The sequence below is a fragment of the Salvelinus namaycush genome, chromosome 32 (assembly GCF_016432855.1).
Source record: "Salvelinus namaycush isolate Seneca chromosome 32, SaNama_1.0, whole genome shotgun sequence".
In the NCBI taxonomy this organism is placed as follows: domain Eukaryota; kingdom Metazoa; phylum Chordata; class Actinopteri; order Salmoniformes; family Salmonidae; genus Salvelinus; species Salvelinus namaycush.
In genome coordinates, this window is record NC_052338.1 from 25,654,834 (window position 1) to 25,726,922 (window position 72,089).

General features: G+C 42.3%; 2 protein-coding genes across 8 annotated transcripts in view; both read left to right on the top strand.

The window, feature by feature from the left end:
* Positions 1-13,352: 13,352 nt before the first annotated feature.
* LOC120026738 (collagen alpha-2(I) chain) lies at positions 13,353-39,907 on the top strand. Of its 4 annotated transcripts, XM_038971456.1 has the most exons (50): positions 13,353-13,546; positions 15,425-15,426; positions 16,497-16,508; positions 16,913-16,948; positions 17,543-17,626; positions 18,538-18,594; positions 19,534-19,578; positions 19,834-19,887; positions 20,086-20,139; positions 20,328-20,381; positions 20,527-20,580; positions 21,227-21,280; positions 21,805-21,849; positions 22,277-22,375; positions 22,658-22,711; positions 23,107-23,205; positions 23,413-23,457; positions 23,852-23,950; positions 24,080-24,133; positions 24,242-24,349; positions 24,477-24,530; positions 24,661-24,759; positions 24,902-24,955; positions 25,179-25,277; positions 25,576-25,629; positions 27,825-27,878; positions 27,984-28,091; positions 28,646-28,690; positions 28,926-29,024; positions 29,304-29,411; positions 29,698-29,751; positions 29,868-29,921; positions 30,829-30,882; positions 32,324-32,377; positions 32,697-32,804; positions 33,157-33,210; positions 33,323-33,376; positions 33,878-34,039; positions 34,362-34,469; positions 34,759-34,866; positions 35,002-35,055; positions 35,411-35,518; positions 35,917-35,970; positions 36,162-36,269; positions 36,587-36,640; positions 36,754-36,861; positions 37,197-37,443; positions 37,778-37,962; positions 38,263-38,505; positions 38,789-39,907. In XM_038971456.1, the coding sequence occupies exons 1-50, from the start codon at positions 13,477-13,479 to the stop codon at positions 38,933-38,935; spliced, it is 4,071 nt and encodes a 1,356-aa protein (XP_038827384.1). In that variant the 5' UTR covers positions 13,353-13,476; the 3' UTR covers positions 38,936-39,907. The 4 variants fall into 4 exon arrangements, with proteins under 4 accessions (XP_038827384.1, XP_038827386.1, XP_038827385.1 ...); XM_038971458.1 differs by lacking the exon at positions 33,157-33,210; XM_038971457.1 differs by lacking the exon at positions 16,497-16,508.
* Positions 39,908-63,396: 23,489 nt separating this feature from the next.
* LOC120026913 (N-acetylneuraminate 9-O-acetyltransferase-like) overlaps positions 63,397-72,089 on the top strand; it is a 24,985-nt gene continuing 16,292 nt past the window's right edge. For 2 of the 4 annotated variants that reach the window (XM_038971651.1, XM_038971653.1), the window contains exons 1-8: positions 63,397-63,538; positions 64,839-64,935; positions 65,105-65,225; positions 65,614-65,658; positions 65,859-65,921; positions 71,405-71,449; positions 71,555-71,678; positions 71,908-72,089. The exon at positions 71,908-72,089 is cut by the window's right edge and continues 33 nt beyond it. In XM_038971651.1, coding sequence (XP_038827579.1) covers positions 63,406-63,538; positions 64,839-64,935; positions 65,105-65,225; positions 65,614-65,658; positions 65,859-65,921; positions 71,405-71,449; positions 71,555-71,678; positions 71,908-72,089 — 810 coding nt within the window. In that variant the 5' untranslated portion in view covers positions 63,397-63,405. The remainder of the gene's footprint in view (positions 63,539-64,838; positions 64,936-65,104; positions 65,226-65,613; positions 65,659-65,858; positions 65,922-71,404; positions 71,450-71,554; positions 71,679-71,907) is intronic. The other 2 variants (XM_038971654.1, XM_038971655.1) reach the window with 2 other exon arrangements.

A 72,089-nucleotide genomic window follows, 5' to 3' on the forward strand; every position in this document is an offset into this window, starting at 1 on the left:
AAGTTGTTCTTCTTTGCCAGCTGGCTATATCCAATAGTTATTTCTTCTCTGCCAGCTGGCTATATCCTATAGTTATTTCCTCTCTGCCAGCTGGCTATATCCTATAGTTATTTCTTCTCTGCCAGCTGGCTATATCCAATAGTTACTTCCTCTCTGCCAGCTGGCAATATCCAATAGTTATTTAATCTCTGCTAGCTGGCAATATCCAATAGTTATTTCCTCTCTGCCAGCTGGTAATATACTATAGTTATTTCCTCTCTGCCAGCTGGCAATATCCAATAGTTATTTAATCTCTGCTAGCTGGCTATATCCAATAGTTATTTCCTCTTTGCCAGCTGGCAATATCCTATAGTTATTTCCTCTCTGCCAGCTGGCAATATCCTATAGTTATTTCCTCTCTGCCAGCTGGCTATATCCTATAGTTATTTCCTCTCTGCCAGCTGGCTATATCCTATAGTTATTCCCTCTCTGCCAGCTGGCTATATCCTATAGTTATTCCCTCTCTGCCAGCTGGCTATATCCTATAGTTATTTCTTCTCTGCCAGCTGGCTATATCCAATAGTTACTTCCTCTCTGCCAGCTGGCAATATCCAATAGTTATTTAATCTCTGCTAGCTGGCAATATCCAATAGTTATTTAATCTCTGCTAGCTGGCAATATCCTATAGTTATTTCCTCTCTGCCAGCTGGCAATATCCAATAGTTATTTAATCTCTGCTAGCTGGCTATATCCAATAGTTATTTCCTCTCTGCCAGCTGGCAATATCCTATAGTTATTTCCTCTCTGCCAGCTGGCTATATCCTATAGTTATTTAATCTCTGCCAGCTGGCAATATCCAATAGTTATTTCCTCTCTGCCAGCTGGCAATATCCAAAGTTGTTCTTCTTTGCCAGCTGGCTATATCCAATAGTTATTTCTTCTCTGCCAGCTGGCTATATCCTATAGTTATTTCCTCTCTGCCAGCTGGCTATATCCTATAGTTATTTCTTCTCTGCCAGCTGGCTATATCCAATAGTTACTTCCTCTCTGCCAGCTGGCAATATCCAATAGTTATTTAATCTCTGCTAGCTGGCAATATCCAATAGTTATTTCCTCTCTGCCAGCTGGTAATATACTATAGTTATTTCCTCTCTGCCAGCTGGCAATATCCAATAGTTATTTAATCTCTGCTAGCTGGCTATATCCAATAGTTATTTCCTCTTTGCCAGCTGGCAATATCCTATAGTTATTTCCTCTCTGCCAGCTGGCTATATCCTATAGTTATTCCCTCTCTGCCAGCTGGCTATATCCTATAGTTATTTCCTCTCTGCCAGCTGGCAATATCCTATAGTTATTTCCTCTCTGCCAGCTGGCTATATCCTATAGTTATTCCCTCTCTGCCAGCTGGCTATATCCTATAGTTATTCCCTCTCTGCCAGCTGGCTATATCCTATAGTTATTTCTTCTCTGCCAGCTGGCTATATCCAATAGTTACTTCCTCTCTGCCAGCTGGCAATATCCAATAGTTATTTAATCTCTGCTAGCTGGCAATATCCAATAGTTATTTAATCTCTGCTAGCTGGCAATATCCTATAGTTATTTCCTCTCTGCCAGCTGGCAATATCCAATAGTTATTTAATCTCTGCTAGCTGGCTATATCCAATAGTTATTTCCTCTCTGCCAGCTGGCAATATCCTATAGTTATTTCCTCTCTGCCAGCTGGCTATATCCTATAGTTATTTCCTCTCTGCCAGCTGGCTATATCCTATAGTTATTTCTTCTCTGCCAGCTGGCTATATCCAATAGTTACTTCCTCTCTGCCAGCTGGCAATATCCAATAGTTATTTAATCTCTGCTAGCTGGCAATATCCAATAGTTATTTAATCTCTGCTAGCTGGCAATATCCTATAGTTATTTCCTCTCTGCCAGCTGGCAATATCCAATAGTTATTTAATCTCTGCTAGCTGGCTATATCCAATAGTTATTTCCTCTCTGCCAGCTGGCTATATCCTATAGTTATTCCCTCTCTGCCAGCTGGCTATATCCTATAGTTATTTCCTCTCTGCCAGCTGGCAATATCCTATAGTTATTTCCTCTCTGCCAGCTGGCTATATCCTATAGTTATTTCCTCTCTGCCAGCTGGCTATATCCTATAGTTATTCCCTCTCTGCCAGCTGGCTATATCCTATAGTTATTTCCTCTCTGCCAGCTGGCTATATCCTATAGTTATTTCCTCTGCCAGCTGGCTATATCCTATAGTTATTTCCTCTGCCAGCTGGCTATATCCTATAGTTATTTCCTCTCTGCCAGCTGGCAATATCCTATAGTTATTTCCTCTCTGCCAGCTGGCTATATCCTATAGTTATTTCCTCTCTGCCAGCTGGCTATATCCTATAGTTATTTCCTCTCTGCCAGCTGGCTATATCCTATAGTTATTTCCTCTGCCAGCTGGCTATATCCTATAGTTATTCCCTCTCTGCCAGCTGGCTATATCCTATAGTTATTTCTTCTCTGCCAGCTGGCTATATCCAATAGTTACTTCCTCTCTGCCAGCTGGCAATATCCAATAGTTATTTAATCTCTGCTAGCTGGCAATATCCAATAGTTATTTAATCTCTGCTAGCTGGCAATATCCTATAGTTATTTCCTCTCTGCCAGCTGGCAATATCCAATAGTTATTTAATCTCTGCTAGCTGGCTATATCCAATAGTTATTTCCTCTCTGCCAGCTGGCAATATCCTATAGTTATTTCCTCTCTGCCAGCTGGCTATATCCTATAGTTATTTCCTCTCTGCCAGCTGGCTATATCCTATAGTTATTTCTTCTCTGCCAGCTGGCTATATCCAATAGTTACTTCCTCTCTGCCAGCTGGCAATATCCAATAGTTATTTAATCTCTGCTAGCTGGCAATATCCAATAGTTATTTAATCTCTGCTAGCTGGCAATATCCTATAGTTATTTCCTCTCTGCCAGCTGGCAATATCCAATAGTTATTTAATCTCTGCTAGCTGGCTATATCCAATAGTTATTTCCTCTCTGCCAGCTGGCTATATCCTATAGTTATTTCCTCTCTGCCAGCTGGCTATATCCTATAGTTATTCCCTCTCTGCCAGCTGGCTATATCCTATAGTTATTTCCTCTCTGCCAGCTGGCTATATCCTATAGTTATTTCCTCTGCCAGCTGGCTATATCCTATAGTTATTTCCTCTGCCAGCTGGCTATATCCTATAGTTATTTCCTCTCTGCCAGCTGGCAATATCCTATAGTTATTTCCTCTCTGCCAGCTGGCTATATCCTATAGTTATTTCCTCTGCCAGCTGGCAATATCATGTGTGTGGTAATTAATGGGAGACAACAACTGGTAGAATTGTTTGAGATTTTTTTTTGTATAGCCTATATGAAGGTAAACGTAGCAATTTGTTTCAAGCTGCAACGTTTTACATCAACTTTTCCATGAACTTAAACTGTATCATTGACATGAACTTAAACCACAACTGAAATGGTAAGCCGACAAGATCTCACGGTTTAACCAATTTGACTTCAGATCCAGACGTTTTTTACATGTTTTTCCAAAAGTCCCATTTTGAAGTTGCTGCAAATGTCAACATTTGAATTGTTTTAGACACGCTGGGTTGCTCCTTTTGTTGCAGCTGCCCCCTGGGTTGCTCCTTTTGTTGCAGCTGCCCCCTGGGTTGCTCCTTTTGTTGCAGCTGCCCCCTGGGTTGCTCCTTTTGTTGCAGCTGCCCCCTGGGTTGCTCCTTTTGTTGCAGCTGCCCCCTGGGTTGCTCCTTTTGTTGCAGCTGCCCCCTGGGTTGCACCTCTTGTTGCAGCTGCCCCCTGGGTTGCTCCTTTTGTTGCAGCTGCCCCCTGGGTTGCACCTCTTGTTGCAGCTGCCCCCTGGGTTGCTCCTTTTGTTGCAGCTGCCCCCTGGGTTGCACCTTTTGTTGCAGCTGCCCCCTGGGTTGCACCTCTTGTTGCAGCTGCCCCCTGGGTTGCTCCTCTTGTTGCAGCTGCCCCCTGGGTTGCACCTCTTGTTGCAGCTGCCCCCTGGGTTGCTCCTCTTGTTGCAGCTGCCCCCTGGGTTGCACCTTTTGTTGCAGCTGCCCCCTGGGTTGCACCTCTTGTTGCAGCTGCCCCCTGGGTTGCTCCTCTTGTTGCAGCTGCCCCCTGGGTTGCACCTCTTGTTGCAGCTGTTCCCTGGGTTGCACCGCTTCTGTCACTCATTCCAAATGGTTAAGTTAAGAGTTAAGGTTTGGGATAGGGTTAAAACAAAAACAACAACGGTTAAGTTTAAGCATTCATTCCGAATGGTTAAGTTAAGGTTTAAGGGCAACCCCACCACTTTCAACCTCATCATCTCCAGCATAACACCAGTGTCTACATATGTGAAAACGTGCACATTTCTACATTTCTACAATATCAAGTTAAAAGTTCTACCTGATGAAATCATCAAAGTTTTAAAAAACAGTGATTTTCAAACACTATGAGATTTGGGGTGACGTGGGGAGCAAGAATACACCCTCCCTCTGGCTAGAAACTCACTGCAGGTCCACGCTTTTTAGTACTTTTAATCCTAACCTGTGATGTCACAGAGAAGCAATTTTTAGGACTTTATCTTTTTAACCATAGATCAAAGAAATGCACTGTTTTCACATATGTAGACACTAGGTATTGTGCTGGAGATAATGAATTTAAGGTTGAAAGTGACGGAATTGGCATTTGAAATTTGGGATAAGGTTTAAACAAAAGAAATGACTGTCTACTGTAGCACTGGGATTGAACACGCAACCCTCGGAGCCAGAGCTCGCGGCTTACGCCCATCTGCTATCCCCATCCACAAAGCCCTAGCAAAATCCAAGCCTACTTGATGGTAATAGCACTCAATGTTGCCCCTAGTGGCCGGTTTTGAAGGCATCTCCCGAAGTCCTCGAGACATGGATGGACGTCCAATTTCGAAGTGAATTTTGAGCAACCTGGCTGAGGCTATAAGTGAGACTGACATGCTAATTTATGTTTTTCTATCTAGTGCGGGAACAATCCAAGCAAACTTGCCCCAACTACCCTTATATCCAAAGAGTATGTGAACCTCCTGTCTGTGGATGTCCAGCAAGACAATAGTAAGGCTTGAACCCTTGTAAAATCATTGACATTCTTTGAACTTGAACTGAGACGCCCTTTTTGTATTTGTTCATGACCACTAGACTTTTATAAATGCATCTCTTATTGGACAATCCTATTATGCCTTGCAGGTTTTCTCTCTGAAACCACAGACAGAGCTATCCACCAATTTGCCTGTTGCTCTGGACTCCAGTGACATTGTGTGGGGATATTTCTGTCACGTTTATTATGCCTTTGCTGACCAGACCATGAGTCATGTGGACACAGAGGAAGATAACTATGTGTTAGGCAGAACCAAGGGTGGTTCCCAACTTTGATTTTCTTTCACGACACACACGTTCTCTCACTAAAATTCAACTCTCACAGACAGGGATAGGGATAATTGGCATTTTGTTGTTGAATCACCATTGGATACCCTGGGTGGTATTTTGCCCAATCAAAGTGAATGATTTTCTTTGACTGTGAGCTTACAGAAAAGCAAGCAATGCAATGAGCAAAAATTCAGACAGCTGCAGGGCTCCATGAGCCCTTTTAACATTGGAGAGGAAAAACAACTGTGTTCTGAGCCTCCAACGGGACGATCAAGTGTTCCCAGTCCGCTCTCACCCATGTTTATATATGTTGACTAATTTTTATACTCACAGGCCCTACCCCCACCTCATCCTACGGTAATAACTCCTCAATAACCCCAACCCCCTCACTCACTTAGAAACAGCGCTCTGAAGCATTTTAGAGAAATATGTTCCACTGGAACAGCCTGCAGATGTGGTAGCCACAAGCAGCAGAGAGAGGTGGAGATAGAGAGGGGGGAGGGAGAGAGGAGAGAGAGACAGAGTGAGAGAGAGAGAGAGAGAGAGAGAGAGAGAGAGAGAGAGAGAGAGAGAGAGAGAGAGAGAGAGAGAGAGAGAGAGAGAGCGAGAGAGAGAGAGCAAGAGAGAGAGAAAGAGAGAGCGAGGGGGTAGGGAGAGGGGAGAGAAAGAGATTGAGAGAGAGAGAGAGAGAGAGAGAGAGAGAGAGAGAGAGAGAGAGAGAGAGAGAGAGAGAGAGAGAGAGATAGAGAGAGAGAGAGAGAGAGAGAGAGAGAGAGAGAGAGAGAGAGAGAGAATTGGGGAGGCAGAAGAGGCCACTTATGGACTTGGAGTTGTATAATTTGAAGCATATAAAGTAAATGAGCGCTCTTTAAAATGTGTGGCGTTTTTTTACTACTTTTTAACCCTGGTTCCTTCCTTCCTGGTCTATATAGGTAGAGCTGGGAACAGAATGCCAGTGGCCCCAGCATGCTGATATGCGCTCAGGCCTGTTGGTCTAATGCGTTGAATTCTTTGACACACTGTTTGATGGTGCATGTGCCAGCAACCTCCTACAGTACAGTAGGTACTTTATCAGAGGACCTACCTTACTGGACTGATATCAAATGAATGCAGGGGAATATTGTACAGCTGATAATCTATTATTGACTTTTGGTCTATCTTGGGCAAAGGCAACAAATTATTTTTACAGGATGGTACAGTATAACTGTTAATATAGTAGACTTAAGTACCTAAAGTTGCATCTTGTTGAAATGTCATGCATTCTACAGTGCATCCAAGTACTGCCAAAAAGGTGCTGCCAGCAGACATTTGAATGAATATTGCTTCAGTACACAGTTTCACAGTAGACGCTTCCTTGCAGATTCCTGTCTTCAATATATCATATTGAAAGTTCATCACTACAGTGTCCAGAGCAGAGAAAGATAATATCTGTCTTGGAGCATAGCCTGGCATTTATAAACCTCACCCGCCCTGGTTGTTGTTTACTGCTGCTGTGCTTTACTCTCTCCTCAGTCATCCCTCTCTCTCTCTCTCTCTCCCCCCCCCCTTCTTTGTCTCTCTCTCTCTCTCTCTTTGTCTCTCTCTTTGTCTCTCTCTTTGTCTCTCTCTCTCTCTCTCTCTCTCTCGCTCTCGCTCTCTCTATCGCTCCAGTTCTCTTTCCCCTCTCTCTCTCCCTCTCCAGGCAGTGAAATAAGTCCATCATTATGGGAGTGTGTGCTCCTCCTCTTTAATCACTGACTCTCTCTCTGCCCTGTGTCTCTCTCATCACCCTCCCCCTATAGCGAACTTATTTTCAGGGCCACAACTACATATGAGGTCCGGACCTCGGTAATAATAAAAAAATGTTTTTAGGAACTCAGTCAGGGTCTCAACTTACTGTTGAGAGTTAGAATAGTAGAATAAACATGGTACAATTAGTTTAGTTTTCAATTAGCCCATGTCAATATATATTTTCTTAGAATGGGGTCCAATTCAATCAGATCCGCTTTAGCTGACATCTGCATAGGTGATGTTTTGACGGTGTCGGAGGTGGAACTGCGTTAGAGCTGTCAAATACACAAGCAGCTCCCGGCATTATATCTAAAGCGGAAATTGCCATTGGCTGCACTGAGACGCATTAAGAGAAATCGCATGCAGCCTTGTTTACAAGTTCGAACATTGGAATGTGCGATGTAATCTACACCTCGATTAGGCTGATAGAAATCCTCAGTTTTTAGTTTCATTTTCTATTTGAGCGTTGTTAATTCTACATAGCCTACACTTTCTTGTTCTGATTCTCTAATGTGAGTGGGGTGGGTGTGGCTTTGTGACAATGATCAAGAGAAACTGCTCACCGATTTGACAGCTCCAGCTCAGTTAAACATTAAACCCCATGGCAAAATGTGTAGAAATGTAGGAAATTAACTGTAACCTTGCAACAACAACAACAAAAAATCTGTCAAGCAAACTTTTTGTTAATAATTTTTTTTTTTTGCTAACAGATCCTTCTGTACTGTAGGTATTAAATTATAGTTTTTAATCCCGGTTCTGAGTTAATGTAAGTTAATGTATAGCAGCTAATGGTATAGCTAATAGGCTGTGTGTTCGTAGATCAACTGAGGTGAATGAAGCTACAGCAGCCATAATGATAATAATAATGATAATGGCTGGGGTCATTTTTGCTGTTCTCCAAATAGCATTTTAGAGTTTTTAAATTGTATAGAAATGCAGTAAATGAGCTTTAACTTTCTAAAAAATCGGACAAAAACTCAGACCCTGGTTACGGCCCTGCTCTGGACCTGTCTGTTGTTTGTGACCCTGACTTTGCCTACGTGCATCTACACATATAAAATCAAGAGCTTAAGACTAATAAGGTTATATCTGCCAAAAGAGGATTCTTGGATCATTGGCGTTAAAGTTCCGAACCCTCATTGGTTTGAATGGTGCCAGCAATTGTTATCTTGTATTCTTTTGAACTTAACAACATCAATTGGGGATATTTAGAGTACTCTATGGGTAGAGAACATTGAACAGAACAAGGCTACGTCAATATCTACATTTTGACAGAAATGCAGATAGAACCGTATAGTCTCAAGTTCTCGAAATGTCAAACAATGTGGGCTCAAAGGAAGAAATCAATCACACAATCAAAATAACGTTTCATGCTTTCTTATGCCATCCATTTCTTTTGAACATTGTGTTCTATGCATCACACATTTCCCCCAATGTGAAATTCTAATTTCCCCCAATGTGAAATCAATCTTAAACCAACATGATCTCACAAAGTCACTGCTATACACTCTTGTCTAGAACCTAAAAGGGTTCTTGGGCTGTCCCCATAGGAGCACCCTTTGAAGAACCCGTTTTGGTTCCAGATAGAACCCTTTTGGAACACAGAAGAGTTCCGCCTGGAACCAAAAAGGGTTCTCATATGGAACCCTTTTGGAACTGTTTTTTCTAAGAGTTTACCCTGTCTTAAACACACCAGTTAAACTGTGTTTTTGTTACCTGTGGAAGGTAACAAGATAACCCCACCCAGCCCCTCCCTTCCTATAAGTCTGAGAGAGGAGCAGCTGAGCAGCGGAGAATGGTTCATTGGTTCATTAGGCATGCCTCCTTAAGGTGTGTCAATGAGTGTCAGCCCCAGTGCTTAGAGGAAGGAGTGTGAGGGAGTATACAGGGGATACCCCAGGCTAAATATTCACTCTAACAACACAGTCAGGTTCAGGAACTAAGAATCAGCTCTACTGGCAGTCGTAAATAGGCCCCCTGCAGGCATCCTTTGTGACTATGTCTTGTGTGTATGAAAACGTATGGGTGTTTCTACACACACTATTGTATCCATTGTCAAGCAGAATGTGCTTTAAAACAGATCATAGGTTGATGCCTTGTTTCCTTTTACTAATGAAAGTTTGAGGCTGCAGAGGAAATGTTCCTACCCAATTAACCAGGTTGTTTAAGTAGATGCATATCAACGAGTCCAATGTGTACCTTGAGTATAATTTATTTTGTAGTCTTGGCATCCAAGCTACATCATCTAAAACTGATGAAAGTCATGTCTTATAAGATTTTCTCGTGTACCAGCTGGCAGGTGTGCAAACACCACTGACTTGGAGGTATTCATCCATCCCATAATCCTCAGCGCCTGCTTCTGGATCTGTGGGAAACATGAGACACCGTGATAGGGGCCAGCGAGATGAGACGCTAATGCTAGCCAATCAGAACACAGAACATCTGGAATCTGACTACAGGCAGTTCTGGCAAGCCTGACACAGAGATAGAGGTTGGAGGCAACATTGGAAAAGAAAAAGAAAAGTTTCAGCAAAATGGCCGACAGAAAGAATGAATGAGGGAATTCTCGATGTTAACTTATAGTAGGAGAGAATGTGGAGTTTAGACTGGAACTCTTTAGCTAATCAATTACATTAAAGTGATCAATTATGTGCTACAAGGGGATGAAAATCAGAAGGAGTTTTTCACCCATTCAAATGAAAGGGCAAAATCTATACTTTAATGTGGACATTCAATTCCCATCTGTGACCAACATGTACCACACCCGGGAATTAAACGCAATGTTTAGTTTTCATGGGTCAGAGAAATCTTCACATACTCCTCAAACACAGACGGGACATAGTTGAGTGATGACTGATTGTTGCATTAATGTTTGAAGGGAAACAGTTGGGAATCCTGGAGAGATCTTCAACTGTGTGATAAACTCTCTGGCCCTTAGGATACCTCACATTCCAGTGCTTTAGGCTGGACCAGACAACCACTATCCACTATCCAATAGAGACCTGGATTCAAATTCTATTTAAAATCTTTAAAATTCTTTCAGCGTTTGCTTTTGCTGCCTGGATGTGCCAGATGGGCGGGGTTTACTATTTTGGGACTATTCTATTGTTCCATTAAGCCAGGAAAGCCCAGATAAGGTATTTGAAATTATTTTAAATAGTATTTGAACACAAGTCTTATCCACTAGTCCTCTGAGAAAGACTTTAGTCTGAACAACTATCAAGACATGGTGACTCACTATTCGAATTTCACTATTGGTGAAAATCAATGTTAAGGTGCATTACCACCTATGGTGACTCACTATTCAAATTTCACTATTGGTGAAAATCAATGTTAAGGTGCATTACCACCTATGGTGACTCACTATTTGTATTTCACTATTGGTGAAAATCAATGTTAAGGTGCATTACCACCTATGGTGACTCACTATTCGAATTTCACTATTGGTGAAAGTCAATGTATAAGGCGCATTACCACTTATGGTGACTCACTATTCGTATTTCACTATTGGTGAAAGTCAATGTTTAAGACGCATTACCACCTATGGTGACTCATATACAGTACATTAGGTCTTGACTTAGTCCTTTATGAGCATCTCTTGATTCAACTACTGGTTGTTGATGCTTGATGTTCAGACGGGTCAAACACTACAAATAGATATCAACAGAACTCTTGTTCTAAGTACGACTCAAACGAGGAGTCATGGTTTTACACGTAGACCTGTAATTGTTGTCAACTCCAGTAGAGTCGTAGCCACCATTGTTGTGTCTGTCATAATGAAAAGATACTGGAGTCTTGCAGGCAGGGAGCATCTTTCATTTCATATTCATGGATGCAGGCTGGTCTCAAAGTAGTTCAAGATTTCCAGAGTCTCAGTCTGAGAACATGAGCCATGTTCAGCTGCAGTGCATTGGGCGTGCAGCCATCAACACATTTCATCCCAGCAGCACTCGCCCCTCCCCTCTCTGATCTCTCCTCTCCTTTCACTCAGGGAGAGAGAGTTGAGTGTGGGTTGTCTGGCTATTCCAGTGATGACTCATTTTTTTCTGGCACTGCTCAGGGAGGAGAGGGGAGGCCAATGGAGGAGGCCCATGGAAAAAGAAGAGCAGCGCTTCGGGCATTTTGAGGCAGACTAGGCTACATCACTAGCTAGATTAGGGCCCCAACACTCACTAAAGATTTAGCACATTAAAGATGTTGATATTATCTTACATTGAATAGTAAATACGTGGTTACTATAAAGACTGTCCTTTCCACATCAAAGTTGTGAAAGTCTATATATGTATATCATTTATGGAAGCTGCATACCCTGTAAAGTAAAACAGACTTAGTTTAATGTAGTTTGGAAAGAATCAAAAGTAGGCTATAAAGACTGTTCTCTCTGAGAAGAAGAGTGAATCACACATCACAGACACTCCAAAGACACACACTCCAACAATATGACTTTATACGTCTCCTTAGAGAAATGAGGGTCTACTTCGTATGGCTGTCGTGTTCAACTTCACCGGAGAGGAAAATGATTACAGTAACATCTATACAGATTCTTATATCAGAAATACTCATATGTTGTAACTTGATCTAACTAACCACAGTCGGCAACGGTTTGGCAGTTATATGTTTTACAAGTGTCGGCCCATATCCTGACTCTCTCTTGATGACATTCGTGGCCTTTCTCCAACCTGACAATATTCCACTTGTATTGTCATGTGCTGGTTTATTAATTGTGTTCATGTATTGATTCATGCATTTAAACCGTTATTCAACCAGAAGTCAAACAAGAACACAGTTATTTTTGCAACTAAGCAGATATCATTTACAAGATGCCCTATTTCCAATTAGGAATACCTCCTCTGATATCTGTGCTATCCCTAATAAGCCCAGGCAATGCTAACAATATAGGAAGATGTGGACCATGCACTGTAATGATGCCAACAGTCTTAAAACAGAGAAAATTAACTGAGGTTGAGTGTTGAGAGGCCAAGTGACTGAGAGAGGTACAGATTGCAATATTGAGGTAGTAATGTGACTACTGACATGTCTGGTCATGTGGCCATCTGAAATTAGATCCCTCTCACCTGCCCTTTGTATACTCCCATCTAAGCTTTCAACTACATCCATTTCATTCCATAGCAATGCACATGCTCTTCCTAAATACAGGGCTTAGTACCTTTTGAGTACCGGATCCACCAACACCTGTGTTATAATGTATTAATTCATTAACAGATGTGTTATAATTTATAGCAGCAAAACTCATATACTCTACTGTAATGAATGTTGCTTGGGGGTGATCTGTCATTAAACGTGGGATTTTATTCAATCAGATAGATATGTCAAATGTTTGGAAACTAAATGCTATTCATACATTTTCTGTTTGGATTAGATGAAATTGCTTTATTTTAGGTAGGAGTAATTTAGACCATTTAGGGAAGCTTTACAATGTTGTCAGGCAGGGAGAGGCCGTGTGTGAAGTCAGTTAAATGATTGTGCAAACAGTAAATAGTGATTATAATAAACAAAGCATAATTGAATTAAATAAAGTGAATACAGACGGCTTTTGTGGAAAATAAGTCAAATATAAGCTAAATCCGTGGTAAAGTACAACTTGAAGTACAAACAGACCACTTCGAAATGAAATGATTTATAAAAAAAGAAACATCTCTTGCATCCTCTCCCTGTATGACATTTACTTCTTTAAATCCTATTGAAAGAGATGCAAGGCCCCGGTGCCCATGCATTCCTGCGCGCACCCCACTGGACATATTACGCACCAGACCCGAGCCGGGCAATGCGCAAGGTGACAGTCGGATGCCCAACGCGCCCTCACTCAGCCCCGACGCACTGACTGAACTACTCTTTCCCTCTCGGCTACACGTCCAGTGAGATGAACCACCTTACAAAAATTCTGAAAAAAATGCAGGTCTTGCTCCTTTTAAAACGTCTACATTGTCCACGTCCTCAAGAATGGATCTAATTAAACCGTTGCACTCGTCATCATCACCGAAGCATTGCCAACGTTTCTGAGGGAAGGCTGGAGATGTAGGACCACATGACTTATTGGGGCTGGGAAGGGATGGGAGTCATAGGATTTCACTTCTCCTATTGGTCCAGGGGATAACTCTTGACACGCAGACAAAGGAACCTCCTGCCATATAAATAGGACTGATTAGTCTTTATTATTCTAGCATCACGGCAGCAGGTTTCCAAGCTTGGAGTTATTCTAGTCACCACAACTGTATGCCTGCTTGAAGTAGTTAAAACAGGGCACAGCAGCACAAGGAGTCTGCATGTCTGATTAGACATGCTCAGCTTTGTGGATAACCGGATTCTGTTGCTGCTTGCAGTAACTTCATTGCTAGCATCATGCCAATGTAAGTTTGATATCTGCTTTTTGTGTTTTACCGAGGATTTTTGGTCCCGTTTTAAGAGTTCGGGAGGACTCTTATGCTTGGGTTTTTATTTGGAACTTACTTGGAAATCAACCCGAGGACAGCTAAAAGTTCTTTTGAGGGCTTCCCTCTGGCTATCCCGTATAAAACCGACCGGATCCTGGTCATTTCGGTGGATTCTTCATTATTCTTCCGTGGATACAATTGTTAATTTGATTAGTCTCAGAGAGAGAGAGAAACGCCCTGATGAAAAAAAATAACAGCCTTGAAGGAAGTTGTTAATTTAGTGATTTTGAATAGATTTTAGCCTAGTGGAACTAACAACATTTAGACTACAAATGGAATTTATCTGTAAACTCCTAGTATGAAAAGTTTGGGGCGTTGTACATATTGTTTCAGGAGTCCAGGGAATTAACTTTTATTATAGGGAATTGAAAGGCCGCCCCCTAGTGGTCATATTGAACAGGATCCCTTTTGGCATCAACCCTCTTCGATTTATTTTCTATAGAAATACATACAGATCTTTACAAAAATATAGATTTTCGATCCCATAATTATTTCTACATATTATTGAAGTTACTTAGTGCAATGTATGGCTTATTTTCTGGGCATTGTGGAAGATAAGGTTTTGCATAGTTAGGGTTAGGGCTAGGGCTATTTCGTAAAAGTTATTATCAGTATTATAAGAATATAAAGCATTAGTTTCAATGCAATACACATGACATTTGATTTATATTTACAAGTAATATAAATTGAAACAATATTTCCCATCATTATAATATTTTTAGTGTCCAAAGGCGCCTCCTAGTGGTGAGGGCCTGACACCGCAGTATTTCAGAGGAGGTGCAATGCCACTCCATCATCAGCAGAGCAGGACCAAATGTAGAATAAATAACCAGTTGTTATGCCATATCAGATTGAGGACACCACTGAGGCTTATACAGGAAAAGCTTAGTTCATCATTGGTCATCACCAGCGACATAAGATGATAGTTCCTCTAATAGCCTCACACCCGTAGGTGCGCACTTTGAATGGTTCTTGGATTAAATCTTTATTCAACTAATTTAGTCATTTAGACCAAATTGAACTCCTAAAAATGAAGGTATTGTAAAAAAAACTTCTCACGTGAGTTATAGTTGTGCATCCACATACCTAAAAACAATACTTTTTTCTGGTCTCCTCTCCACCACAATGCCAAGTTGTTGTCCTTATGGGATGTGGCAGTACAGACCTGTGTCCACCTGACTGCTTGCTCGTTAGCTAGTGTTCGATTCACACTGAAATGAACAGTCAGTGGGATGTTGTGAACAATGCAGAGACAACTGCTGCTTAACTATAGAAGCTAGTGAATTAGCAGTGTGTGTATTGAGCCAATACTTACAGTACTATGGGCCCTAAAGAAAGTTTCAGGCCTTGTGAAACCCAAATGTGTTGACTAACTCGATTAGCACATGTATATGGCCAGCTTTGATATCACTTTCACTTTTTAATTTTTTTGTCAGATAGGATTTTAGATGCATCTAATGTTAATCTTTATTCATTTATTCATACATTTTGATATAGGCTAATGTCAGTTCCCTTGCATTTCATTGATTAGATCCAGTTCTGTGTATATTATACAACCATAGAATTCATAACAGTAATTTGCTCTGAAGGAAAAGAAGAGGGCAACTTGAATTGAACAAATGGTTGGAATATAGAAGGTGGATAAAAATTTAGATTGCTACAAAAAAAACGATTGTACTTCACATTTCAGACATTTGTTTTTCCTAAAGTTATCATGTTCTAACTGAGTATCCCTTTTTCCCTCTCCTCCTCTTCCTCCTCCTCCTGCTCTTCCTCCTTATTGCAACATCACAGCGGTTAGTACATGTGCATGATATTATCTATCAAACAGCTTTTAGAAGATATTTTACCTTTTGCATCTTGTCTGTTCCAATTTCCAGCTGATATTCGGTGAAAAGATCCCTCTGTTGACAATTTGAGCGATCTCAACTATAGCAGACTGTTACAGTTTCATTTTAGGCTACCCCTTTTTTCTTCACTTTCTGCCAATGAATAGGTGAGGGTCCTATTGGTCAGGGGTAGTGTCAGTGAAAGTTAAAACCGCCCGTGCTGGTGCTGCTTTACCCATGGGGCCACTGGGCACAAGATGTCCTTTAATAGGATCAGGAAGAGGTTTGAAAGCTTAACATTGCAGATACATTCCAGGCCCGTATTCACTAAGTCTCAGAGAAGTGCTGATCTAGGATCAGTTTATCCTTTTAAATCATAACAAAATATATTATGTGGACAGGGGGGACCTGATTCTAGATCAGCACTCCTACTATGATAACTCGATTTGGAATGGACCATGGTCATGTTTATTTTAAACATCTTTTTACAGTATGAAGGAAGTTTGGCCTGTTCAAAATTGCCTGATATAGTTGAGATTGCTACAAATTGCTCACCTGGATATTGTATCTCAGCAGTTATATTGGCATTCTGATGTTTTAAAGGGGCAGTGGATCTATAAGGTGAATTGATTATGATAGATTAGGATTGATTGATTGACTGATTGGCCTGTCCACCTGCATAGCCTACTGTCATCCAACATCAATCTGGATTTGGCATTCAGCCAGTTAACCAGCTCCATAGTGCTCTTTTAAACATCTCTCTGCAATTGTGAATAAGATAACATTAGATCTGTATGTGGTGTTATGTGTTTGATATTTGTTGTAGTTATCTGCACGAGCATGTGGCTTATAATATACATGTATGCATGCAATAATGCTTTATGACACTGGCAACTAATATGCTTTGTTGGCAAATAAGAGGGATGAAAAAAGCTGATATACAGTTGATATAGCCTACACATTGAATGACATAAGAAATGTGGTGGAAAAGACTGAATAAATAAATCTTATATTTATTTATCTTATTTTCTATCTAGGGGGGATTTAAGGTGAGCAAACATGTTCTTATGTGTCATTTACTAGTATAGAAAAGTGTGGCATATCTGAACTTTGTGGCTCAGGCTCAAAGGTCAAAGATCAAATGTTGAGGCCTAGTCAGCATGCACTGTTGACTCATACAGTAAAGTTAATGTGTGGATATGCTTGTCCTTAAACCGTAAGGTCAAGTTTATGTACACATTATGTACACATACATATACATTACGACACATATTGTGATACTACCTTCAAATGCTACCTTCAAATGCTATACATTTATTAACATTGATGCAATCATTCATTTGAGATTAGGGTCTATGACCTGCTTTGCTAGAGGCACTGATAAGCTTTTAAAACGTATATTTGAGTCATCTGTCTTGTATGTTTGTCTGATTGAGATATTTTCCCACCATAGGGCCCAAGAGGAGCTAAGGGGCCTCGAGGTGACAGGGTAAGCAAAGAAAACCCAGCTGTTTTGTGTGAACTTTAAAATGCTTTGACATTTCCCTTGTTCAATAATTATTGTAATTTTCCATTGGTGTGTAGAGGTTGTATGTTATGTGTCTGTAAGTCACTACACTTGTTTAAATGCACATTTCTGAGAGGGCTACATGACATACTGTTACCCCGTGTGGCCACACCCCTTGTTGTCATGGCACAGAGACCTAGATCCTCGATGTTGACAACAATATTTTTGGATGTATTTTTACCCAGCTATATTATGAACATATTAGCAATTACATATTATTTTATATGATTTTAAATAAATTATACATCATTATGTAAATCATAACAATTTTGTAATAATTTTGCTTATGTAATATGTTTTCCCGTTTGTCTATAGTGTACAGTATAGCACTTACAGTATGTCACAGGACAGTGCAGGACAGTGCAATCACACCAGAAAACAAAACAGAAAACAAAACTGAAATAGAAAGTCATCATAAACAACATCAACAACAGAAATATGTATAGAATATAAAGTATTTTAGCTCAGACTTTCTTTAATAGTAAGTATTTCTCTGTCTCTCTCTCTGTCTGATAGGGTCCCCAAGGTCCTAATGGAAGAGATGGTAAACCTGGATTCCCCGGGGTTGCCGGCCCCCCTGGTCCCCCTGGACTTGGAGGAGTAAGTTCACCTATATTATTATGTTTACCACAAAAATTTCCCTAATTTTCTCTAAATGACTGACCGTTCTGTTACTCTGAAAATGTCCCTACTTTTCTCTAAATGACTGACAGTTCTGTTACTTTGAAAATGTCCCTACTTTTCTCTAAATGACTGACAGTTCTGTTACTCTGAAAATGTCTGACAGATCTGTAACTGAAGTTTACCCTCATTTTCTCACTCAAACAATTACTGACAGTTCTGTAACTCAGAAAATGTCATTCATTTTTTCACTGGCTTTAATTTTTCCCTCAGAAGATGGCAGACATTTTTCACCCAACAACACCCATCTACTCTGGTGTGTTTATCAGGCATGGCACTTGGTTCCTCTTTCAAATCAGCCATGTTAAGTGTTCAAAGTGTGCCTTACTCACTAGGGATGGGTTCAATTGGGTAGTCTTGACCCCATTAACTCATGCCCTGATGAACTCATACCCTGTTGACCTTTGACCCTGTGGCCTATGATCCTTTGACCCCACAATGACCCTGTGACACAGTAAAACATAAACATAGCTGCCAGTGCTGTTGTTACATAGTTACTACCATGTTATTACACACACGACATGATGATTGTAGGTTCCAGTGAGTTTATATTATGAGATTATTTAGTTTTATACGAAAAATAAATGTTCAATACTGGTACAGTTTGTCAATATTGTTCAGTGTGGTTCATCATGGTTGACACTAAGGACTACTACTCTCATGTCTCAAGACCCTCAACCGAACATCTGGGATTAATCAATGGAATTTATGACTACTATGCAATTATTATTTGTCACAATACATGTATATTATCATAATTACCTAAACATGGCTTATATTCCTTGTTAATTTGTGTGCTAATGATTTGTGTCCCTTTTTTCTTTTGCCAGAACTTTGCTGCTCAGTTTGATGGAGGAAAGGGCAGTGACCCCGGACCTGGACCAATGGTGAGGCCCCAAATACAAGAGGGAGAGGGTGACCATGAATTAACCCCACATTAAACCCTGACCCCTGACCCCTTGGCACTATCCTGTAGCCACCACCTACAAGGCACCAGCCCCTGCCACTGTCCCTGCTTAGCCCATAGGCATATTCCCTTGGCACTAGTCCTTGCCTAGCCCCTGGCCCCTTGGCACTAGTCCTTGCCTAGCCCCTGGCCCCTTGGCACTAGTCCTTGCCTAGCCCCTGGCCCCTAGGCACTTGTGTGGATCTGATAAGATGGATGTAAGCAAGTAATGTTGTGAAAATTCCACCAATTCCAGCAAGGTAGAGTTATTCCTAATCTTCTCAGTGCCTATGGGTCTATATTGGAATTGAGCCAGAAACAAGGTTGTGGAATAGATCATTGTAGATCATACACTGTTATGCCACTGATCATATCCTCTTCATCGTCCTGCATGGAGCAGCTGACAGAATATTACACCAAACTCTGGACATGATAGGTGCACTGCAGTTATTTCTTTATCTGTTGCTGTGACCCCTCTCATAACTAAGTGTTTACCAATAGATACATAGTTAAGTGTTTACCAATAGAATACCAATTGGGTAACCATGAATAGTTGTATTACCCTTTTATTCTCTTCAAATTGTATTCCCCTTCCTCCCAAATCCGTTGAGATTTCATTTCAGATAAGATCTCATACATTTCATTTCAGATAAGACCTCATACATTTCATTTCAGATAAGACCTCATACATTTCTCGATTTCTATAGGCATGCGTTCCCCGATTTTATGCAAAAGTTTTTGGTTGCCATATTCCCAATTGCATTCCCCCATACACATATTTATATCTACATTGGATGTGCACTTCCATTGAACAGTATTGAAATGATGTAGGTGCTTTTGTTTGATCTTATTTGAATGTGATTTGTCTTTCTCTCCTCAGGGTTTGATGGGATCTAGAGGACCCAACGGACCTCCCGGATCCCCTGTAAGTAGTTCACTAATGTAATATGTCAAATGACTCAATGTTGTGTATTTCTCTCATATAAACTCAACACAAAGGCCAGGAGGTCTTCTTGACTAAGTGACCTGATCAGAAAGAATCCCCTGTTTTCCCTGGTCAGATCACATGGTCAGGCTGGAATATCTCCTGGTTCTGCTCCTTACACCTAACTGATATCATTGTTTATTTCTATGTCTCATTTGGACAAAATGGCTCACTTATGTGTCTTCCCATCAACAGGGACCCCAAGGATTCACAGGACACGCTGGAGAGCCTGGAGAGCCCGGACAGACTGTAAGATAACTCTCTCATGGAAACTCTAACCTAAACCGGCACACCTAATTTCATTAGTCAACTAATCATCAAGCCTTTTACTAATTGACACTACTACACAGAAAGGCAATCTATAACTTAGAACCTAGAACTTGGAATGTGACTGTGACCTTAACTCTGAACCCTGACCTCTGATCTGTGACCTCTCTCTCATCCAAGGGCTCCATTGGTGCTCGTGGACCCACTGGATCCGCTGGCAAGCCTGGTGAGGATGTAAGTAAACAGTTAAAATCATCTGCATTATTTTGGTCTAACTTTTGAAATAATTAACTGTGGCACTAATTGCCTACTGGGGCGATAAGTGAATGTGGAAAATCTACAGACTACCAATGCTACAAATGCTTTCATGATAGTGGACCTACAGTATACACATCTAATGCAGCTTGTCTGTTCACTTGTAGGGTAACAACGGCAGACCTGGCAAGCCTGGTGACAGAGGTGGCCCCGGAACTCAGGTAAGGGCAATGTCCAGAGCTGACAGATTTGTTAACTAAATATACATTTGACACTAAATATGCATGAACCCACTAAGTGTTATCATTTAAAACATGCAGAGAAAGAGACACAGTTTTTCTAACCTCTTCTCTCCCTCCTCTGTAGGGTGCTCGTGGATTCCCCGGAACTCCTGGACTTCCTGGAATGAAGGGACACAGAGTGAGTATTTACATAAATACATGCTAGGCCCTGCCACTCCTAATGTCTTCCCAGGAGTGCAATGCTCTGAAGGTTACAGATAGAGGTGACTTATATAGAGCTCATGTGATTCCACATGACAGAGAAGCGTGTCTATTCTACGTAATACATTTCTATCTGGATGTTCTGTAATGTTGCACCTCACTGAATGTGACCCTGTCATGTTCTGAAAATATGTATCTCACGGTATATCACGGTATCCCACACATCTCCTCCTGCTTCCTCTTGCACACATATCCCTCATTTCAAATGACACCCTATTCCCTATTTAGAGCACTACTTCTGACCTATGTGGCTCCAGTCAAGTGCACTATGAAGGGAATAGCTTGTGATATGAAGGTAAAACTGTGGGGATTATGGGAAATTAGGAGGAGTTGTATCCCATGACGCTGAGCGAAAATGCATCCCATATCAAATAGAATGCAAGAAGCAGAGATCTGTAGATAATGGTCAAACCAAAAACTCCCTCACCAGATAATCAATATGCTCTGAATGATATGGGGGAAAAAATATAATTTGATATACATATTTTACAGTTTTAATTGATTTTAGACGATAATATTTGTGTATTGTCTCAGGATGCTAACCTGTTCTCGTTGTGCTCCAGGGTTACAATGGTCTGGATGGACGCAAGGGAGAGTCTGGTACCTCTGGTGCTAAGGTAATGTTGCAGCCACACCTTCCTCAATCACAGTTTATTCTCTTACCGCTGGCAAATCTAACATATTTCACAAGCGGCCTAATACAGAGGTGTAACAGAGATTTAGCTTTCATCTTTGTGGGCTGGTTTCCCGGACACAGATTAGGCCTAGTCCTGAACTAGGAAACTCTTTCAATGGAGAGATCCATTGTGCAAGCTTTTTATTCCACATATAGGATTAATCTGGGTCCAGGAAACAGGCCCTGTAACACCTAAAAGTAAAGTGAGTTTCACATACAGTAGCACATTTTAGTGCACGTTTAGTCGTGATCACTCTACATTGATAGCAGTTACTCAAAGGTCAGTTCTTGTTTTACCACTCACATACATAGTACTACATATTTTTTCTAAATCTCAGAGAATACATTTTTTAGGACACTCATGCTTACCAATCTAGATATGTCCCAGAGTTCAAACTCATCGTAACTTTCTACCTCCTGTGAGTGCCTGTCATCTGAATACGTGTTCTTCTGCTTCTCACATAGGGTGAGACAGGTGCCCATGGAGCTAACGGAACCCCCGGACCAGCTGTAAGTTCACACATGACATCACCCTTGTCTTTTCCCTCGTATTGTTCCCTAGAGGGAAATGTCAGCATCAGCATGTTGTCAGGTGCCAGGCAAGGCATATGTACATGTATCATTAATGAAACATGTCACCTGCATAGAGTCTGAATGTACCTCACGATGATTCTTTACCATTTGTCACATTCAAAAGACATTGCCTTCACATAGCTGATTGCAAAGGACACACACAGTGGAGATGAGGACATCAATTGTACAACCAGGAATAGATTATATACAACACATTCTCTGTACATACACACACTTTACAAAATCCCAGTGCACTTGTCCTCAACCATTCTCTCTCTCTCTCTCTCACTCTCACTCTCACTCTCACTCTCACTCTCACTCTCACTCTCTCTCTCTCTCTCCCACTCTCTCTTCCCCACCCCAGGGTTCTCGTGGTCTGAATGGTGAGAGAGGGCGTGCCGGCCCTGCTGGACCAGCTGGTGCCCGTGGTGCTGATGGAAGCACTGGACCCGCCGGCCCTGCTGTGAGTCCGGCTCCCCCTTTGACCCAATAACCTCTGACCCCTTAACCTAATGGATCACATACATGTGACCCCTCTGTTGTGTAATATAATGCCAGATAGAAGTCACTGTGCCTTTAGGCCCAGATCTGATCCCTCCCCTAATCCTAACCTAAATCATTACAGGTGGAAATGCTAAAACTGAAGTTAAATCATCTGCTTCTAGGGTAGCTTCATCTAACAACCCTTTACTGTAACCCTTGACCTCTATTTCACTATGTCCTCTCTCTATTTTCTGTTTCCCAGGGTCCTCTTGGAGCAGCTGGCCCCCCTGGTTTCCCTGGTGCCCCTGGCCCCAAGGTAAGTGTGATGTCATCTCCAGAGCAGTTCTTCATTATCACAATCCCTAGTATATCATCCTTGGAATTTCACCTGTAGAATGTCATCTGTAGAATATCATGGACATTATTAGTGTGGACACCAAGGAAGATTCCCAGATTCCCAGTTCTGGGAACTGTAAAGGCACATCTAAGAAGCTTTCTCCACATCAAAAGCATGATGTCTCTCTAATTGGTTATCACTATCCGGTAATCTGATTGGTTTACTGTAAAGGGACCAATCACATTGACCAAACTACTGATTCCATGCATAGTATTCCCATGAGGATTTATATACCATAAAATATCTATACAACATCTATATAGAATCCTAAAACAGCCCACTACCCATCTGACTGGATAGTGTCTCTATTACAGGGAGAGATTGGAGGTGCTGGATCCAATGGCCCATCCGGACCTCAGGGAGGCAGAGGAGAGCCTGGTATCAATGGAGCTGTTGGCCCCGTCGGTCCCGTTGTAAGTATACACAGATACCAACAAACCACAACATTCTCACAGTGTGAAACATGTCGCATTGAAGGCTCTCTCTTGTTTTCTGGTTATCTTTTCCTGATGTACTGTATGTAGCGTCATTATTTTGCATCATGCATCATGGTTTCTTGTTGTCTTGGCACCTCCACACACTTGTCTGCAACACTCTCTTTCCTTTTCCTCTCCTTGTAGGGTAACCCTGGTAACAACGGTATCAACGGCGCCAAGGGAGCTGCTGTAAGTATTCTGGCCATAGTTGCGTTGTGGGTAGACTAGATTGACAGTTCAATGGTTATTTAGGGCCAGACAAAGGTCAAGATGTAAAATCTTGTTCACTCGATCCTTGAACTTGTGTAGGTATGATATGAGTTATGAATGTAGCACAACAGCAAATATCACTCAAATAACATCAACAATGAATCACTTTAGCTTTGGAATTCATGATGTACAGAACTTATTTCAGTTGTTCCCACATTACATACATGTGATATTAGCCATAAGTAACTGTTGTAGTGAAACCATTGGATATTGGGTAATGTGATTAGGTAATGGTATGGTAATGTTTATGCAGTAGGTCCTTCAGCTGTCTCCTTACTCACCATTTCTTCCATCCTGTGTGTGTGTGTTCTAGGGTCTCCCCGGTGTTGCTGGAGCCCCTGGTTTCCCTGGCCCAAGAGGAGGTCCCGGCCCCCAGGGCCCACAAGGATCCACTGGAGCTAGAGGCCTTGGTGTGAGTACCGCTGGACCTAAAAACCAATGCAACAACACTTAACTTTATTCACAGAACATTTACTTTATTCACACAATCTGTATGAATATTGAGTGATTTGATCATGTATCTGTGTTTCTTTGACTGCAGGGTGACCCTGGACCCTCTGGACAAAAGGGAGATTCTGGTGCTAAGGGAGAGCCTGTGAGTATCCATACTACTGCTGTTTAGCAGTATAGGTATGCTCTAGCATTATGTCAGTACATGGTGTGTGTTTGTGGCAGTCTCTAATGTCTCTGCTTTCTCCTTCAGGGTCACTCTGGTGTCCAGGGTGCCGCTGGTCCCGCTGGTGAGGAGGGCAAGAGAGGCTCAACTGGCGAGGCTGGTGCCACTGGCCCCGCTGGTCTGCGTGGAGCTAGAGTGAGTATATTATCCCAGACCCAGTTTACCAGACCCAGGCTAGGGATATATTTTGTGGTGTGTTTGATATAAGTTGCAGATGAGTGGTTATGGTTGAAACATGTCTCTCTGTGTGTGTGTGTCGTAGGGAGGTGCTGGAACTCGTGGTCTGCCTGGTCTGGAGGGAAGAGGAGGTCCCATTGTAAGTTACCAAAAATATGATTTACCATGATGATAATTGTTCAAAGGCAGAAAAAAAACTGACTTTTACCTTGTAATTTAGTGACTGTTTTGTACTCATGGGTTGCTCTTCCTCCTCCTCTCTCTGACAGGGTATGCCCGGAGCTCGTGGAGCCACCGGCCCTGGTGGTATCCGTGGAGCCCCTGGTGATGCCGGTCGTGCTGGCGAGTCTGGTCTGACTGGAGCTAGAGTAAGTGTCACACACACCTGTCAATCAAAATATTTGTATTGGATGTGTAATGGATTCTCTGATTGTCTAATCTCTGAATCAAATACAGCATGTGTTCTCTAGCTGTGATGCTGAATGACTAACAAGTTCTGTCTGTTTATAGGGCCTCCCCGGAAACTCTGGACAGGGTGGACCCCCAGGCAAGGAAGGCCCATCTGTAAGTGATCAAACACGTCATCTCCAATATTGATCCTTTCAAACGCTCTACATTATTTAAAAAAGTATACAATAAAACTGGTGCCATGATAATGGATTGGTTCAAAGCAGTCACATTGTGTTGGTGGTACGGTTACCCACCCCATCCACCACCAATGTTAACACCCACCTGGTGGTGTTGTGTCATATCTGATCCCCGTTGTTTTGTGTGTGTCCTCTTCCAGGGTGCTGCTGGTCTGGATGGCCGCACTGGTCCCCCCGGTCCAACTGGACCCAGAGGCCAGCCCGGTAACATCGGATTCCCCGGCCCCAAGGGACCTGGAGTAAGTAGAAACTGGATGTAGAACCAGCAAGTAAAACCAGGAAGGAGATCTGCTAGAGGATGACTTGATAGCATGAGATTGGACCGTGAGAGAGACAGCTAGGGTCTTGTTGCACTTCGCTATGGACAGATTATGATCTAAAGAGTAAAAAGGAAGTGATATTGAAGGATAAAATAAAATATGGACAGAATGTGATTTTAGGAGTAGAAAGATTTGTACTTATCTTGATGATGGTCTGTACATCAACATGATGTTCATCTGACATTTCCATGGTCTCTTCTTCCCTTTCGCCCTCCAGGGTGAGGCTGGCAAGGGTGGAGATAAGGGACCTACTGGTGCAACTGGTCTGAGAGTAAGTACCCCGCATCAGACAACATTCATTACATTATCAACTCTCTACTGGTCTGAGAGTAAGTACCCCTGCATCAGACAACATTCATTACATTATCAACTCTCTACTGGTCTGAGAGTAAGTACCCCCGCATCAGACAACATTCATTACATTACCAACTCTCTACTGGTCTGAGAGTAAGTACCCCCGCATCAGACAACATTCATTACATTATCAACTCTCTACTGGTCTGAGAGTAAGTACCCCTGCATCAGACAACATTCATTACATTATCAACTCTCTACTGGTCTGAGAGTAAGTACCCCCGCATCAGACAACATTCATTACATTATCAACTCTCTACTGGTCTGAGAGTAAGTACCCCTGCATCAGACAACATTCATTACATTATCAACTCTCTACTGGTCTGAGAGTAAGTACCCCCGCATCAGACAACATTCATTACATTATCAACTCTCTACTGGTCTGAGAGTAAGTACCCCCGCATCAGACAACATTCATTACATTATCAACTCTCTACTGGTCTGAGAGTAAGTACCCCCGCATCAGACAACATTCATTACATTATCAACTCTCTACTGGTCTGAGAGTAAGTACCCCCGCATCAGACAACATTCATTACATTATCAACTCTCTACTGGTCTGAGAGTAAGTACCCCCGCATCAGACAACATTCATTACATTATCAACTCTCTACTGGTCTGAGAGTAAGTACCCCTGCATCAGACAACATTCATTACATTATCAACTCTCTACTGGTCTGAGAGTAAGTACCCCCGCATCAGACAACATTCATTACATTATCAACTCTCTACTGGTCTGAGAGTAAGTACCCCCGCATCAGACAACATTCATTACATTATCAACTCTCTACTGGTCTGAGAGTAAGTACCCCTGCATCAGACAACATTCATTACATTATCAACTCTCTACTGGTCTGAGAGTAAGTACCCCCGCATCAGACAACATTCATTACATTACCAACTCTACTGGTCTGAGAGTAAGTACCCCCGCATCAGACAACATTCATTACATTATCAACTCTCTACTGGTCTGAGAGTAAGTACCCCTGCATCAGACAACATTCATTACATTATCAACTCTCTACTGGTCTGAGAGTAAGTACCCCTGCATCAGACAACATTCATTACATTATCAACTCTCTACTGGTCTGAGAGTAAGTACCCCTGCATCAGACAACATTCATTACATTATCAACTCTCTACTGGTCTGAGAGTAAGTACCCCTGCATCAGACAACATTCATTACATTATCAACTCTCTACTGGTCTGAGAGTAAGTACCCCCGCATCAGACAACATTCATTACATTACCAACTCTACTGGTCTGAGAGTAAGTACCCCCGCATCAGACAACATTCATTACATTATCAACTCTCTACTGGTCTGAGAGTAAGTACCCCTGCATCAGACAACATTCATTACATTATCAACTCTCTACTGGTCTGAGAGTAAGTACCCCCGCATCAGACAACATTCATTACATTACCAACTCTACTGGTCTGAGAGTAAGTACCCCCGCATCAGACAACATTCATTACATTATCAACTCTCTACTGGTCTGAGAGTAAGTACCCCTGCATCAGACAACATTCATTACATTATCAACTCTCTACTGGTCTGAGAGTAAGTACCCCTGCATCAGACAACATTCATTACATTATCAACTCTCTACTGGTCTGAGAGTAAGTACCCCTGCATCAGACAACATTCATTACATTATCAACTCTCTACTGGTCTGAGAGTAAGTACCCCTGCATCAGACAACATTCATTACATTATCAACTCTCTACTGGTCTGAGAGTAAGTACCCCTGCATCAGACAACATTCATTACATTATCAACTCTCTACTGGTCTGAGAGTAAGTACCCCCGCATCAGACAACATTCATTACATTATCAACTCTCTACTGTAAAAGGGAATTAATTTACTATTATGGTAGATATCTCTCAAATTGGCGGTTGGTAAAGCTGAGTATCCTAAATCTGTGACGTCGTAGGACTGACAGGACGCTAGCCAAACAGTCCAAACAAATGTATTACTTACTCTAGATTTATAGTCATTCATTACATTAGAGTTGTGTTTCCTCAAATCATGAGTTCCATGATAAACACTGACAAAACTATCATGGATCATTGATCATTCCCCTACCTCTCTCTCCCTGTCTCTGCTTAGGGCGGCCCCGGTGCCGATGGCAACAATGGAGCTCCCGGCCCAGCTGGAGTCGTTGTAAGTAGTCTGCACTATTTCATTTAAACACACACATGTAATAACTAGAATCTTATCTTACAGTGAACTGTATTTGATTGAACTTGATGCCATCCTCTTCTACAGGGTAACGCTGGTGAGAAGGGAGAGCAGGGACCTTCTGGTGCTCCTGGTTTCCAGGGTCTGCCCGGTCCCGCTGGACCTGCCGGCGAGGCTGGCAAAGCTGGCAACCAAGTGAGTAACCAAACCTGTAACACAAACCCAGTGTACATCCACAAACCTAGAACCTTGACCTGTAACACAAGTCCAGTGTACATCCACAAACCTAGAACCTTGATCTGCAACACAAACCCAGTGTACATCCACAAACCTAGAACCTTGACCTGTAACACAAACCCAGTGTACATCCACAAACCTAGAACCTTGATCTGCAACACAAACCCAGTGTACATCCACAAACCTTGACCTGTAACACAAACCCATTATACATCCACAAACCTAGAACCCTGATCTGTAACACAAACCCATTATACATCCACAAACCTAGAACCCTGATCTGTAACACAAACCCAGTGTACATCCACAAACCAAGAACAAACCTACATCCACAAACGCATATATATTTCCACAAAATCACTAACTGCAAAATATATTTTTGTTTATAGAAATGTTACCTCTTACTGTTCATTTCAGTATATTTTAATAGTATTCTCACTATGTAATATTCTGCACTAACAAAGCATTGTTTTGTAATATTTTTAACTAACAAAGCATTCATCTCTCAACAGGGTATGCCCGGAGACCAGGGACTCCCAGGACCCGCTGGTGTCAAGGTATGTCCACTCATGAATCCCTCTCACAGAACATTAAGTATGATCTTCTAACAGCTGGTCAACCAAACACATGTTGCTGTTCACCCATTTACCTGTACTCTTAAGTATAGGCCTTAACTAGACCCTATTTTTATATACAATTCACATCCACACATTTGTAGTGTATACATACTGTGGTGTGCCCATGACAGAGCCCTGGTGCTGACAGTCGCCCTCTCTCTATGTCTGTTCCTAGGGAGAGCGTGGAAACTCTGGTCCTGCTGGCTCTGGCGGATCTCAGGGAGCCATCGGTGCTCGTGGACCTGCTGGAACTCCTGGCCCCGATGGTGGCAAGGTGAGCACAGCTCTATGAAGGGCTTAGTAAACAAGGCCCAGAGTTTGTCCTGTTCACCTGGTCAGGTCATGTGGGCTGGAAATCCTCCTGGCCCTACAGTCGGTATAACCAAAATATATGAACGATAGATCTGATAGTACTGGTGTATTCTGTATGAGAAATACACAACTGTTCTTTTAAGCACTGTAGTCAGATGAAGCTCCTAACCACTCATGAGCTTGCTCCATGAGTTGGATAGCTTATAGGTGGAACCATTCTTCACCAATGTCTCTGTTTCAGGGAGAGCCTGGTTCTGTCGGCATTGTTGGTGCCGCTGGACACCAAGGACCCGGTGGTATGCCCGGTGAGCGCGGTGCTGGTGGTACTCCCGGACCCAAGGGTGAGAAGGTAAGTCCCCCCAGAATATGCCGCCTGTAAACATATAAAAAAGTTAAATTTCACAAGAAAAACAGAAATCATGTGAAAAGTTGCATAAAAGCTATAATTGATGTAAATTATATAATTTGATATGCTGATGTGAAATGCAGTGCTTGATAAAGTTGTCCTACAGTACAAACACTGGGAGAATTTGAAATACTGATTTTATCTGATAGACCTAGACTAAAAACAACTCTATATATTGGCTATTTTAAATGAGGGACTGTAACATGTTTTTTCCCTCTTTCCAATCTAGGGTGAGGGTGGACACAGAGGACTTGAGGGTAACATGGGAAGAGACGGTGCCCGTGTAAGTTCCTCTCTCATCTAATGTGGTCACTTTCACAATGAAAACAACATCCAATTCATTGTTATTCTGTCTCTATTGTGTCTTAGTCTGACTTTGTACCTTGTGTCTCTTTCTAGGGTGCCCCCGGACCAAGTGGACCCCCTGGACCTTCCGGTGCTAATGGTGAAAAGGTAAACAGCCTGAATATCGTCTCCTTTAACCTCAACACATGAAAGGATATCTAAGGATGAAGGAAATACGTTGGTTCAGATGATGAGAAATATTGTGGGGCTCACTTAGGGAAGATTTGTCAATGATTGTGCATATCCAAGAAATCCAAGATGGAGTAGGCCTAATGTTCACTGACCTACAGAGGAGCAATGATGTCCATGGCCATTTCAAGACTCTTTGGCTTGACCTTCAGAGGAGCAATGATGTCAATGGCCATTTCAAGACTCTTTGGCTCTCCACAAGTGATCAAGATATGGACTGGACCATATTGTTGAGTGTGGTCATTCTGAATATTTGGACAACAACAAATGCCTGTCTACTCCAGACCAAAGAGAAGGACTATGAGCACACCACCTGCCACAGCTTGTGAAGCTAGAATCTCAACATCGCCATCGGCTGGGCAGTTTGCAGTTGCACACTGCCGAGGTCACAACAGCTGATGTCATCTCCAAAGGATGGAAACCAGGGATATGTTCAGGAGGGTACACTGTACCGCTCACCCATATTTTTTAAACATTTTGCATCGTAAAACAGAAAGTAGCATTTCTAATTGGACAAGCACCATCCTGTTTAAAAACATTTTCTCCTAACGCTGGACATGAACCTGGCAGAAAGCACACTGCCTGGACACCTGCTCCATTATACATCATCATACTTCAAACTCATCTACCAGCATATGGCAGTTGATGATGGTAGTCATAGTAACAACTATTTTGCATTTTTTTTGGAAACAAATAGTCAATACACTTAAATACTGGACATTCTGTGGAACTTGAAGGTCTAGGGTTGACTGGTCAAAGTTATACAGACTGGATTGATATTTTGGATTGATTCAGCCCACACATTCTCATCTTTGCTCTCTTTCAGGGTGAGTCTGGCTCCTTCGGCCCTGCCGGACCTGCTGGTCTTCGTGGACCCAGTGTAAGTACCTACAAACACTTATATAACACATAACACATATAACACATCTATAACACATTATAACATGTCTGCTCATCACCCCTCATCAAAGGAATTAAGGACTAACATGATCTAGTATTCAGAATGTCTACCCAATATAGACGCTATATCAGTCAACACTATCATGTTGTTAGGTTCTAAACAAACAGAGTAAAAACTCAAACGGACGAACGGACACACAAGCATATTTATACCTTCTGACTAGACGGAGTCACCTCCTAGTATGTCTAAGATAAACAATCAGTTTCTGTTGCTAGGCAGGAACTAAGCCTGTTCCTCTTACTGTGTGTGTGTGTGTGTGTGTGTGTGTGTGTGTGTGTGTGTGTGTGTGTGTGTGTGTGTGTGTGTGTGTGTGTGTGTGTGTGTGTGTGTGTGTGTGTGTGTGTGTGTGGCCCCCCCTCCCAGAGGTTTATTCTCTCTTCAACTGTTGACCTTATCTCGAGTTGAGTTCCACATCTCTCCTTGTCCTAGTTCTACAGAAACTGGCCTGCCTTTATCAGGAACTGAGACTAGACTGTTGCTCTTTACCTCCTTCCGTAGAAATATTCATATTCAGCAATAAAATGTTTGAACAGACAGAAACTTTCTGTACTGCCCCTTGTCTCAACAGTAACTTTCTGTACTGCCCCTTGTCTCACACAGTAACTTTCTGTACTGCCCCTTGTCTCAACAGTAACTTTCTGTACTGCCCCTTGTCTCACACAGTAACTTTCTGTACTGCCCCTTGTCTCACATAGTAACTTTCTGTACTGCCCCTTCTCTCACACAGTAACTTTCTGTACTGCCCCTTGTCTCACACAGTAACTTTCTGTACTTCCCCTTGTCTCACACAGTAACTTTCTGTACTGCCCCTTGTCTCACACAGTAACTTTCTGTACACAGAGTTCCTATTCACCCTTCATTGACTCCAACATATACATTTCTTATAGATGTAAAGTAATCAATACATTCTAGTATGGTGACAGGAATAAGTATATTTCAAGATAGAATCCAACAATGTCATGTTATATCAGTGTCTAGTTGATGCTTGATTATCTGTCTGGTTGGATGGATGGCTAGATGGATGGATGGTTAGATGGATGGATGGCTGGATGGATGGTTAGATGGATGGCTAGATGGATGGCTGGATGGATGGTTAGATGGATGGTTGGATGGATGATCGGATGGTTGGATGGATGGTTGGATAGATGGTTAGATGGATGGTTGGATGGATGGCTAGATGGATGGATGGTTAGATGGATGGCTAGATGGATGGCTGGATGGATGGTTAGATGGATGGTTGGATGGATGGTTGGATGGATGGTTAGATGGATGGTTGGATGGTTGGATGGATGTGTATATCTCTACTGTACATGGATGGGCTCCTCTGACCATTTGTCTCTGTGTTCCTGCTCTGATTTAGGGAGAGCGTGGAGAGGGTGGACCTGCTGGACCTCCCGGCTTCGCCGGACCCCCTGTAAGTGCTCATTCGGTTGATACCCTGAAACCACACACAAACACGTCACATACATGTATGCATCAAAATATAGTGATGTTCTTTAACATGGAGACATACACACAAACTCACTCCTTCACTGACCGGTGCATGGAAACACACACGTAAACACACACACTAATTCACTGTCTGACAGACTAATACACACACATACACAAACTTGTGTGCACACACCTTTACACACATACACACACAAACACACACACACACACTACCTTGTGTTTCTGCAGCCTTTGTTCTGTAGGTTCTGTTCTGACCCTTGTCTGTGCATCCCATGCAGGGTTCTGATGGTCAGTCTGGCCCTAGAGGAGAGAAGGGACCCGCTGGTGGAAAGGGAGATGTCGGCCCCGCCGGCCCTGCTGGACTTGCTGGCCAATCTGGACCTTCTGTAAGTCACTTACTTAGTTGGTCCTCTTAATTCCAATGTGCGACACACGGCCCATTCTTACCACCTACTTCAATGGGAATCCACTGATTCATTCACACAGACAATTATATGCAGTACATGGTCCTGTTTGGCTTAGGTGGTAGAGAATGGTGCTTGCACTGCCAGGGTTGTGGGTTTGATACCCAGGGCCACCAATATGTATAATGTATGCAGGCATGACTAAGTCGCTTTGGATAAAAGCCTCTGCTAAGTGGCAAATGTTGTTATTATTACAAGATGTACATCCTCACTGGGAATGATATCCTCTACTTGTGAAGATGATGATGTAAACTGACTTCCTGTGCTTGTCTAGGGTGCTAGCGGACCCGCTGGCCCTCCTGGTGGTCGTGGTGATGCTGGACCTTCTGTAAGTACTGTCACTGATATCACACACACACAACGACACCCCATATCTCTGTGACCCAGTGACCTTGGCTGCTTTCTAACCTTTGACCTTTGTGTGTGTTCTTTCTCTTCAGGGTCTGACCGGTTTCCCTGGTGCTGCCGGTAGAGTTGGAGGCCCCGGTCCCGCTGTAAGTGCGGCAGTAGTGTTAACACACACACACACAAACACACGGAGGTGCCATTTTGTACAGATGTAGGATCTTCATTTGATCACCCTGTTGCAGGATAACTTTTACACATTTAAAACGTGTGGTGTGTTTGAGGTTTAAAAAGGCTTCTTAAGTTTGTAATTTAGACTTTGACATTCCCTTACAAAGAAATTATCAACCCCTACAAAAATGTGCATTCATAAAAATCCACATAATAATTCACATTTCCTGTTGCTGCAGGTTTATTTTCTTGCTATAGCAAATTGGCTCGAATTAAGAGCCTACATCTGTACTTAGAAGCAATATCATGCTGGCTAGACATCATGTAGTTATTCAAACCACTTGTGTTCATATTTCACTCATGTCAGTCTCTTATCAGAGATAACAACATCCTGGCTGATTCTGAACAAACATACACAGATACTCCTCCCACTTTTTATCCTCAACAACCACCTGTCCTGTCCTCTTCCCTACACACAGGGTATTGCTGGGCCCCCTGGCTCCGCCGGTCCCGCTGGCAAGGATGGCCCTCGTGGTCTCCGTGGTGATCCTGGCCCCGGTGGACCTCAGGGAGAGCAGGGAGTTGTTGGCCCCGCTGGTATCACTGGAGACAAGGGACCCAGTGGAGAGAGCGGTCCTCCCGTAAGTCATCATAACTCCCATTGAGGCCTCTCAGTAAGCTTCTCCTCAATAAAGGATTTATGCTGTGGCTTTCACTAGCCTGGTTCCAGATCTGTTTGTGCTGTTTTGCCATAGTACCATAGGAGTTGGCAAAACAGCACAGAACCATTCTGGGACCAGGCTAGCTTTTCATTAGATCTCAAAGCGTTTTACATTGTTTGGGTTGCATAACAAAACACCCCCATTCACCACTTATGGCGATGACGGGGGAAAGTGATTGTGTTTCTTTCTCTGTTCTATGCTTTTCTCCACTCTCACCTCCTGATCTCCTGTCCCTGTTCAGGGTGCTCCTGGTACCGCTGGACCCCAAGGTGTGCTCGGACCCTCTGGCTTCGTTGGTCTGCCTGGTTCCCGTGGTGACAAGGGTCTTCCTGGCGGTCCTGGTGCTGTGGTGAGAGCATCACACCTTCTGTTTCAAAACATTATTCAAACTGCCCTAGCAGACACATCTGACCACAGACCAAACAAAAAGGCTCTGTAAAAATAGCAATTTGTCATATTTTATGGGAATGATTTTGATCAAATGGGGCAAATCACAGTTCTATTCCAGACAGGTGGAGCCCAGACAACCAGATTTGTTTGCGCTGCGATCTATTGATGAGTTATGGATACAGTACATAGTTACTTACTATGGTATGTGTTTGTACTGTGTTGACCCTGTGATACTCTGTGCCATTCAGGGTGAGCCTGGTAGACTTGGACCTGCTGGTGCCTCTGGACCCCGTGGTCCCTCTGGTAACATTGGCATGCCCGGTATGACTGGTACTCAGGGAGAAGCTGGACGTGAGGTAAGGATTGATTGTTTGATGTGTTAAACAAGCACTCAGAGCCTGTATTCTAGACTCATGGCCCAAATCCTACATTTTAGTTAACCCACAGTTCCCATGGCAACACAATTAACATGCTATTGTGTCACCACACAGGGTAACTCTGGCAACGATGGACCTCCCGGCCGTCCCGGAGCTGCTGGCTTCAAGGTACAGTGCTCTCTGTCAGTTATGCTGTAGGGTGAAGTAGCCCCTAGACGCTAATCTGGGGTCAGTTTAGCATTTTCCCCTCTAATGGTTAAGGTTACGATTGGTAGAGGGGAAGTTGATCATACCTTGGGACAACTTCACCCCGGAGCGTAATTTATACCTCACAGTACTGACGACACCGTTCACCTGAGCTGAATTCAGGACTAAATCCATCTTGTAGTGGAGTGGAAATGTTCCCTTTGGCTTCCATTTTACAAACTTCATCTCAGGAACATGTTAAGTTCATATGAATATCAGTTAAAACTATAATGTCTTGAACTTTCAACTTTGAACCTTGAACTTTGCGCCCTCGCAGGGTGACCGTGGTGAGCCTGGTTCTCCTGGAGCCCTTGGAAGCTCTGGTCAACCTGGACCCAACGGACCCGCTGGCTCCGCTGGCAGACCTGGAAACCGTGGAGAGTCTGTAAGTGCCCCCCCTACCCGAATTGGACCCCCTGAACAGGGTTGACGAAGGGCACGTTTAACTGGTTTCTAGAAGGAGGACAGTGGAGTCCATGTTAGCAATGGCATGATGTTACAGTATTTCCCCTAGCTTTCCCATGAGAGGCTCCTTCTTCATATACCCATATAACCCCTGTAACTATTCCCCAGGTCGTTACTGGAAATGTAAATGAATGAGAATGTGTTCTCAGTCAACTTACCTGGTAAAATAAGGGTTAAATAAATACTACAATACTTATAGAAAAAAAGCATTCACATGAAACAGAAACATCACTTCTACGCTACACAGAAGAATCGTTCCTGTGGTTCTATCTCTAGCATGCTGATGTGGATATATCTTCTCCCTCTCTGCCTCTATAGGGCCCCACTGGAAACGGTGGTCCCGTCGGTGCTGCTGGTGCCCGTGGTGCCCCCGTGAGTACCCTGTCTAACCTCATACCTCATCTGAATTAGAACTCCACTAATCATTTAATTTATCTTAATGCATCACCGTAGCCTAGTTGTGCCTATACTGTAGACTATACTGTAGCCATAGCCTAGTTGTGCCTATACTAAATGTGAAATAACACACCTGTGTTATGGTTCTGTGTCTCCTTGTGTTGTAGGGCCCCGCTGGTCCCCGCGGAGAGAAGGGTGGCGCTGGAGAGAAGGGAGACAGAGGCATGAAGGGTCTGCGTGGACATGGTGGTCTCCAGGGAATGCCCGGACCTAATGTAAGTCATGATGACTGCTGTGACCATCCATCAAGATCAATTCATTATGATCTAATCTCATATCCTGAAATATCCCATCCCATAAGCTTCACCATTTCATTTATTGACGCCTTATAGCCAATTCACGTAAATATCAGAATAATTTACAGTACGACAATGTTCTTATGCTGTAGCTACTCCTGAGCTAGCCGTATCTCTCCCCTACAGGGACCAACTTTAGCTACACCTGAGCTCTCGTCTAATCATATTTCTCCCCTACAGGGACCAACTTTAGCTACCCCTGAACTTTCCTGTCTAATCATATCTCTCCCCTACAGGGACCATCTGGTGAGACTGGCTCTGCTGGTATCACTGGACCTGCTGGACCCAGAGTAAGTAACTATTACTATCCACATCAAACGCTCCCTCCATTGTATCTTCTTCCAACTAGACAGATAAATGTATTTGACACCGCTCCTTGTCCTCTACCTCTCCTTGTCTCTAGGGCCCCGCCGGACCCCATGGTCCCCCTGGTAAGGATGGTAGAGCTGGAGGTCATGGTGCTATCGGACCTGTTGGACACCGTGGTTCCCCTGGACATCTTGGACCTGCTGTGAGTTTATCTAGTACTCACATAACTGCCTCAATCAGCCACTCAGTCAGTCAGCCAGTCAGCCACTCAGTCAGTCAGCCAAATGCCACAGAATTGGTGACGAAGGGGACTGATTGTTTAAGGTGTGAAGGCAGACACTAGCTGTTAACATAGCAACACATAATGGATCTAGGTTGACTTATAATTTGCTTAAAAAGAACTTCACTGATACAAGTTAAGCTTTTAGCATGAGAAAGTGCGAATGAGATACTTCTCTGCAGCATCAGCATCAGCATCAGCAGCAGTGACCCACCTTACTAAGGTTGAGGTTGTTAACTCTCTTCTCTCGCCCACAGGGTCCACCCGGCTCTCCTGGACTTCCCGGGCCCGCAGGTCCCGCTGGTGGTGGATACGACCAGTCTGGTGGTTACGATGAGTACAGAGCCGATCAGCCCTCTCTCAGGGCCAAGGACTATGAGGTGGACGCCACCATCAAGTCCCTGAACTCCCAGATCGAGAACATGCTCACCCCCGAGGGCTCCAAGAAGAACCCCGCCCGTACCTGCAGAGACATCAGACTCACCCACCCCGAATGGAGCAGCGGTGAGTTGGTGGCACAGAAACATCTGTCTTTCTCTTCATTGATTGTTTGACTCACCGAGGTGCCTTAGAACCCTCACACTCTCTTTGTAAACTCTTAACCACTAAAATCTCTAGTTCATTCTAGTCTCAACACAGACTAACTAACTTTCCATATCTTTATCTATCACCCTACATGTCACTATCAATACTCTCCTTGAGTGATCAAACCCATACAATAGACAGTATCATGTTGAATAATATTATTATTCAATGATTATTAATAATAATAGTAATAATAGTGATAATAACACTATCAGTGCTAATCAATGTCATTCTTTCTTGTACTCCCCTGCAGGTTTCTACTGGATCGACCCCAACCAGGGCTGCATTGCTGACGCCATCAAGGCCTACTGCGACTTCTCCACCGGACACACCTGCATCCACCCTCACCCAGAGAGCATCGCCCGCAAGAACTGGTACAGGAGCTCTGAGAACAAGAAGCACGTCTGGTTCGGAGAGACCATTAACGGTGGTACTGAGGTGAGCAGACTGAACCTGTACTGATTCTAATGACAAGAGCGTACAGTTTAAACATCTGAGAGGAAGATATATTGATTTGATTGGTACACCAGTTTGATTCTAGGCATATTTTAGTAGTATTGTATAGGCCCATGTTATTGGCTTACATTCATCTCCAGAACCATAAACCTGATTGCATTGGTTCCATTTGAAAGAGATCATCAGATATCTATCTGATTCTTCACCCAGGGTTTTCTCTAAATGCTTGATACTGCATCTTGACACTGATCCTGTCTTAATTCCTCCTATGTTGTTTCTCAGTTTGCTTACAACGACGAGACCCTGAGCCCTCAGAGCATGGCCACACAACTGGCCTTCATGCGTCTCCTGGCCAACCAGGCCACCCAGAACATCACATACCACTGCAAGAACAGCGTGGCGTACATGGATGGAGAGAACGGCAACCTGAAGAAGGCTGTGCTCCTGCAGGGTTCCAACGACGTGGAGCTGAGGGCCGAGGGCAACAGCCGCTTCACTTTCAACGTTCTGGAGGATGGCTGCACTGTAAGTCCCCTTTCTTTTACACTGCAATGTCTGGAACAATAGCTTTGTTCATTCTCTCTCTGTGTTCACTTCCACAAATAGATACAGTGCATGGTAGAAGGGTGAACTCAGGCTCAGGGTAGTTTTCTGTAACTTCCTGGTTAGTGAAAGAGTTTGGGAACATGACTCTTTATTTAAAGTATCATAGGTTTCTACTGTGGGGTATTATTGTACGTTTTCAAGATATGATATACTGAGTGCACTATTCTGATACATGGTTTCTCCTTTTGTCCTACCTCTGCAGAGACACACTGGCCAGTGGAGCAAGACAGTCATTGAATACAGAACAAATAAACCATCTCGCCTGCCCATCCTCGACATTGCACCTTTGGACATTGGTGGAGCTGATCAAGAGTTTGGTTTGGACATTGGCCCAGTCTGTTTCAAATAAATAGACTCATGATAAATTAAAAAAAGGGAGAAAGAAAGAAAAAAAGAAAAAATCTCTGCCCTTCTTTGTGTGTTTTTTTTTTATACTGAATGCTCATTCCCTCTGCGCATCCACTTGCTTAAGCTGGGCTCTATCGGAGAGGACCAATGGACTGAACGGAGCGTTGTGCAATGCAAATTAATACAGCAGCCCAAAGAGACGCGGGAAAACACCATGTTGTGGAACATGTCAACATTTTGTAAAAAATCTAATAAGTGTAATAAAAACGCTGAAAGTATGCATCACTTTGTGGTCTTTGTATATCTTCCAAAGAGGAGGTTTAAAACCACAATTTTTTTTTTTTATAAAAAAAAAAAGGTTGAAGCTACCTCATGCCTGTGTTTTAGAAAATACTTTTGAGAAACTGTCTGATCCACAACGTAGATGTTACGAATTCTACGGCTTCAAGCTCTGTCCTGTATCAAAGGTGCTGAATTACTTGAAGCAGAGATCTATGGTGCTAAACATGCAGCTGTGGAAAAGCAGGAAACCACTCATTCTCACTGTGTTACTTTGTATTGACTTTGATGAGTCTTGCACAGGTCCCCCTGATAAACCCCATTTTAAGCAGGTGGAATTTTCCTCAATCTGGTCTGATGTTTGTCTGCTTTTGACTTTTGTTTCTGTTTTTTTTTAATATTTTTTTTTGGCCTCGAAGTTTTGTTTTCTTTTTGTTCAGACATTTTACTCCTTCAATTCCCCCTATCAATGCAGTGTTCATGCTGACAGCACATAATTTTATCCATTTTTAATGGATTTTAGGCGGCCTCTCTCTCTCAAAACAAAACCACAAAGTTTATTGTACCTATTTTGTATATGTGAGATGTTTAAATAAAGTGTGAAAGTTCTGAAATAAAGCATGTCCAATGTTCCAAAACGACACCATTCAATGACTAAAGTGCTTTCATGTTTTAAGATGATGATATTATTAAATGAGTTTGGAGTTGAAAGATTGTTTTGTGTTTTTGGTAATATATAGAACTTAACTTTTCCTTCCACATATCATCTTCACGACCAAGAGGAGAATACAAAGACCCTGCCAGTATGCAAGTAACTTCTTTAATCATCATTTTGTATTTTCTATCAGTAAACCAAACACCTTCTTTCAATAGATTAAGAATCAAATAGCCCAACAAGTACATGAAAACAGATGTCTGTTTACAAATGTAGCATTCACCACAGCTAACACAGGCCTACAGTAGGCTACAACATTCACCACAGCTAACACAGGCCTACAGTAGGCTACAACATCCACCACAGCTAAAACAGGCCTACATTAGGCTACAACATCCACCACAGCTAAAACAGGTCTACATTAGGCTACAACATCCACCACAGCTAAAACAGGTCTACATTAGGCTACAACATCCACCACAGCTAACACAGGCACACAGTAGGCTACAACATTCACCATAGCTGAAACAGGCCCACATTAGGCTAAAACATCCACCACAGCTAACACAGGCCTACAGTAGGCTACAACATCCACCATAACTAACATAGGCCTACATTAGGCTACAACATCTACCACAGCTAACACAGGCCTACAGTAGGCTACAAATTCAACCATAGCTAACACAGCACTACAGTACTGTGGGCTACAACATCCCCACAGCTAACACAGGCCTACAGTAGGCTACAACATCCACCAGAGCTAACACAGGCCTACAGTACAATATAATACAACATCCAGCATAGTTAACACAGGCCTTCATTAGGCCACAACATCCACCACAACCAACACAGGCCTACATTAGGCTACAACATCCACCACAACTAACACAGATCTACATTAGGCTACAACATCCACCACAGCTAACACAGGTCTACAGTAGACTACAACATCCACAACAACTAACACAGGCCTACAGTAGGCTAAAACGTTCACCACAGCTAACAAAGGCCTACATTAGGCTACAACATCCACCACAGCTAACACAGTGCTACATTAGGCTACAACATCCACCACAGCTAACACAGGCCTAAAACATCCACCACAGCTAACACAGTGCTACATTAGGCTACAACATCCACCACAGCTAACGCAGGCCTTCACTAGGCTAAAACATCCACCACAGCTAACACAGGCCTAAAACATCCACCACAGCTAACACATGCCAACAGTAGGCTACAACATCCACCACAGCTAACAGTAATATTGTTACAATGAACTCAACTATGGATTGCTATTGGATAATGTCATTGGATTATGTCATGGTTCCACCTGTCACCAGAGGGCGGCAGAGACCGTTCTAGAGGCATTAATGACACTCAGGTGAATGCTGTTTTCTCATTATGATTTCCCTGTTAACTTCTTATGGCTGGGGGCAGTATTGAGTAGCTTGGATGAATAAGGTGCCCAGAGTAAACTGCCTGCTACTCATTCCCAGAAGCTAAGATATGCATATTATTAGTAGATTTATATAGAAAACACTCTGAAGTTTCTAAAACTGTTTGAATGGTGTCTGTGTGTATAACAGAACACATATGGCAGGCAAAAACCTGAGAAAAAATCCAACCAGGAACTGGGAAATCTGAGGTTTGTAGGTTTGCCTATCCAATATACAGTGTCTATGGGGTCATATTGTACTTTCTAAGTTCTTCCACTAGATGTCAACAGTCTTTAGAACCTTGTTTGATGCTTCGACTGTGAAAGAGGGGGAATAAGAGCTGATTGAGTCAGGGGTCTGGCAGAGTGCCACGAGCTAACTCAGGCGCACCCCCGTGAGAGGTAGCTGCCTTCCTTCTCCTTTCTAAAGACAAAGGAGTTCTGCGGTTGAAACATTATTGAAGATTTATGTTAAAAACATCCTAAAGATTGATTCTATACATCGTTTGACATGTTTCTACGAACTGTAAAGGAATTTTTTGACTTTTCGTCTGGCCTGCGCTTCATCAATTTGGATTTTGGAACTAAACGCGTGAACAAAAAGGAGGTATTTGGACATAAATTATGGACGTTATCGAACAAAACAAACATTTATTGTGGAACTGGGATTCCTGGGAGTGCATTCTGATGAAGATCATCAAAGGTAAGTGAATATTTATAATGCTATTTCTGACTTCTGTTGACTCCACAACATCGCGGGTACCAGTATGTCTTGTTTTGGTCTCTGAGCGCTGTACTCAGATTATTGCATGGTGTGCTTTGACACAGGGGTTGCATTAAAGAGAAGTTTATCTAAAGTTCCATGTAAAACACTTGTATCTTTTATCAATGTTTATTATGAGTATTTCTGTAAATTGATGTGGCTCTCTGCAAAATCCCCGGATGTTTTGGAGGCAAAACATTACTGAACATAACGCGCCAATGTAAACTAAGATTTTTGGATATAAATATGAACTTTATCAAACAAAACATACATGTATTGTGTAACATGAAGTCCTATGAGTGTCATCTGATGAAGATCATCAAAGGTTAGTGATTAATTTTCTCTCTATTTCTGCTTTTTGTGACTCCTCTCTTTGGCTGGAAAAAATGGCTGTGTTTTTCTGTGACTAGGTACTGACCTAACATAATCAGATGGTGTGCTTTCGTCGTAAAGCCTTTTTGAAATCGGACACTGTGGTGGGATTAACAACAAGTTTATCTTTAAAATGGTGTAAAATACTTGTATGTTTGAGGAATTTTAATTATGAGTTTTAATTATGTTTGAATTTGGCGCCCTGCACTTTCACTGGCTGTTGTCAAGTCGATCCCGTTAACGGGATCTCAGCCATAAGAAGTTTTAAGTACCACGGCATCATACTTGATTCCAACCTCTCTTTTAAAAAGCAAATGAAAAAGGTAACTCAAATACCAAATTCAACCTAGCTAATTTCCAAAACATATGAAATTGTTTGACTACAAAGGTAACAAACTGTACTTCAAATCTATGATACTCCCCTACTTAACATACTACTTGACTAGTTTGTCCCAAGCTTGCTTTATAACATTAAAACCAATTCAGTCTGTCTGCAAACAGCCTCTCAAAGTGCTTGATAGGAAGCCAAATAGCCATCATCACTGTTACATTCTCAGAAAGCATGACCTCCTGAGTTGGAAAAAGCGTATGCAATACACTGACGCATGTCTTGTATTCAAGATTCTAAATGTCCCGGCTCCCCCTCCACTCAGTACTTTTGTTAAACAGAAAACCCAAACCTTATGGCAGCAGATCCACAAGGTCCGCCATGAGAGATGACTGTATGCGTTCCCTTAAGGAAAAGCACCTTTAGTCAATCTGCTTTCAGTGTGAGAGCTTCCCATGTCTGGAATACCCTGCCATTAGACACACACAACTGTGATTCATGTGCACTGTCCCTGTAAAAATAAAAATGAACTAAAACTGCAATCCACTTTAACGACCTGACACTGTTCCACGTAATGGAAACAGATTATAATGTTAGAATACATTAACTTCCTGCTCAACTTCACTGGTGTTACATAAACAATAAAACCAAGAAACAATCATCAGAAACTATCACAAAACTTTTACGATTCAACTATTCAGACCTGAATCCCTTACAGCCAAATATAGCCCAGCGAGCACAACTAACTCACCTATTCTTACCAGTAGGCAAAAATATAACCCCTACTCAAACAACGTTCTGCATTACCTCTATCCTAAGATTAAAACCAAACTTCACAACTTTCCCTTCTCTTTAGGCTTCACACTTATGAAATGTCCAAGACTTTAAAAATAACATGTAAAGCACCAAATTTTAAACTACATCAGTCAATCCATAAAAATAAAAAACACATTTCGGTGGGCACAACTCTATCACAATTACCTCTCTGCTATTATTAGAATTCATTAGATTTAGGTAACTGTCTCTTCTTTGATTCAGTTATTTAAATACGACTCCTATTCTCAATACGTGTCACGCCCTGGCCATAGAGAGGGTTTTAGTCTCTATTTTGGTTAGGCCAAGTTGTGATTAGAGTGGGCATTCTATGTGTTATACAGTATTTCTTTGTTTTTGGCCGGGTGTGGTTCTCAATCAGAGGCAGCTGTCTATCGTTGTCTCTGATTGGGAATCATACTTAGGCAGCCTTTTCCCACCTGTGTTCTGTGGGTAGTTATTTTCTGTTTTAGTGTCTGCACCTTACAGAACTGTTTCGTTTCTCACTTTGTTATTTTGCTTGAGTGTTTTTGGTGAATAAATTATCATGAACACGTACCACGCTGCGCTTTGGTCCACTTCTTCAGACGAGCGTTACAGAACTACCCACCACAAACAGACCAAGCAGTGTGGTAAGGAGGAGCAACGTTTTCTGGAGAAATGGACATGGGAGGAGATCTGGGAAGGCAAGGGACCCTGGGCAAAGGCTGGCGAGTATCGGCGTCCAAGGGAGGATATAGAGGCGGCGAAAGCAGAGCGCCGTCAGTACGAGGAGTTGGCACAGTGGAGCAGGCACGAGAGGCAGCCCCCAAATTTGTTTTGGGGGGGGGCACACGAGGAGATTGGTTGAGTCAGGTTGGAGACCTGAGCCAACTCCTCTTGTTTATCGTTGGGAGTATGGTACTGGTCATGCACCGTGTTATGCGGTGGAGCGCACGGTGTCTCCAGTGCGCATTCACAGCCCGGGGCCTGCAGTGAGGGTTCCCAGTCCGGGGCCTGTAGCGAGGGTTCCCAGTCCGGGGCCTGCAGCGAGGGTCCCCAGTCCGGGGCCTCCAGTGACGATCCCCAGTCCGGAGCCTCCAGCGACGATCCCCAGTCCGGAGCCTCCAGCGACGGTCTCCAGTCCGGAGCCACCAGCGACGATCCCCAGTCCGGAGCCTCCAGTGACGATCCCCAGTCTGGAGACTCCAGCGACGATCCCCAGTCCGGAGCCTCCAGCGACGATCCCCAGTCCGGGGCCTGCAGCGAGGGTTCCCAGTCTGGGGCCTACGGCGAGGGTTCCCAGTCCGGGGCCTGCGGCGAGGGTTCCCATTCCGGGGCCTGCGGCGAGGGTTCCCAGTCCGGGGCCAGCGGCGAGGGTCCCCAGTCCGGGGCCTGCGGCGAGGGTCCCCAGTCCGGGGTCGGCGACGAGGGTCCCTGCACCAGGGGCGCCACCAAAGTGGGGGGAGCGGGGTCTACGTCCCTCACCGGAGCCGCCGCCGTGAATAGATGCCCACCCGGACCCTCCCCTTTAAAGTCAGTTTTTGCGGCCGGAGTACGCACCTTTGGGGGGGGGGGTACTGTCATGCCCTGGCCATAGAGAGGGTTTTAGTGTCTATTTTGGTTAGGCCAGGGTGTGATTAGGGTGGGCATTCTATGTGTTATATTTCTGTGTTTTGTGGGTAGTTATTTTCTGTTTTAGTGTCTGCACCTTACAGAACTGTTTCGTTTCTCACTTTGTTATTTTGCTTGAGTGTTTTTGGTGAATAAATTATCATGAACCCGTACTACGCTGCGCTTTCGTACACTTCTTCAGACGAGCGTTACAATACGTTATTCCAGCAGACCATTTAGGCAACAGACAACTTATTACATCGAAATCGACTTGCTATTATTTTGAATGAATTAGTCTTTCAACTTAACCTAAACAAGCTATTAAAACATTCAGTTTATATCTTAAACAAACACTAACGACCGTATCGTTCCAGGCAAAACATACCAATAGTTGAATTACAATCAGAAACCCTGATTTTTGTCCATTGGTGCATAGACCGGTATACGAACCAGAGCCTTCTGTGTGGCGAGAATTCTACCACTGAACCACCAAAGCTATTGAAATGACAAAGACTCCCCGCAAATAATCCTTGTTATAATTGTCTGTTGTCGTAAAATCAGGCAGGTACTACTGAGACAATTCCCAGAAAATAGCCCTAATTTAAAGGTCGAAGCGTTACTCCTGCGATGATTCTCATTACTCTCGCTCTCGTTGTCTCTGTCTCTCCTTTTCTCTCCCGATTGTCGCGCCGGTCCTTCCCCTTATGTTTGCAGTTTCGGTGGTTGTGTCCTACTCGGTCACAATGTTTACAGGGAGCCTTACACAATTGAAACACTTTCTATCGTCTGATCCTGTCCATTTTTTCCCTTCTCTCTTAGGTCCCTTTCCCTTAAAGCCTCCTTTATGCTTATCTACAATTACCCCGATAGTTACTATTAGATACTGATCTCCTTTTCCTTCTTTCTTTTCTAACTTCGTTCTTTCTTCTCTTTTCCTTTCCTCTCTTAACTTTTGTCACTCTCTATCTCCTTCTCAGAATTTTAGGAATAATTACTATTGTGACTTTTGATGAGTTATTAGGTCTCACACGCACATAATTTTTCCGCTGCTGATATCCTTCTTGAAACTTTCTCTCTCTCTTTCTCTACACTTGCCTTCTTGCCTTCTTTTCCGGGCTTCAGACAGCCACACCCTAGCGGTGTCAAGCCCTTCTGCCTGTTGCTTCTCTGTCCTGTCCCAACATACCTTATGTATCTGTTTGATCTATAATTCTAGTTTTTCTACATCAAATTCGTACTTCTTTCTCTATTTCGGGCCAAAATAAATGTTTATTTTATCCTTGCCCTCCATATATATCTCTCATCTCCTGTTAATTCCGGAATCCCCTTAGAGGATTTACTAGCCATGTTTATTCAATTACTATTGTTGTTATTATGCTTCTTCTCACAATCTATGGGTATGTGCTTTTACTCTCTACGTGTATGTGCTTTCTACCGTTATTATCCTTAACCTATGTTGATAAATATCTCCCGTTAATCTCTCTTAGAATTTCAGAATAATTATTGGTATGACTTTTGATATATTATTTATTTATTATTTATTATTTAGTGTATACTCACACGTATACAACAATAAGTTCCTACTTTTATTTTTTGTTCCTTATGACTTTTCACTGATGAATATATCTATCTCACACGCAAATAATTATCTTCTTATCCTCGTTTAAAACTTTCTATGTGTGTGCTTTTTAAAATCTGAATCAATTATTTCTCACAATCTATGTGTGTGCTTTTCCTTTCTTGAAACTTTATCTATAGAGGTCTTTCGATCGGACATTAGGTCTGACACGTATACAACTATAAGCTATTTCCCAGGGGTTGTAAGGCCCTAGTTAACAGACCATTTTTCCGTTGTTCCTTGTGACTTTTGACTCAGTTAATATATTGTATCTCACACCGCTATATTAGGTTTCCCTTCTTCACTGGATAATCAGACATATATGTGCGCCTCCGAAAGATCTGACTATCCCCTTCCTAAGCGTATTTAGACAGGCGACTTATATTAATATAATCATGTCTCTGACCTCCTCTCTCATAATTCTATTATTATATTTCGCCTTCCTATTTACGTTCTCCGGCCAATGTCTTTTAACCAATTTTACGTTTTAGGTCTCACCATTTAGCTAGTTTATATTGGTAGTGGCCACAGATACCTGGAGTCATTACGGACCCCCTTCCTCCTGGTTGAATTTATACCCAATTCCTAGCTTCCATTTGCACAGAATACTTAGTTACCTTTAAGACTTTTTTCTCCACACAAAATTCTAAAGACAGGTCACCAGATATAAACTTCGTCGGATATTTCAGCGTCTAACACCCAGAGTACATTAAAATCCTTTAATCATTTAATGCAATCATACAGATATTATCCCCTGAATCCGTGAATAAAGAGCACTGACCTTATTTTTTGCAGCTGAGTTTTCAATGTTGGTTGGATCTCGTCACCGTTTCTGTCGTGCACCAGTTTGCCACCGGCCTGTAAAGAACCCTCAGACTGGGGCCAGGTCTTTGATCTATGGATATTTCATCCGCCCGTGCACGGTTTCGGTGTCCCCATGGCACGACTGTAACGTTCGTCGTTAAGGGTAGACCAAGGCGCAGCGTGATTTGGGTTCATCATACTTTACTTAAATGTGAACCAGCAAAAGAAAACAATAAACAACACAACGAACGAAATGCTTCGTCGTGCAAAATACATGCAACCAAACAAAGACAAGATCCCACAACTGAAGGTGGGAAAAAGGGCTGCCTAAGTATCATCCCCAATCAGAGACAACGATAGACAGCTACCTCTGATTGGGAACCATACTAGGCCATCAAAGAAAAAGAAACATAGATATACAAAAACTAGAGTACCCACCCTAGTCACACCCTGACCTTACCAAAATATAGAGAATAAACAGGGATATCTAAGGTCAAGGCGTGACAACGACAGAAGCAGGTATTGAGATCCGGCTCGAAGGACCAAGCTGTCACGAGAATTTTCAATCCCAATGATGATAACTGAACAATTATTTAATCTTTGACCAATCCCCGAGGTTTGTAAGACCCTGGGTTTAATAATAATTAGGCAAAAGGTCCGTAAAGTGTATTCAGAGAACGTTCTAAAGTTTTTAAAAAATGCAAAGACATGTCATTTTATAACTCCCCCCCTACCTACTTACACGCACACACAGACACACAAACAGTAGGGGGATTATACGCACACACAGACACACAAACAGTAGGTGGGATGTATCTTTCCCCACAGTTCACATTCCTTGTATATCACTACCAAGCTGGCAGTTCCATACCGTTCCCTCCCTCCCGAGGTAAGAGGGACCTTGACAGTGTCTCTTTCCTGTCGTAAGTTTTTCAAAGTTCCAACCAGGTCAGGTCATGTATAGTTTAATTGTCCTCTGTGTTTTCTTAGTCACACACACACATTTCTCTTCCTAACTTGTCTCAACCAAACCTTATTGGACTTTAGTCTAATTATTCTTAATACATTTTACATAGTCTAATAATTACGTTAGTCTAATTATTCTTATACGTGTTACATAATCTAATAATTACGTTTCAGGGTGGAATTCTTTAGTCATTACCTTAAACATATAAATTCCCTTATCATGGTGGCAAATAGATGGCTACAAAAAATATAGTTTTTATCTATATTTTTCGTAGCCGTCTATTTACCACCACAAACCGGCACTGGCACTTAGACCGCACTCAACAAGCTGAATAATGCCATAAGCAAACAACAAAATGCTCCTCCAGAAGCGGCACTCCTAGTGGCCGGAGACTTTAACGCAGAAAAACTTTCATCTTTGTTACCTAATTTCTACCAGCATGTCACATTTGCAACAAAAGGGGAAAAAACTCTAGACCACCTTTACTCCACACAAGGAGACATGTACAAAGCTCTCCCTCGCCCACCATTTGGAAAATCTGACCATAACTCTATCCTTCTGATTTCTGCTTACAAGCAAAAACTAAAGCAGGAAACCAGTGACTCGGTCAATAAAAAAGGGGTCAGATGAAGCAAATGCTAAGCTACAGGACTGTTTTGCAAGCACAGACTGGAATATGTTCCGGGATTCATCCAGTGGCATTGAGGAGTACACCACCTCAGTCACCGGCTTACAGGCAACATCTACACCGAGCTAAAGGCTAGAGCTGCCGCTTTCAAGGAGCAGGACACTAATCTGGACACTTCTAAGAAATCCCGCAATGCCCTCCGACGAACCATCAAACAGGTAAAACGTACATACAGGACTAAGATTGAATCTTACTACACCAGCTCTGATACTCGTCAGATGTGGCATGGCTTGCAAACTATTACAGACTACAAAGGGAAGCACAGTCGCGAGCTGCCTAGTGACACGAGCCTACCAGACAAGCTAAATTACTTCTATGCTTGCTTCGAGGCAAGTAACACTGAAACATGCATGAGAGCATCAGCTGTGATCATGCTCTCCATAGCCGATGTGAGTAAGACCTTTAAACAGGTCAACATTCACAAGGCCGCAGGGCCAGACGGATTACCAGGACGTGTACTCCGAGCATGCGCTGGCCAACTATCAAGTGTCTTCCCAGACATTTTCAATCTGTCCCTGACTGAGTCTTTAATACCAACATGTTTCAAGCAGACCACCATAGGCCCTGTGCCCAAGAACACTATGGCTACATGTCTGTAGCCATGAAATGCTTTGAAAGGCTGGTCATGGCTCACATCAACACCATTATCCCAGAAACCCTAGACCTACTCCAATTTGGATACTGCCCGAACAGATCCACAGATGACGCAATCTCTATTGCACTCCACACTGCCATTTCCCACCTGGATAAAATTAACACCTATGTGAGATTGCTGTTCATTGACTACAGCTCAACGTTCAACACCATAGTGCCCTCCAAGCTCATCACTAATCTAAGGACCCTGTTCACCAACAACTGCGTGGCCACGCAGGACTAAAACACCATCATTAAGTTTGCTGACGACATGACGGTGGTAGGCCTGATCACAGATGACAATGAAGCGGGCCTATAGGGAGTAGGTCAGAGACCTGGCAGTGTGGAGCCAGGACAACAACCACCTTTATTTTTTTTTTAACTAACTACCAAGTCAGTTAACTTCTAGTTCCTCCCAAACCCGGATCCGGGAGCACCCCCGTCAGTAAAAAAGCTGACTAGCATAGCCTAACATAGCGTCACAAGTAAATACTAGCATCTAAATATCATTAAATCACAAGTCCAAGACACCAGATGAAAGATACACATCTTGTGAATCCAGCAATCATTTCTGATTTTTAAAATGTTTTACAGGGAAGACACAATATGTAAATCTATTAGCTAACCACGTTAGCAAAAGACACCACTTTTTTTACTCCACCAGTTTTTTACTCCATCAGTAGCTATCACAAATTCGACCAAATAAAGACATAAATAGCCACTAACCAAGAAACAACTTCATCAGATGACAGTCTGATAACATATTTATTGTATAGCATATGTTTTGTTAGAAAAATGTGCATATTTCAGGTATAAATCATTTACCATTGCAGCCACCATCACAACTCTCACCAAAGCGACTAGAATAACTACAGAGAGCAACGTGTATTAACTAATTACTCATCATAAAACATTTCTTAAAAATACACAGCATACAGCAATTGAAAGACACAGATCTTGTGAATCCAGACAATATTTCAGATTTTCTAAGTGTTTTACAGCGAAAACACAATATAGCGTTATATTAGCTTACCACAATAGCAAACATCACAACAGCATTGATTCAAGCCAAACATAGCAATAACGTATAAACCACCAAAAGATATTAATTTTTTCACTAACCTTCTCAGAATTCTTCAGATGACAGTCCTATAACATCATATTACACAATGCATATAGAGTTTGTTCGAAAATGTGCATATTTAGCGGCACAAATCGTGGTTATACAATGAGAAAAGTTGCCAAGCTGCCCAGAAAATGTCGGGCGCCATCTTGGAGAGGCACCTATTCTAATCAATAAATAATCATAAACTTGACTAAAAAATACAGGTTGGACAGCAAATGAAAGACAAATTAGTTCTTAATGCAATCGCTGTGTTACATTTTTAAAATTAACGTTACTGCGCAATACAGCGTGCGCTAAAGCGAGGCTACACTGAAATTAATGGCGGCTTATGCATTTAACATTTTTCAACAGAACAACGAATTATCAGCATAAATAGTTCTTACTTTTTGATGAACTCCCATCAGAATCTTGGGAAAGGTGTCCTTTGTCCAGAACAATCGTCTTTTGGTTGAAAGATGTCCTCTTCTCCTGTCGAAATAGCTGCTAACGTTAGCCATGTGCCGGAAAGGTGTCCAACTCTTGAAAGCGCGTCACAAAGAAATCCCAGAAAATCGCAATAAACTGCTATAAACTGCTATAAATCGGTTTAAATTAACTACCTTATGATGTCTTTAACAACTATAACGAATAAAAACATGACCGGAGATATAGAACTGGCAAAACGAAAGCTTTGCAGCAGGCCACTGTGATGTCCCTACTGCGCCAGGCGCACCGTTGAAAAGGACGGTACTTCCGTTCCACGGTCTTATATAGGGCCCCAGATTGCGCAATCCACTCCATTCAAATTCTCACCACTTACTGACATCTAGAGGAAGGCGTATGCAGTGCTTGTAGCCCCACAGCTTACATGGGGACTTATAAACTGACCTCAGAACAGGGACCTCGATTTCTGAAATCTCACTCCCTGACAGGAAATGTGCTGCAGAATGAGTTCTGTTTCACTCAGAGAAATAATTCAAACGGTTTTAGAAACTAGAGAGTGTTTTCTATCCAATAGTAATAATAATATGCATATTGTACGAGCAAGAATTGAGTACGAGGCAGTTTAATTTGAGAACGATATTTTACAAAGTTGAAACAGCACCCCCTATATTGACAAGAGGTTTTAACAACAAATTCTTATTTACAATGACGGCCGACTCCGGCCAAACCCAGACAACGCTGGGCCAATTGTGCAGTGCCCTATTTGATTTAAATTTATTTAACTAGGCAAGTCAGTTAAGAACAAATTCTTATTTTCAATGACGGCCTAGGAACAGTGGGTTAACTGCCTTGTTTAGGGGCAGAACGACATATTTTTACCTTGTCAGCTCGGGGATTCAATCTTGCAACCTTTCGGTTACAAGTCCAATGCTCTAACCACTAGGCTACCTGCCGCCCCTATGGGACTCCCAATCACGGCCGGATGTGATACAGCCTGGATTCAAACCAGGGACTGTAGTGACACCTCTTGCACTGAGATGCAGTGGCTTAGACCGCTGCGCCACTCGGGAGCACCTATCCCTCAATGTCAGCAAGACAAAGGAGCTGATTGTGGACTACAGGAAACAGAGAGCTGAGCACGCCCCCATTCACATCGACGAGGCTGTAGTGGAGCGGGTCGAGAGCTTCAAGTTCCTCGGTGTCCACATCACTAAGGACCTATCATGTTCCAAACACACCAACATAGTCGTGAAGAGGGCACGACAACACCTCTTCCCCTTCAGGAGGCTGAAATGATTCTGCATGGGCCCTCAGATCCTCAAGAAGTTCTACAGATGCACCATTTAGAGCAGCTGTACCAAGCTGTATCACCGCTTGGTATGGCAACTGCTTTGGTATTCGACTGCAAGGCGCTACAGAGGGTAGTGCATACGGCCCAGTACGTCACTGGGGCCGAGCTCCCTGCCATCCAGGATCTCTATACCAAGTCATAGACTATTCTCTCTGCTACCGCACGGCAAGCGGTACCGATACACCAAGTCTGGAACCAACAGGACCCTGAACAGCTTCTACCCCCAAGCCATAACACTGCAAAATAGTTAGATAAATAGTTCACCAAATAGCTACCTGTACCAACTGCATTGACCCTTTTTGCACTAACTTTGACTCATCACATACGCTGCTACTACTGTTTACTGTCACGGCCGATGCTGGAAGAAGACCAAGGTGCAGCATGGTGAGCGTACATTTACCTTTTTATTTCAAAATATTGCCAACAAAACAACAAATGAAAAACAACCGTGGAGCTTACAGGGCATTAGTGCCACAAACAAAGTTAACTACCCACAACGAAAGGAGGGAAAAAGGGCTACCTAAGTATGGTTCCCAATCAGAAACAACGATAGACAGCTGTGCCCGATTGAGCACCATACCCGGCCAAAACATAGAAATACAAAATCATAGAAAACAAAACATAGAATGCCCACCCCAAATCACACCCTGACCAAACCAAATAGAGACATAAAAGGCTCTCTAAGTTCAGGGCGTGACAATTTACTATCTGTCACTTTATTCCAAGTTATATGTACATATCTACCTCAATCAGCTTGTACCCCTGCATATCAACTCAGTAACGGTACCCTGTGTATATAGTCAATTTATCGTTACTCATTGTGTATCTATTATTACTTTTATTACGTGTTACTACTTTTCTATTATTTCTCTATTTTCTTACTCTCTGCATTGTTGGGAAGGGCCCTTAAGTAAGCATTTCACTGTTAGTTCACACATGCTTATGAAACATGTGACAAATACATTTTTCGGAAAAGAATTGTTACGTGGGTATATGGTCTATACCTGCGTATACCCTGCATTACACCACTGGTCTTGACCCTACAGGTGATTACAGTAGTGTTTTTGCTTTCAGAAAGCCCACAAATAAGTATACTCTTAGAAAAAAAAGAGTCCTATCTAGAACCTTAGTGTTCTTCAGCTGTCCCCCATATGAGAACCCTTTGAAGAACCCTGTTTGGTTGCAGGTGTCATGACGTTGGCCTGATGGGGGAGGTTTATGACCCCTATAAATAACTTCCCCCCGTTTCTCTCTCTCTACTCTATAGAGTTGACTCTGGGAAAGCCCTTTGTTAACATAGAGATTCTGGGGACATCAAAAGGTGGGAAACGGAACCATATTTCGGTAATCCAACAAGTTGAAAATATGCGTTGGGACTTGATTACTGATGATAGGACGACATAAACTGTATTTTGGGAAGTCTACACATTCTAGATATCAGAGTCACATGGAATTGTTGTGCAATTTAAATGTTTAAATATGAAACTATTTGTGAAAAGATTAAATGTAATTTTAGCTTCTAAATGAGAGAATTGGTTTGTCACAGAGAAACTCTGCTCACTCAGAGGCCCCGCCCAAGTGAACAGACACTGGTTGTAAACTATGAAACACGGCCCCCTCTCCCAACCCTATATAAGCCCCTTTACGAAAATGTAACTTCCTGTTCCAAGGACGTGCAGATTTGAGGTCCCCACGTTGAAAGGACAAAGACCACCTACAGAACTAAGCCAACCTCAGCAAGAACCTAACGAAATTAGCATCGAATTTCAATGTGAAGGTGCCGACCTACACACCGAAAGGATGAATTTCAATGTGAAGGTGGCGACCTACACACCGAAAGGATGAATTTCGACTATACCAGCCAGAATATAGCATGAGCTTAAAGTATGGCAACTTGGTATGAACTTTGAACTCTTATTCATTAAAGAAGTGATACCGCCTAGCCGTTGCGTTAGCGCAGCAACTGTAGACGTGGGCTAGGAGAGGACGGACAGAGTATCTCTCCTACCACACGACGACAGTACTACCAAGTATCCGTTCTACCACCAGATATTCTTCAAAGGACAAACCGGCCTTCCATCTATGACCAACCGATCAAAGCGCAGCTCAGAGTAAATATTTATTGCATTTTCCTTTTCCAGATGGGCGGTCATTAAGAATGTATAAGATTCTGTATTTACGATAGAGTAGCTGCCTACGGCCCGATAGCATAGCTTCTCCCTTTGTTACTCAGTCTTCCCGTTCTTTCATTCAAAACCCAACCCCCTTTATTTGTGTAACCAGCCGTCATATCTGTTTCGTCCGCTAGGGACGTTTTCCTATATGACATAATTTGTAATCAATGTATGATCCATTCTGTGTAGATGTAATTCTGTGTGATTATTTAGGTATTTAGTAAATAAATAATTAAACCAAATTTTGTATTGCTGATTCAACTTGTTAGCCAGGGTTTGTGAAGATAACCAAGAATGTACAACTTTCAGATGAGACTGAATAAGGCGACGATTAAATATTGACTGCTTTTGATGTAAAAGATTACCAGGTCTTTAAGAGTTTATTCAGAAGATAACAGCTCTATAAACATTATTTCGTTGTGCCCCAACTTTCTAGTTAATTACATTTACATGATTAGCTTAATCAGGTAATATTAATTGCAGAGAAATGATTTTATAGAATAGCATGTCATATCACTTAATCCGGCATAGCCAAAGACACGACACAGGTATAACCCTTTTGGGTTCCATGTAGAACCCTTTCTACAGAGGGTTCCACATAGAACCCAAAAATGGTTCTACCTGAACCCAAAAAGTGTTCTACCTGGAACCAAAAAGGGTTCTGCTATGGGGACAGCCAAAGAACACTTTTTTTCTGAGTGTATGCAAGATAGTCACATTAATAACAATAGGCGGAACAGACTCCAAAAGACACTCATTTAACTCACTGCCCTGCTCACGCCAGACAGTGCAGCATAAGCACACATTTTTGACAAATTTATAGAAAATTGTTCTTACAAGGATTAACATGACCAAGCATTATCAATTCCCTACTCTAGTGATGTGAGCAAAGCACAGACATTTTTTAAATCTGTGATGTGGTGAGGTTGGACCCAGGTACAGAGAAGAGACCAGACGAGGAAATCAGTGGTTAGGGATAAATGTAATACTTTAATGAGAAACGGTAGCCACAGGATCACAGTACACTTGAAAAACAACAGACACCACATCTCAAAAACTCACTCCAGGATAATTGTATCTAAGGGTGTTCATCTTCAATTAAGTACATATAAACATTGAGGAAGTTTAAAACTAATGATTTGAGGGAGTACAGTGGAATCATCATTATTATTAGGTTTTGTTTGTTTTTAACCTAGGGTTTGCAAATACCCACCCACAAGAAATAGTGTATAATTATTTGTTGATATTTTTTAAATACTATGTTTGGATTGGTGTGTTCTATTTCCTTTGGGTTTGGTGAGATTTCTATTTGTCTTAGTGTCACGATATCTTAAAGGAGATTTCCTTTACGCACGCACACACATGGAATTTTAGAAGTTTTATTTTCTGAGTTTTAATAAAACACGTGATTTCTTTTGATAAAGGAATGTTCTGGGAACCTGGGATACAACATGTAGAAAATGTTTGACGTTTTTTCTTTCATTTGTCTAATATAGTAAGAAACACTTCTTTGAAGGGGTGGTATGACTTATGACCTCTATCATGACTTTCCTTTGTGGTTTGATCAGCCTCATTGGAAAGCCATTTGGATAATGAATTTAAGGTCATTTGTAATATTGATTTTAAGGTAATTAAACTGACCATCAAGGACGAGTAACTTACAGAATAGGAGTCAAAGAAGGTCAAGATGTAGGATTTAAGGTAAACATTAAACAATTCCCTCGGAAAGCAAATAGCTTTACAGGGATTGGGTTGGCCAGATTGAAGTACTCGGCCAACCCACCTCGGTTCACTTTAACTCCTGATGAGTACCAGTGTTACAGATCCAAGAAGGGCCCAGAGAACTTAGGTGATTTTAATGGCTGTAAGGCAATCGTTAATGTGACTGATTTAGGTTTGGAAGTACAGGAGACAATTCTTAACCTCAGAGCACCTATAACTGATGTATGGTGGGCTTGTACCAGCAAAGGACGCATACGATAGACACTACCAAAAGGGTGGTTAGGAACTTGAGCCCCAGTGTTATTGGTCCAGCCAGTTCGAGTTAGTCATCAGAGGCCAGTTATAGGAGGCTACAGTAGGCACAGGAGGAGTTTTGACCAGGATGGGAGTAGCCTTGTCTAGATGGATGCTATTGGCATCCCCAGGGAAGTTCCAGATGAATACAAAGCTATGAATCAAATTAGGTGAAGGCTTTACCACTACGTTCTTTTGGTGGTTGACAATAAATAAAAATGTGGATTGGATTAATTACATCTATTATAATCAACAGAGATTCATGAATGAAACCAGGGATGCAGTAAAGGGGTTCTCTAACCAATTATCCACCACCTCCCTCATGACCTGGTAAAATAGACTGGCTCTCGATATGTTATTGGCAGAAATTATAGAAGAATGATAGGGGTTCATTGCTGTACGTTTATTTTTAATAACACAGCTCCAGATAGATCAGTGACCAAGGCCCTGGCTGGTTTAACCACATTAGCTCATGAGTTAGCAGAGAACTCTGGGGTGGATACCTCCCTGACTGGGTGGTTCGATAGTATGTTTGGAAAATTGAAATTTTTTGTAATTACCGTATTGTGGGCTGCTTTCACCTGTATGAGTGTGTTGGTGTTGTGTGGATGCTGTTTGATCCCATGTGTGAGAGGTTTAATCACCAGGACTCTAGAGAGATCGATAACGCAACAAATGATGAGGTATGGACCGATTCCAAGCTCCGACCAGTGGGATGACAACTTCATGTCTCCAGGCCTAGTAGATGGCTTTGTTTCTTTCAACCACGAGGACCCCATGGTGGATGAGACTATCTTCAATGTTTAGACAGACTGTTAATTTAATGAAGATTATAATGAAAATCCTAAAAAGAAGAGTTATAATTGGATATAGGCCTAGAACAGTCATTGATGAGTATCTGATGTAAATACATGTACTGGTTTTGTTTGCTTTTGTGTAACATTTATGACTCCATATGACGGTTGACGTATCAGTGTGTAATATTTAGTCAAAGGGTGGATTGATAAGGGAATTTATATGTTTAAGGTAATGACTAAAGAATTCCACCCTGAAACGTAATTATTAGATTATGTAACACGTATAAGAATAATTACAATAACGCAATTATTAGACTATGTAAAATGTATTAAGAATAATTAGACTAAAGTCCAATAAGGTTTGGTCGAGACAAGTTAGGGAGAGAAATGTGTGTGTGACTAAGAAAACACAGAGGACAATTAAACTATACATGACCTGACCTGGTTGGAACTTTGAAAAACTTACGACAGGAAAGAGACACTGTCAAGGTCCCTCTAATCTCGGGAGGGAGGGAACGGTATGGAACTGCCAGCTTGGTAGTGATATACGAGGAATGTGAACTGTGGGGAAAGATACATCCCACCTACTGTTTGTGTGTCTGTGTGTGCGTGTAATCCCACCGACTGTTTGTGTGTCTGTGTGTGCGTGTAATCCCCCTACTGTTTGTGTGTCTGTGTGTGCATGTAAGTAGGTAGGGGGGGGAGTTATAAAATGACATGTCTTTGCATTTTTTTTACTTTAGAACGTTCTCTGAATAAACTTTACGGACCTTTTGCTGAAGCTGAGTCTTTGCCTAATTATTATTAAACCCCGGGTCTTACAAACCTCGGGGATTGGTCAAAGCTTAAATAATTGTTCAGTTATCATCATTGGGATTGAAAATTCTTGTGACACACCACAAACCGAAGCTGGCAGTAAGACAGCATTCAACGAGCTGTATAAGCAATCAAGAATAAGCAATCAAGAAAATACCGATGTATTAAACTAAGCATAGGTGATTTGATGATGTTGAAATGTGTAAGTTGAAATGGTGCTGGAATAGGGGAGGCAGCTACTGTTTTCTCTTTGACTTGCGATATCTCTCCGTGGTTCTAAATCAATGGTTGTTTTGGTAGTCCGAAAACGTCGGAAACATGAACTTGCTTGGCCATGCTGTAGGTCATGTAACCAGGGGCGCAACTTTCACTGAGGATGGGGGGACATGTCCCCCCCCACATTCTGAAATTGCATTTTTGTCCCTCCAAGTTTTGTCATTGGAATGTGATACAAAACGAGCCAACGGTGTGCTTTAAGACCATGTGGATGCCTCCGAGCAGTCGGGTAGGCTGTTTGAAGTGTTTAAAAAACACTTCTCAAAACCAAAGTTGCGCACCTGCATGTAACTGTTTGTTATACTTTGTGGACTTCACCGGACAGATGTTGCTCTCCTGTTTTATTATGAAAAAAAGGTGTGGTTGAATGTATTTTGCCACTGTGTCTTCTTATTGTCTCAACCTTTGGCCTATATATTATTGTGGCAAGGCATAAGAACTAACAGGTTATAGAGCAAACAATGCAATTATCACAACATATAGGTTGCCATATGGCTTTTTCCCCCTGGCTTTGGATTCACCAGTGATTTTACTGATGATGTAGGCTAAATCAAGTGTTATCAAGTGTTGATCAAATGTTATGGAGCGACTGCTTTTCTGCCACTGCTCTTCTCTTTCCATCACTTGGAAATTCCTATTACATTACACTACGACACCCACAACACCTGTGAACCCAGAACAACTTGTCAAAAGAGCCATGATACAGAGCATAATACACAATACAGAGCACCCAGCAACACACAGAGGCAGAGCAAGCTGAAAGGTGAAACTACATGTATATTTCAGGGTGATTAGTGTGCATTCGTTGGTTATGAACATGAATCAGCTGGGAATAAAAGAGCTGTGAAGCACATACTCAGTCATACATACAGCACCATTAGTAGGCCTACAATCGAGGATGGAAGTGATTGTATATAATATATTAACAAAACTGCAAGTGCTATGCATTGTGTTTATTTGTTGTAAAAAGTAAAATATGTGTGTACAAATGTAAAGCAAGTCGCCTAACCCTAATGTGGAGGAGTTAAAGGAAAAATCCACTCAAAAAATGTATTTAGGAATTGTTTTCATTAGTCCACTGTTGATACAGTCCCAAAATGTTTTATATGTCAGCAGTCAAGTTTTCAGGACATAGTATTTTCAAGAAGCAAAGTGTCTGTCACGCCCTGACCATAGAGAGCCTTTTTATTTCTCTATTTGGTTAGGTCAGGGTGTGATTTGGGTGGGCATTCTATGTTTTCTGTTTCTTTGTTTTTGGCCGAGTGTGGTTCCCAATCAGAGGCAGCTGTCTATCGTTGTCTCTGATTGGGGATCATACTTATGCAGCTCTTTTCCCCACCATTAGGTTGTGGGATCTTGTTTTCTGTTTAGTGTTTCTGCCTGACAGAACTGTTTGCTTTCGTTTTTGCTTTTGTTATTTTTGTTTGAGTGTTTTTGAATAAAGAATCATGAACACTTTCCACGCTGCGCTTTGGTCCAATCTTCCTACCACCAACGAGAGCCGTAACAGTGTCACTTGCCACATCAACATGATGGTGTGTTCTTTTTATAACAAATAACCACAATATCACTTACAGTTTTGTTAATATATTATATACAATCATTTATTTGGGAAAGGAGTAAAAAAATGGCCAATTCTTCACACATAGAATGGTAATGTGATACAAAGGTCACTAAACCTAATGAATTGAATGAAACGCAGCAGAGTGCTCATTTGGCCTGCAGGCCGCCTGATCCAGACAATAGCACTAGACCAAGTTGCCCCACAAGTTTGACGGGATTATTGATTAGGCCTACCGTCTCAGTGTATAACACAGGAGAAGCATTCAAGTTAAGTCACCCTCAAATGACTGTCCCTGAAAGTAATCGGTAGAAAGTTCTTATTAAATCGGTATCGCTTACATCACCGAGCAGTGCACGAGAAAGAGTTGAATCATGATGACGTCATTGATCTTCAGGTCGTAGCTCTAGAAAGAGGCCCGTGTTTCCGACTTACAATTCCGAGTTGGATGACCGTTCAAAACGTATTTCCCTGCTGGAGCTCGTTTTTCCAGAATTCCCAGTTTTCTTGAACTCACTTTAGTCAAGTTTTTTGCAGTTCCGAGTTAACAGTAGTCTTGAGCGAGGCACAAATCATGCTTCATTGACAGCATGGCCCATGTTGAATGTTTATCATTTTAAACTTGGAAAAGAGACACTTAATCCCAGATGTGGGACCACACAGCCACTCCACTGAATAGCAGTCTAGAGATTGCTTTGCAATGCTTGCAGTTAGCCACTGTCACTGATTCGTTACAAACCACTCATTGTTGAATTTGCGATTTCCAACTTGTTGTGTAATGTTTATGTCCAATGGCCGATGAGCACCGATACATTTGACCTATTACCTAAGGTAACTGAGCTAAATGACTACCGCCCCGTAGCACTCACTTCCGTCATCATGAAGTGCTTTGAGAGACTAGTCAAGGAACATATCACCTCCACCCTACCTGACACCCTAGACCCACTCCAATTTGTCCACAGACGACGCAATCGCAATCACACTGCCCTAACCCATCTGGACAAGAGGAATACCTATGTAAGAATGCTGTTCATCGATTACAGCTCAGCATTCAACACCATAGTACCCTCCAAACTCGTCATTAAGCTCGAGACCCTGGGTCTCGACCCCGCCCTGTGCAACTGGGTCCTGGACTTCCTGACGGGCCGCCCCCTCCACTTCGCTGATCCTCAACACTGGGGCCCCACAAGGGTGTGTCCTCAGCCCCCTCCTGTACTCCCTGTTCACCCATGACTGCGTGGCCAAGCACGCCTCCAACTCAATCATCAAGTTTGCAGACGACACAACAGTAGTAGGCTTGATTACCAACGATGACGAGACAGCCTACAGGGAGGAGGTGAGGGCTCTGGGCGTGTGGTGCCTGGAAAACACCTCTCACTCAACGTCAACAAAACAAAGGAGATTATCGTGGACTTCAGGAAACAGCAGAGGGTGCACCCCCCTATCTACATCAACAGGACCGCAGTGGAGAAGGTGGAAAGCTTCAAGTTCCTTGGCGTACACATCACTGACAAACTGAAATGGACCACCCACACAGACAGTGTGGTGAAGAAGGCGCAACAGAGCCTCTTCAACCTCAGGAGTCTAAAGAAATGTGTCCTGTCACCTGAAACCCTCACAAATTGTTACAGATACAGAATCGGGTTGTATCACGGTAAGACGGTGGTGCGGTCTGCCCAACGCATTACCGGGGGTAAACTACCTGCCCTCCAGGACACCTACAGCACCCGATGTCACAGGAAGACCAAAAAGATTATCAAGGACATCAACCACCCGAGCCACTGATTGTTCACCCGCAAACATCCAGAAGGCGAGGTCAGTACAGGTGCATGAAAGCGGGGACCGAGAGACTGAAAAACAGCTTCTATCTTAAGGCCATCAGACTGTTAAACAGCCATCACTAGCACATTAGAGGCTGCTGCCAATAGGCATGGACTAGGAATCACTGGCCACTTTAAGGAATGGAACACTAGTCACTTTAATAATGTTTACGTATCTGGCATTACTCCTCTCATATGTATCTACTGTATTCTATACTATTCTACAGTATCTTAGTCACTTAATAATGTTTACATATCTTGCAGTACTCATCTCATGTGTATATACTGTTTTCTAGACTATTCTATGGTATCTCATTCACTTAATAATGCTTACATATCTTGCATTACTCATCTCATATGTATATACTGTTTTTCTATACTATTCTACTGTATCTTAGTCTGTTCTGCTCTGACATCGCTCGTCCATATTTAATTAATTCCTACTTAGATTTGTGTGTATTGGGTATATGTTGTGTAATTTGTTAGATATTACTTGTTAGAGATTACTGCACTGTCGGTGCTATAAGCACAAGAATTTCGCTACACCCCCAATAACAACCACAATTTGATTGGGTCTTCATTGCAGCAGCTGCAGCCAATTGCTTTATGTGTCTTTCTGATCATTGTACCCTCAGTTGATATCAAAAAGCCATGGTCAATCCAGAAAGTCAAATCACCACAATTTCTATAGTTCCAGGAACAGAATGATTTTTGAATTTAACTAGGCAAGTCAGATAAGAACAAATACTTCTTTACAATGATGGCCTACCCAGGTCAAACCCGCACGACGCTGGGACAATTGTGCGCCACCCTATCCCTCTTGCACTGAGATGCAGTGCCTTAGACCGCTGCGCCACTCTGGAGCCCCTGATGACAACACAATTAATACAATTCAAACTGATACGATTTTGCACCATACGTTTTCAGGATCCTTTAATTGTACTGTTGATTTATTTAAATCATGTTTGCATTGACGATGGAAGGTGAAAAGCAGATGCAGGTGTCTTGACCAGCCGCAGGTTTAGTACAGCGTCGGAAATCGCGCACCGTCTATGCCCCACACAACAGTGCCAGACAGCGGATGCGTGGACGCGCGGGTGTACTCAGCCCCCGACCACCCCGCTGTATCCTATTTGTCTACTTGTTGTCATGGAGGAGCCAAGATGGCGGTCCTGGCCTATAGCCTAGGCAAACGGGAAATAAATCAGTATTTTTGCATTAAAAATGCTAAATTATTATCTCTCGCTGCCGTCATTCTACTCACCGTGTTTCACACAGTTTCTCGGTATTATGGAGGTAAGCGACTGGCTTAAATATGTTTGTTAGATAGCCAGGTAACGTTACGTTAGCTAACAGACACTTGACTCAACTGTGTTCGGGGAACTTGTAGCTAGCTAAGGATAGCTTCCCTCTTTGGCCCTTTTTGCTCGCTGTTAGGGCGTTTGCTAACACAATCTTACTAGTTACAACAATATGGTATTTGCAAATTGAGAAAACATAATAATAAAACCGCAAGGACTTAGCTACAGCTAAGCAATTGCAAGGATGCATGAATACACTTGCAGGAGCCTGAATTAGCTAACTAACGTTAGCTACATCGTTTTAGCACAGATAGAACAATGATATATAACATATTTGGTGCATAGCTGTGATGCATTCAACCAAGAGACAGCCAAGCACAATGTGTAAAGTATCCTAGTGGCATCGTCGCGAGTTAACCCATGTTTAATTACATCATTGTAGTAGCTAACTAGTAACGCTACGCTCTTACTGGCAAACTAGCCTACTGTATTAGCTGATTGCAACTAACTTGTTAGTTAATCTGTCTATTATCTACCATCAACCTAAGCAAACGTTAGTTAACTGGTCAGTTAACGTTAACTAATGTGCTCTTTAAAAGTTAACGTACGTAACATACTGCGCACGCGCGAAGTAATAACTAGCTAATGCTTGCTAGTTACTATATAGCGTAATTTATTTTTAATTTTTACGGGAAGCTCAAATGTGACATTACTGTTGATTTGATAGTGGGGATAATAAAGCCATAGCTGTCTGTGGCTAACTGTGGAATCTAATGTATGTCTTATGATTGGCAAGTATGCACATACAGCCACAGAGGAGGCAGGAGCCTAGCTGGCCATTTTATAAATTATTGTTTGTATCTGGCAGGCAAGCGTTCGCCTCCCGGATGATGGCTTGCATACAGTGATCTTTGTTTATGGAAGGCATAGGACACAGTGGGCTCTCTGTGTGTACACTGAGAACAGCTGCTGCTGTTGTCTGGCTGGTGTTGACATTGGCTGCTCTTGACGCCTTCTCTTGTCACCCCACATCTTTTGCTCGTTTGCATTGATTAATTGCCAGATGGTTCTATTCAATTAGAACACAAGTGAACGCCATGAGATATGTGTACTTTTTCCTGGAAAATGTTGATGGCTTAATTTGTACTGCAGGCTGCAATGGTGTCTTGGCTGAACCTTACATTGCGCACACTGCTGCATTTGTAGTGTTGAAAACCGTGTAGAGGCAGCAGGTTTCATTGTGTGTTTTTTTTTTGTTATGGCTTACTGGAATGTTCTCTCTGTCTTCCCCTCAGGCGGAGATACATGTGAGTGGTTGCTGTCCAGTGGTCGGTTCTTAGGAGAAAACGTATGGCAGCCCTATGGCTGTATGATGCACAAATATAAAAGCATGTGAGTCACACCAATGGGGGGAATGTATGTATGTGTGGTGTGTGTGTAAAATGTGTTACATACTTTTGATAGCATTTTAACCAAGCCCACAACTACACAATTATCAAATTGTTTGTCAGTTGTTGTTACTATGTGCGAGTGAGTCATTAGTTGTTGTTTTGTCCCACAGTGAAGCAAAGACTTGCCTTGCTGAGAAAAGGGTGGCCTTCATTGGCGATTCCAGAATACGGCAGCTATTCTATTCATACATACAAATAATCGATCCTACACAAAGAGAGAATGGAAGAAAGGTAAGCTAAATCCCCCTGGCATAAAGCACACACAAACATGAATCTCTGATCTCATGGCTGAATTTTAACTTGAGATCTCTGCCCTTAAGTGACTCTCAAAGCTCCCATTGACATCAATGCAGAATTATTCAAAAGTCAGTTAAGTTAGGATTCACCTCTTAAGTGTGTAACTCTAATTACTCCTGGAGGTTGTTCTGGATAAGAGCGTATGCTGAATTGCTCAAATGTAAATGTGTGTGTGTGTATATATATATATATATATGATTTTTAGCCATGGTATTCCAAAATAAGATGGGTAGTTGCTGCACTCAGTCAATGCTCTAATCTTGAGTAGAGAAATAGAGGGACAGTGACTGTTTTATCCCCTGTTGGGATGTCTGTCCACCAGCACGAGAACATTCCCTTTGAAGATAGGAGCTCTTCAGTCAATGTGGTGAGCTATTTGTGTATCTCTCTCTCCACATCTCCTCTGTCTCAGTCAACAATAACAATGTCAATGCCCAACAATTCCTTTTTTTAATTTGACGATGTAGATTCACCTCCCAATTATTTTTTTTCTTCTTTCAAGGCAAACAGCATGTTTATTTTGGGTATTGTCCCGATAAGATCGATTGTTTCCTGTTTTGTTGTTAGGACTTCCTGTGGTATCCGGAGGTGAATAACTCTCTGAAGGAGCGCTTGATGTCATGGACAGAGGTAAAGGCAAGCACTTATACTGTGCCTTGCAAAAGTATTTTTTCCTATTTTGTTGGATTACAACCTGTAATTCAAATTGATTTTTATTTGGATTTCATGTAATGGACATAAACAAAATAGTAAAAATTGGTGAAGTGAAATGAAAAAAATTACTTGTTTCAAAAAATTCTAAAAAATAGAAACGGAAAAGTGGTGTGTGCATATGTATTCACCCCCTTTGCTATGAAGTCCCTAAATAATATCTGGTGCAACCAATTACCTTCAGAGGTCACATAATTAGTTAAATAAAGTCTACCTGTGTGCAATCTGTGTCACATGATCTGTCACATGATGTCAGTATACAGTTTAAGTTGGAAGTTTACATACACCTTAGCCAAATACATTTAAACTCAGTTTTTCACAATTCCTGACATTTAATCCTAATAAAAAGTCCCTGTCTTAGGTCAGTTAGGATCACCACTTCATTTTATATGTCAGAATAATAGTAGAGAGAATGTTTTATCACATTCCCAGTGGGTCAGAAGTTTACATACACTCAATTACTATTTGGTAACATTGCCTTTAAATTGTTTAACTTGGGTCAAACGTTTCGGGTAGCCTTCCACAAGCTTCCCACAATAAGTTGGGTGAATTTTGGCCCATTCCTCCTGACAGAGCTGGTGTAACCGAGTCAGGTTTGTAGGCCTCCTCGCTCGCACACGCTTTTTCAGTTCTGCCCTCACATTTTCTATAGGATTGAGGTCAGGTCTTTGTGATGGCCACTCCAATACCTTGACTTTGTTGTCCTTAAGCCATTTGGAAGTATGCTTAGGGTCATTGTCCATTTGGAAGACCCATTTGCGACCAAGCTTTAACTTCCTGACTGATGTCTTGAGATGTTGCTTCAATATATCCACATAAATTTCCTACCTCATGATGCAATCTATTTTGTGAAGTGCACCAGCCCCTCCTGCAGCAAAGCACCCCCACAACATGATGCTGCCACCACCGTGCTTCATGGTTGGGATGGTGTTCTTCGGCTTGCAAGCCTCCCCCTTTTTCCTCCAAACATAACAATGGTCATTATGGCCAAACAGTTCTATTTTTGTTTCATCAGACCAGAAGTACAATCTTTGTCCCCATGTGCAGTTGCAAACCGTAATCTGGCTTTTTTTATGTCCGTTTTGGAGCAGTGTCTTCTTCCTTGCTGAGCAGCCTTTCAGGTTATGTCGATATAGGACTCGTTTTACTGTGGTGATAGATACCTTTGTACCTGTTTCCTCCAGCATCTTCACAAGGTCCTTTGATGTTGTTCTGGGATTGATTTGCACTTTTCGCACCAACGTACGTTCATCTCTAGGAGACAGAACGTGTCTCCTTCCTGAGCGGTATGACGGCTGCGTGGTCCCATGGTGTTTATACTTGCGTACTATTGTTTGTACAGATGAACGTGGTACCTTCAGGCATTTGGAAATTGCTCCCAAGGATGAACCAGACTTGTGGAGGTCTGCAATCTTTTTTTCTGAGGTCTTGGCTGATTTCTTTTGATTTTCCCATGATGTCAAGCAACGAGGCACTGAGTTTGAAGGTAGGCCTTGAAATACATCCACAGGTACACCTCTAATTGACTCAAATGATGTCAATTAGCCTATCAGAAGCTTTTAAAGCCATGATATAATTTTCTGGAATTTTCCAAGCTGTTTAAAGACACAGTCAACTTAGTGTATGTAAACTTCTGACCCACTGGAATTGTGATACAGTGAAATAATCTGTCTGTAAACAATTGATGGAAATATGATTTGTCATGCACAAAGTAGATGTCCTAACCGACTTGCCAAAACTATAGTTTGTTAACAAGACATTTGTGGAGTGGTTGAGAAATGAGTTTTAATGACTCCAACCTAAGTGTATGTTAACCTCCGACTTCAACTGTATATACATCTGTTCTGAATGGCCCCAGAGTCTGCAACACCACTAAGCAAGGGGCACCACCAAGCAAGCGGCACCACGAAGACCAAGGAGCTCTCCAAACAGGTCAGGGACAAAGTTGTGGAGAAATGCAGATCAAGGTTGGGTTATAAAAAAAATATCAGAAACTTTGAACATCCCATGGAGCACCATAAATCCATTATTAAAAAATGTAAAGAATATGGCACCACAACAAACCTGCCAAGAGACGGCAGCCCACCAAAACTCACGGGCCAGGCAAGGTGGGCATTAATCAGAGAGGCAACAAAGAAACCAAAGATAAACCTGAAGGAGCTGCAAAGCTCCACAGCGGAGATTGGAATATCTGTCCATAGGACCACTTTAAGCCATACACTCCACAGAGCTGGGCTTTACAGAAGAGTGGCCAGAAAAAAGCCATTCCTTAAAGAAGAAAATAAGCAAACACGTTTGGTCTTCACCAAAAGGCATGTGTGAGACTCCCCAAACATATGGAAGAAGGTATCACCCCAAGAATACCATCCCCACAGTGAAGCATGGTGTTGGCAGCACATGCTGTGGGGATGTTTTTCATCGGCAGGGACTGGGAAACTAGTCAGAATTGAAGGAATGATGGATGGTGCTAAATACAGGGAAATTCTTGAGGGAAACGTGTTCCTGTCTTCCAGAGATTTGAGACTGGGACGGTTCCAGTCTCGACTTAAAGATTGCTGTACACCAGCAGAACCCATCCAACTTGAAATAGCAGGAGCAGTTTTGCCTTGAAGAATGGGCAAAAATCCCAGTGGCTAGATGTGCCAAGCTTATAGACACCCCAAGAGACTTGCAGCTGTAATTGCTGCAAAAGGTGGCTCTACAAAGTATTGACTTTGGGGGGGGTGAATAGTTTTGCACACTATCTAATTTCATGTTTGTTCCATAATTAAAACATTTTTTTGCATCTTCAAAGTGGTAGGCAGGTTGTGAAAATCAAATGATTTAAACCCCCAAAAACTATTTTAATTCCAGGTTGTAAGGCAACAAAATAGGAAAAATGCCAAGGGTGGTAAATACTTTCGCAAGCCACTGTATCTAACACAGGTTTGGGGTCAATTCCAATTCAAAAAGTAAACTGAAATTCCAGTTTATTCATTTAAAAAGGGACATCCATTTTCAATGACTTATCAACTACCAGCAATACAATACCTGCACCTGTCGACGACACAAGTTGTTCTGCTTCCACGAGCACATCCAATGCTAGCATCAGTAATTCTGCATTTGTTGTTAGCCCAGCTAGCATGGACACTGACAGTTGTGAATATGATGCAGCCGAAGAGTTACTGCTTACTTACCTGGGAAAGCACAGAACAACAGACAGGGACGTTGGACCATCAAAGAGGCGCAAATAGGAGAACTACATTGATTTGGGGTTCACTTATATTGGGAGTCGTGCCTTTCCTCAGCCACAGTTTATATGTGCAAAAGTACTATCTCACAACTCAATGAAACATTCGCTCTTGCGCAGACATTTAGAAACAAAACCTGCCAATTTGAAAAATAAGCCGCTGGATTTCTTTGAGCGAGAATTAAGACGTCTTTTGAGTAGTAAGACGTATAAAAGCAACAGATACCATTAATAAGAAGGGGCTAGAAGCGTCTTATATGGTGAGCTACCGAGTGGCTGGGACAGGCAAGCCCCATACTATTGTGGAGGACTTAATTATTCCTGCTGCCTCGGATATGGCTGGGACAATGCTGGGGGAAAAGGCCCAAAAAACTATAGACAATGACTTCATCAAACACTGTATCACGATGCATCAGTGACATAGCAGGAGATGTTTTGAAACAATTACTGCTTCGCATACAATCCAGCTGTAACGCGTAGAATTCACTGGCTGAGTCAACAGACTTGGCGGGCCTGGTATATGTCCGTTACGTTTATGGGGGGTCAATTGAGGAAGACATCCTCTTATGGAATCCAGGACAACAGGAGAGGATATTTTTAAAGTACTGGACAGCTTTGTAACATCAAATGGACTTTGGTGGTCAAGATGTGTTGGTATATGTACTGATGGCGCAAAAGCCATGACAGGGAGACATAGTGGAATGGTAATGCGCGTGCAAGCAGTTGCTCCCGACGCCACTTGGGTACACTGCAGCATCCACAAGAGGCTCTTGCTGCCAAGGGAATGCCTGACCGCTTGAAAAACGTTTTGGACACTACAGTGAAAATGGTTAACTTTTGTTAAAGCAAGGCCCCTGAACTCTCGTGTATTTTCTGCACTATGCAATTATATGGGCAACGACCATGTAATGCTTTTACAACATGCTGGTTATCAAGGGGCAAAGTATTGACACGTTTTTTTGAATTGAGAGACAAGCTTAAAGTTCTTTACTGACCATAATTTTCACTTGTCTGACCGCTTGCATGATGAGTTTCTCACACGACTGGCCTATCTGGGTGATGTTTTTTCTTGCCTGAATGATCTGAATCTAGGATTACAAGGACTATGCAACTATATTTAATGTGCTGGACAAAATTGAGGCTATGATTAAGAAGTTGGAGCTCTTCTCTGTCTGCATTAACAAGGACCTTCCTCCATGCCCTGCCTCCAGTCCACTTACCGATATCTGAACAGGAGAGCCTCGTCGAAATTGCAAACGGTTCTGTGAAAATTGAATTGAATCAGAAGCCACTGCCAGATTTCTGGATTGGGCTGCGCTCAGAGTATCCTGCCTTGGCAAATCTCGCTGTTAAGACATGATGCCCTCTGCAACCACGTACCTATGTGAGAGTGGATTCTCGGCCCTCACTAGCATGACAACTAAATACAGGCACAGACTGTGTGTGAAAAATGATTTAAGACTGAGACTGTCCAATACAACCCAACATTGCAGAGTTATGGGCATCCTTTCAAGCACACCCTTCTCATTAACCTATGATGAGTTATTCACCATTTTTGAACAAATAAAGTTTTATATGTAATTATTGATTATTATTTGTGCCCTGGTTCTATAAGAGTTCTTTGTCACTTCCCATGAGCTGGGTTGTGACAAACTCCTACTCATTCTTATATTTAATAAATGTATCGTATAATGTGTGTGTGTGGCAGGCTTACAATGATGGCAAAAAAATACATTTGAGAGTGCGCTGACCCTGGTACGCGGCTGGAGGTTGAATGTTTTGAAGGAGTACGGGACTATAAAAAGTTTGTGAAGCACTGATCTAATCCAACATAATCGGAATCACATCTTTGTTTACACCTCTTCTGTCCTCAAACATCCGCGTCTTATTCGTGAAAGTGTGTACTTAATGAGAGATTTTTGCAATGTATTTTTTGTTTGATAATGCATATGCAATATGCAATATGCAAGAGAAATTATATTTAAGTGCTACTGTATAAATACTGTGATTTATTTAGGTTTGATTGAATTGAGCCCTTGGAAGAGCCCTCAGCATTAGGCTATTCCTGTTGCCCGTAAGCAGACGATACATAGCAACAGTTTACTGCGATTTTAAGATCATTCCAAAATAGTAACATGGCATGATTTAATATGACGTCTTGACTGTGTTTCAGGATCCTTCTGTAAAACCAGATGTCGTCATCATCGGAGCTGCCACTGTTAGTGAAATATGCTCACTCTCAACTCTGTTTACCACATATTTATCACATTTCCTCCTGCATAGTTTAGATGGATTTCATCAGAGATTTCAATCCTTCCCATAGTGGTCCATCAAGTTGCGTAGTGGCAGCAGCGAGGCGCTGCAGCAGTACAGGGCCAACCTCACAGCCATCTCCTTGCCTCTGGAACAGCTGGCTGAGGATGGGGAGGTCTACTGGGTTTTACAGGGTTAGTGCTTTACTGTTCATCTACCAGTCAATCAAAAGGAGACATGTTGATGGGTGCTTTGAAAATGAGGAATTTATATTGATTAAGCATTTCTCTCTCCCCTCCGCTCCATCTTTCTTTATTTTCTCTCTTCCGTCTCTTTCCAATCTCACTGTCCTCCTCCCCCTCCATCGCTCTTTTTCAACCCCCCCTCTCTCATGCCCCCTCTCTCTCCCTTTCTCTCCTCCAGACCCTGTCCATGAGGAAGTTCTGAGTGATAACAGGAAGATGATTACTAACGAGCAGTTGGAGCTGTACAACGAGGCGGCGCTCGACACTCTGAACAGCAACAAGAAGAACGCCAAGGCCAGAGTCAGGTTCTTGGGTGCCTCGCGCCAGGCTGCCATGGAAACCATTGCCCAATCAGCTGAT

Coding starts and splice junctions, on each gene's coding strand:
- LOC120026738 (XM_038971456.1), top strand. CDS start 13,477: ATGCTCAGCTTTGTGGATAACCGGATTCTGTTGCTGCTTGCAGTAACT. Junction 19,579..19,833: donor ACGGACCTCCCGGATCCCCT/GTAAGTAGTTCA, acceptor TCCCATCAACAG/GGACCCCAAGGATTCACAGG. Junction 23,951..24,079: donor CTGGAGCTAGAGGCCTTGGT/GTGAGTACCGCT, acceptor CTTTGACTGCAG/GGTGACCCTGGACCCTCTGG.